The sequence below is a fragment of the Protopterus annectens genome, chromosome 5.part1 (assembly GCF_019279795.1).
Source record: "Protopterus annectens isolate FY-2018-M chromosome 5.part1, PAN1.0, whole genome shotgun sequence".
NCBI classification, from domain to species: Eukaryota; Metazoa; Chordata; order Ceratodontiformes; family Protopteridae; genus Protopterus; species Protopterus annectens.
The window spans coordinates 327554753-327626841 of NC_056736.1; positions in this window are offsets into that span (position 1 = coordinate 327554753).

Genomic DNA, 72089 nt, shown 5'->3' on the forward strand with positions numbered 1-72089 from the left:
TACAGAACCCCCCTTATACTACACTGCGGTGTCAGCATTCCATCTACCTGATGTGGGACTAGAGCTCACAGCCTTCTATACCTGTTGTGCACCAACACTAGTATATTTCCATAAAAAGAAGATATTTAATTATGATAGACAAAAAAATATAAGAAATGGAAATGAGGTTGTACTATTAATTTGAAAACTGAAATAAGCAAGGTGGACAGGCAGATTCAACATAGTTTGAAATCCCCCTGGAATAAACACATTACTTGTATGCATGGCTGAACATGTTCTGACAAAAAATGTATTTTATTTCCAACAAGATTGTTATTGGCAGATACAAGGTACGGCCATGGGAGCCTCTTTTGCACCCATTTATGCAGATTTATATATGGGCTACATTGAAGAGCATATCATCTATGACGAACTGCATAATGTGTATCTACCGGAAATTGACATTTGGAGGAGATACTTGGATGACTGTTGGCTTGTATGGAAAGGAGATCCCGACTATCTTCAAGAATTCATGGAACATCTTAATGGAAATATGTGGGGGACTGAATTTACTGTGGAATATGATCTGAATGATATTCATTTTTTAGATGTTCATTTACAACGACAACCTGATCACACACTTAAAACATCTGTGTATCGCAAATTTCCACAATACAATACCTTACTACATGCCAACAGTCTCCATCCGAAACACATTATTAAGAACATTCCAAAATCTCAGTTTCTGAGAATCAAAAGAATATGTTCCTCGGAACAGGATTTAACCATACATCACGAGGAGTTAACCCGCAGATTTTTGGCTAGAGGATATCATTGGGATACCATCAACTCTGCCGCACAATGGAGTAATACGCAACCCAGGGATTCATTGCTAGTTTACAAGAACAAAGCCAGACCCAATAATTCAAACATATGTAGATTCATCACTACATATGGAAGAAATAGTCACAATCTCATCAACATTATTAATACACATTGGAACATACTCACATCTCACCCTCTTCTGGAGGGCTATTTAGGAGAACGTTGTTATTTTTCTTATAGGAAGGGCAAAACATTAAGTTCCCACTTTTCCTACTACAAAAGAAGTATCTTGGATGATAACTCTTGTACGCAGAGAACACTAACAGGGGATAAATTAGTGGGTACATATCCCTGTGGCCACTGCAGTTTTTGTGGTTATATATTCAAAACTAAAAGCTTCACAAGCAAGAATACTGGTCAGCTACATGATATTAAAATCTTTGGGAACTGCAGTTCTGACTGGATTATTTATCTAGCAACATGCACGTGCCAGGCATTCTATGTAGGTCAAACATCCAGACAATTCCGCATCAGGATATCAGAACATTTGGGAGACATCAGGAATTGTAGACCAACAAACGCATTATACAGACACACCATTAAGCATCCTACAGCCAAATTTTCTTTTTGTATTATTGACAACATTATTGGAAATAGGGCATTCAAAACAGGATGGCATGACATTCTTAATAAAAAAGAGAAAAGATGGATAGTCAAACTGGGTGGGCTCTTCCCACCTGGGCTCAATGACAAAATGTGATTTTTCATAGATGCTTATTCATTATACTTATTATTCTTAGGGATTCCAATTTGACACTGACATATGCTTACAATGTCACCCAACATTTATTATTGACATGATTATTGTAAACTATGTACTATTGTGTTAACCTTTTTTCATTTTTACACAGCACACATCTCCTTCATAATACCAAGGTAATATTTTATCTTATTTTTCTACAAACTGATATCAATGATGGTTTGGTATTTTTTGTATATTTTATTTGTATGCTGCATATACATTTATTCTCATCTGTAACACAATTAATATTTTTTTCTTCCTTGACAGGAAGTGATGTCATTGCTCTCTTATAGTGTATATAAGGAGCAGTTTATTTTTTGTCTTTGCAACTACTGATGAAAGCTGTAATAGCTGAAACCGGTCTAGTTTCTGTGCATTAAATCCATGAATTGGAACCACCCGAGGTGCTGGCTTTATTTTTCAGTATAAGTATCCTAGTTGATGTTGGTATCACTGAGTATATAAGTTTTATTTTTTATATTGGAGGAGAACCAGGATAGGATGCTTTCAAGAGTTTTGATATTATCACCAGGAAGAATATAGAGGGCAGCAATACATATGGATTTGTGGTTGTTTATTTTTAGTAAACCTATTATAATTTCAGCATTGGCAAAGGTTGGTATTTTATTGGAGTAGGGAGTTATGGTATGGGACGTGGGGTAGATTATTGCTACTCTACCTCCTTTTTTGTGGGCTCTGTCATTGTGAATGATTTGGAAACCTTGTGGTAGGATTTCACTGTCTTTTATATAGGTTTTCAGCAAGGTTTTAGAAATGGCAGTAATGTCAGAGTGGTTATGGCAGAGCCTGGCATGGAGGTTTGGGAGTTTGTTTTTTAGGCTTTGTGCATTAAGTGTTGTAAGGCGAATGGACTTTGAGTTTGTGGGTTGAGTGGAGGGTTTGGTGAGATTGATGTTAGGGATGGGTCCGGGGTTGGGGTGGAGGCTAGTGAGAGAGAAATGTGGTGGAGTAGAAGAGTGAGGCATTGTGTTGGGCAAGGGTAGCTTGGGTTGTGTGAGAGTAGTAATTTTCTAGTACCACATTTAAGAGGGGAGTACAGGGGGGGTTGGTTTGAGAGCAGTTTTGGTTTGAAAAAGTAGACTAGGTTAGAGGTAAAGAGTTCATGTGAGATGGATGAGTAGGATGGGAAATTAGGTTGATGGTAAAATGTAGTGGAGTGTGTGTGTGAGAGTTATGACAAGGGTTGGTAAAAAGTGTGAGATAGGTAAGAGAGAAGAGAGAGAGATTAGTAGGGCAAATGAGGTTATAGGGAGAGATGTTATGTAGAGCATTGTAGGAGGGGTGGATGTTTGGGGTGATGTAGATCTACAAGTGGGTAGGGTTTGGCTTAGGTGTATTGTGATTGGAGAGGTGTTGGGTGGGAAGGAGCCAGGGGATGTATAAACATACAGGTAGTTGGCGGTGGGTGAGACTTGGGGTCACGGTAGGGGAGCAGAGTGAGCCCAAAGGGCGATCAGAGCAGGTTACACATTCTGGTAGGACCAGCAGTCACCAAACAGAAAACAATCAGTGAGAAGGTTAGCAACTACAGAAATGGGGTAGCCTATCATTTTGGTTTGAGTGTTACCTTTCTGTTTGTTTTTATTATTTATGCATGAATGTTGAGCTGCAGTTCAAAGAGAAGTAGGAAAATAACGCAGTTATGCCAGAGGTTTTAGAAAGGGACATTCAGTAAGTTATGACTCAGTAGAGTACAAATTAAAAAAGAATGGAATATGGTATAAGCGAGTTCACTACCGGGGATTCCTATGAAGCAAGGGGAGAAAAGTTTAGTAATAAAATGGTGCCTTTTTACATCAGGTTTTTTGATTCAATATGTAAGTACAATCATAAGTACAAATGGTACTTACAGTTGTGCACACTACTGAGGGATGCCCGTGGGACAGACAGAAACAGAGTGTAGTCAGGCAGAGGTTTTTGGTATTTAAAATGGTGCTGCAGCTCAGGGGAGGAATAAGTAAACTCTCAAGAAGAAGAGGGAGGGAATAGACAGGATTGACAGGGCCTGGAAGCTTACAATAAGATTTTGTTAGGAGACTGAAAGAAGGGGAGGGTCTAAGAGCCAGGGCTTGGAGAAAACTGTGAGAAAACAGGAGAAAACAGGTTTGACAGGGGTGGGAAAATTACACTAGAATTATGTTAGGACAACAAGAAAAGGGGGGTGGCTTTGTGCCAAAACTTGGAAAAAGCTGTGAGACGAGAAAAACAATCAACCAGCTAGCCCAGGTCAGTACCTAAAGGTGTCTGTTTATCTGTGTGAATTCAAAAGCAGATTTAGTACAGTGTCAGGAAAGTAGAATGTAAAGCTTTGGGAAACTGTATAAATTTGTTACAATAAACAGGCGAATAAAATATAAAAATATAAAAGAAATGTGATATACAAGATAAATAAAATATAAGAATATAAAATAAATGCAAAGCTTTGGAAAAATGTTTATATTTGTTACAGTAAATGTGAGGAAAAAGGGGTGGGGGTCCTGTAGTGAGCAGAGCAGAAGAATCAGGAGGAGTATCACAGAGAGAAGATTATAATAGACCTACACTGCTCACAGTCTGTTGATAAAAGTAGAACTTGCACTGGCTTTTACTGGTTTGTATGGGATACCACTCTCCGTGTTCTTGTATGCAGGCAGTTGCTTCAGGATTTTGTTGCAGTTGTACCTTTAAATGTGTTTATGGAAACTGCTCACAGTCTGTTGATATAAGTAGAACTTGCAGTGGCCTTTTCTGGTTTGTAAGGGGTTCCACTCTCCGTGTTTTTGTATCCAGGCAGTTGCTTCAGTTTTTTTTTTTGGACCTTTGAATGTGTTTAGTGTCTACTAAAAAAAAAAAAAATTTAGGAATTCAGTCCAGATGATAAAGTATTAGCATCAGTTCCCCTCTGCTGGGAATAAATTAATGGCAAAAATGGAAGGACTTTTGAGATAGTAGAGAAAATAAATGAGGAAATCTACAAAATAATTCAGATTACAAACTAAAACCTGAGCATAAGAGGATTAAAACTTTAAAAGCATGTCAATGTGTCTTTGGTTAGATTGGGAGATGAAATACACAGTAATAGTGTGAATCCTGAGAATTCTATCCCTGCTTTTCAGTTAGGTGAATCACTCTCAAATGCTCACAGAGGTATTTTCTGAGGTGCCTTGAAGGACTAATATAATAGAGCTATGCATGAAAACTGTCAAAGGAAGAAGGCAAGCCTGGAGCTGTACAGGATACCAGAGTTCTAGAGAAAAGAAGCAAGACAAAAAATAATGAAAACAGTTACGCTGTGAGTTATTGAAGAGCCCTTTAAGTGATTGGTACAGTCCGCTTGTACTGGTCTTCAAACAGACGGGTGCATAAAGTTTTGTAATGAATAACAAAAGCTGAATGACATATCTGACTTTCAAGCTTACCCAATGCCATGCTGGATGAATTTATAGATAGATTAGGTAAAGGAAGGTTCCTGTCCACTCTAAATTCCTTTGACCCCTGGAGCTGCAGAAAAGCCATCATTCTTCATCCATGATGATGCATTCCATTAAACTGTCTAAACATCCATGATGATGCATTCCATTAAACTGTTTAACCACTGGGACTTCATGAGGCTCCAGACACTTTTCAAAGGCTTATATACTGAGTTTTTTAAATCACGTGCTGGTACTCAGCAGCAGAACTTGGTGCTGTAGAAATCCCTAAAACTGTTGCATATTCCTGGTAAGATACATACTGAAGGAAGCACTGTACTCTAAAACTGGTCTGATAAGGGCAGAGCACAGTGTGGATAATAATAACCTCTTTAGACCTAGGTATCTTGCCCTTACTTATAAGTAGCACAACATAAAAGGATTTTATCACCACTGTGGCCATGTGGTGGACAAAGGAAAGACCACTATCTATGTGTGTATCCAGATCCCTGACCACTGGGCTGACTCTTAGAGGTATGCTATCAACATGGTAATTGACTGGGATGGTTGACTTCCTGAGGAGTACAATTATGCATTTCTTAGCATTAAGTTTAAGACCATGGCTTTGGCACCATTTGTTAGTCAGAGATAGGCCTTCTTGAAAAATGCTAGCATCTGCAGGGGAGGCGATAACTCCTAGCTTGCAATCATTTGCAAACATAGTCAGCCATAAACCTTCAGTGTTTGCTTCCACTTTAGAGAAATAGATGCCAAAAATGAGTGGGCCCAATACCGAGCCTTGGGGAACTCTGCTAGTGACTGACCACTTGGTGGAGGTGGCCTTACCTATTTTGATATGAGACATGCTTTAGACAATTGAAGGATTTATTATGTCCACAGCCCCTCCTGTTGCCACCTGGTTTCACAAAACCATTTGTAGTAGCTAGGGATACCTCATTAGTAGGTACAGCAACTGATTTTGTCTAAGAATGTGAACAGAAAGGAACACCCTATTTGTTACATCAGTAACAACTTAGGCAATGCAAAATATAGGTACTTAGCCACTGAGCTGGAGTGCTTAGCTGTATACTGCCTTTCAGAATGGGAATTTGTATAACAGATCATAACCCTTACAGTATATATATATATATATATATATATATATATATATATATATATTTGACAAAATTATTGTAATCCTAAACTAACCAGATGGGCCTTAACAATTCCAGTATAGGCCAGGCTGCAGCCACAACAATGTTTATGAATTGCCCACAGCCTATAATTCATTTTGGTGTGCTAGAATGAAGAATTCTGCACTCATTGGAGTTATGTGGAATCATGGCTGTTTAATGTATGAAAATTGCTATGTAATGTGTTACAAACCGCTTCTTAAGTTTCATATGTCATATGTCGTATGATGAACCTGGTAGAGGCACGTATACGACAGTGGATATGGTACCTGTACTTACTCAGGCAATGTGAATTTCAGAGTGAAAAACACCTGAGTGAGAAAACCTCTGAAAGGAAGGAATGAAAGACCTGGAAAATGATGTTTGTCTCTTGTGAAGAGGGACTGATGTCTTGAGTACAGACTCTAGGAAGTTTGCTTTGGTTAGAACAGCTGAAAACCTGCAAACTGATGCCATGGAGAACTACAGAATAGACTGTAACTCAAACTTTTGGATACAGTGAAATAATCACATTTTGGCCTGCACCTGGCCAAAAAAAAAAAAAAAAAACATGCAGGGTGGAGTATTGTACTTAATGCATTGTGAGCTGTTTGTCAAACTGAGCTATGAGTTAGTGATCCAGCAATGCTGTGTGAAAAGTTTATTTTTGAAGACTAAACTTTTTTCATTTTATCGCTGTAAATAATGAACTTGCACATTTGGTCATTGTGCCTAAACTAAAGTAAACTTAAGTCAAGTGCCTCCGGTGTGTAACCATGCTACAGTAAATACAGCAAACACTTTATGCCTGGAGAAAGAACTGGAATATATTGATTTAGATAGCATTTGATGTCATCCACTACAGTAGTTTTGCCATTTTTGTATTTTAGACTTCTTTAAACAAAGGCAGCACTTCTTGCTCCATTCCAGCATGGCATATCTATTAGATAATGTAAACTAGGAAATCATTACTGGGGCTAAAGTCCCGAAATTTTCTGAGTATGCCTGCCACCATCTGGCATAACAGGCTGCTTTCCAAAATGAATTGCAATTTCTCTGCATGTCTCTGCAGGGTGGGAAACTCCTTATACAGTCAATGCATTGTAAGTTACTTCCTTAAAGACATATAGGTTCATAGGTTTTTAAGTAACTACTAGGCATACAATACAACTCTGGAGACTATTGTGGAGCCTAGGCCATATTCTCAACTGTCAGAAAGCATTTTCTGGTTAAATGACTTGCTCACCTTCACACAGTAGATAAATGAAGGCTGTGGGAAGCAATTTGCTTACAGCTCATAGCCGTAACATTTGCAATAACTTCCCTTTTCTGACAAGGATCTATATTCCCTGTCCTGTAACTCCATCAAATTTCCATCTTTTAGTGTTGATAAACTATACCATTCCCATGTTTGTGCAATTGTCTGTACTGCTAACATCATGATACTATGATATTGGCTTACAATTTCTTACGAACTGTAAAAAGCCTACTTTGTTTTACATCACTGCATGGCATTAAAAATAAAAGATATTATCTGAACAGTTATAGTGACAGTTGCAATTGATATCTTAGGCAGATACAGCTTTTGTATACTAAGCAAAGAGTACTATTTCCTACAAATAGACTTAGAACATCCAAGCTGGAATTCTTGTGCAGATTCCTCATTCTCACTTTGGGTCATTAAAAACAAGATGGGAGAAAAATATTAAATAGTATCAACAAAGATAACCTCAACAATAACAAAAGCATAATGTAAATCTGTTCTGACTCTGTTCTCGTGAAGTACATTCTCTTCCTTTTAGATGGCATTGCAAGTAACCATCTCAGGAGCATGTAAATTCCCATGCTTGATGCAATCCTCATACTGACTGCAAATAAGCAACTATATTCAGGGCATACAGAGACTTTCCACCTTCTTGCATATCTTCAAGGCATTTTAAATAAGCCAGCATTTAGGGGGCCATTTCTACTTTAAGTTGTATTTCTTGCTGTATGAATTTATGACTGAAATATAATTATACTTATAATAAATCATAGTTTGCTCATTTCCATATTCTGGATTTACATATTTTCCTCTTTATCATATTTACATATGTAAATAGCATCGAGTTATAACCAAACCTAAGGACAGGGATAACCTTATTTTCTATTAATGCAAGCTTTATTTTCAAATACAGTAAAATAACATTAGTTCTTCATTCTGGCCAGTTAGTCTCTACCATAGCTTTCTGCATGAACAATACACATTCACCAGAGATATGCTAAAATAGTGAAAAATATTCCTTGTATATTTTGGCTACCTGGAGGACCAGTTGCTTGTTTTTTTTTGTTTTTATTACAGAATGAAAATATAAGAAAAAGAAACTTGACAAAAATTGATAGCGTAGTTTAATCAGGAATAATCATAAACTAAAATATATTCAGATAATGGGCTAAGAATGTTAAGTGAACCTCAGTGCATTTTCAATAATCCACAACAGGGATTTAATCTACCAAAGTCCAGACAAATATGAGAGCACCTAATCTGGTAGGAAATCCTCGTCTGTATGTATTCTTCGCAGAGACACACCATTTTCTTCTTCTCACTAACCACAAATCTTGCACACACACACGCACCCGCACACGCATGCGCGCACACACACACACACACACACACACACACACACACACACACACACACACACACACACACACACACACACACACAATGAACTAAACAAATGTAAACAAGTAAATGCTGCAGCAGTTACCAGGATCAGCCTTTTTATTTCCCCTTGGCTATTTGCTCCACCTGCCCAGCCTTCTGTGTTGGCAAAACTGAAGGGGCACTGAGAAAACATATTTAAGAAAACAATTTGGGTATCTTTAAAGGTAATACTCATAATGCTCTATGGGCATTCTGTTAATTGTAATAGTTTTAAATCCTTTAAATTTGCTATTATTGAGTGCGTTGAGGTTAATTTATGGCGAGGTGCTTGGGAAAGCACAATAAACTATAAAGAACTATTATGGCAACTTAAATTGAATGCTACTTTCCTCCCTGGTATTAATGATTCAGTTTCTCTCTTACTAATACAAAGAGAAGGCAATGAAGTTATAGTCCTTTACTCGATTTATTTCCAGATTTGCTACCGGATATTTTATCTTCTGACCCCTACTCATTTTACTATTATGCATTGATGATTCTTTGGATGTTTAGATGTTTTACCTATTTATTTCTAGGTTTTAATAAGAGTAAAGTACAATTTGTAAAGTTTTTTAATATATCATGATTTTATAGGGTTTTGTGCTATTAGGGTCTTAAATAAGTAATTATCTATCAATATATGTATTAAACTATTAATTAAGGTGTATACTCTAATACTGTAGTTAGTTCTAAGGAAGTTCCATAGTATTTCAGGAATGAAAGCATACTTTTACTCAGCTTTCTACTGGATTTGCTGTGCCTTTATTAAAGATTTGATTGCCTGTATTTGGTTATTGTTTCCTGGTGGCTTATTTCCTGGCTCAGTAGCCCTTTTGTCCATGTGCACATTTTTTCTGGTTTACTTGTTGGCCTTATGGACACTTGCAGGCTTCTCTTTTGTCATATTGTGTAGAAAGAAAGGGATGTAGGAAACCAAAAATAAAAGCTAGGACCAGAAAGGAAATAGAGAGGATGCAGTACTCTAAGTTTTCAGTTGTATATGGTTGCCGGTTATAATTCATGTGGCTGGAAAAAATTCAAAGAGGAAGTTGGGAATATGGAGAAAAAAAGGGGACAATATACATAGAGATGAAGGATGGTTTTCCTGAGGAGTATGGAAGGAGGTGTGGAAGGAGAAGATATTTTGTTTATGGCTACATCCTGCATCATATATGGAACAATTCATCCATATTGACAGCTGATCCATATGTCAAATGGATGAAATGGTTAGAAAAAGGGTGCCTGGCTTATCAAAGATCTCCATTTACTGGAAAATATAGAAAAAAGGTGCTGGATAGTCATAGAATTTGATGAGTTTAATAGGTGGTTACAAAAAGTGTGTAATGGAAAGTGTCTGAAGTTAGAACAAGTGAAGTTTGAAATTAGAGGATTAGTGAGACAGGGAATTCAAAATTCTTTAAAAGAACTGTAAGGAAAGACATGGAAGAAGAAGGGCTGAGGAAAGGTGGAACAAGTTTGGGACACCGTATAAAATGCTAAAATTTCAAAGATACAATAACTCAATGTTAAAACTTAGATTGAGATGAGGTGCTGGAGGAAATGGAGTTTACAGAGAGGATCTGGAGAGAAATACTGGAGAAAGTTGCTATATTACAGCATCTACACTTTGGAACTAATGTATGAGGTGGGTACATAAATGGTTCAGCACTCCAGTACAGTTGAAGAGGTTATGGAAGGTAGGAGAAGGAAAGTACTGAAAATGTGCAGCAAAGGAAAATGGAGCTGTTCATATGTTTTGGGAATACACTGTTATATTTGGGATAAATGCATAGCAGAGGGCAGAGGAATTTATGGAAACAGGTCCCACCAAAGTGGAAATTTGCATGGTCAGTGTGATGGACAGACAGAAACACATAGGTTTAAAATTCTCCATTATGGGTTAGGAAAGAAGTTTGATTACAAAGGAATGGAATAGGGATATTAAATGAAAGGATATATAGCTGAATGTAAACAGTCTGAGGTCTTATAGAAAAACTGTTTTAGCTCAACAGGTTGAAGCCAAAACAAGAAACAAATGAGTGGGATAAGACAGGGAAAAGATACTTGCGGGAAGATCAAATACTGGCAATGGCGAAAGATTCTTTTATGGGTGGAAGGGCAGATTAGGAGGCCTGTGACTTTAGCAGCTAATTCCATTTATGTTTCCTTGCATTGTATGGTTTATTGGAAGGAAACATTAAATAGTTTGCATTTTTCAACATGTGCATTTAATTTAAATTATGGTTTGAGAACCCAATTGATAGTTTTCTTTGGTATTTGTGAACTTACTTTATACCTTATTGCAACAATAAAAAGGAAATAAAAAACAGCAAGTAAATAACATATAATAATGGAATGCTGTTCATTAAACAAGTTAAAGTAACTTACTAGTATCTCTTTGCAATAGGTAAAAGTACTAGAGCTTCCCTTAGGAAGTGGAACTTGGTGCCTAGAGAATTCATGATTGACTGAACTCATTAAAATTCTGCTCTTTTCCCACTGGTACAAATAGTAGAAGGTTGCTAGGAAAATAAATTTATTTATTTCACAACAAAAGTGTATGACTTACAATAAGAAACATTAGACTTGCTTTTGAGTGTTTATGGATACTCTAATAGAAGAAACGGAAGTAAGAGAGCAGTGAATAGAAAAAGAAGAAGAAGAAGAAGAAGAAGAAGAAGAAGAAGAAGAAGAAGAAGAAGAATGGTACTGAACTTATGAAGGAAGTGATGTAAGAATTCTAGAGTAAATAATTGTGAGGGAAGCAAAGAATGACGAACGAGGCCAACTGCAGATAGATATCTTTTGAGAAAAGCAGTTAGCCTGTAGGAGGACAACATGTGTGGACTAAACTGTAGCAGCTGCTTGCAATATTGTAGCAAGTATAAAATAAAAACAAAGAAAACATATATTTTCTTAACTAAAACTTGAGTGCTGTAGCATTTCATGCAGGCAGGGTATAAACTGTAGCAACTCTTTTCTACATTTGTGTCAAGCAGTTTTGCCACAGTTTTATGAGCACTAGGTGATGTCACTGTCACTAGTGCTTGGAGAATTGCAAGATGGAGTAAGGAATAAACATTATTTCTGGAGTAGTTATGGCAAGTGAATCCAAGCAGAATGAAATTATAGTTACTGCATTGAAGATCAAAGGGTTGGATACAGAGATAATGGAACATTTAATGACAGAAATAAGGAAAACAGATACAGTACAGGAGATAAGCTGGAGTGCTGTGGTGGATCGAGTGTTAAGGGAGCAGTCAGATTGTGAAGCTGCTAATGTAGTAGAGAAGCGGATTACAAAGACTGAAAGCACAGTGGCATGTTTGGCTGACGGAGTAATCAGTTTTAAGTCTATATCTCTGCAACTGGGTACTGTGGATGCATACCTCTCAACTGCTTAGAGCAAGAAATCTGGACAATGGCATACATAAAAATGGGACAAAGGCCCAAAAAATAGGGACGGTCTTTAAATATTGCTTTTACAAACTTAGAAAGTTGATAGAATAATATGTTTTGCATTAGCATGAATTTACTGAAGGGTTTGAAGTCTGAAAGTGAAACGTCTGGCATTATTTTCTAATTTTAGTCTTTAATGATTCAACACTAATTTGCTAGAAATCTACAATTTTATGAAGAACGGACCAAAAATACTAGGCAAAAATCTGGACAGTCTGTGAAAATCTCTGTAGAGTGGTATGTGTGGATGACAGAAATGAAACAAATTAAAAAAAAAAAAAAAACATATGTAAGTGTTGTATGCCAAGCAACAGAAAAGTGAAGACATTAACTAATTACAGTAAAGAGCATTTTTTTCACTTAAAGAGCCAAGAGGTAGATCACTGGCTTGTTGTACTGGCACATGATGCTGGTTGAGCCAGCTATGCTTTTGCCTTATAGAAGCTGTAAAATTCATTCATTCATACATTCATTCATTTTCTGATACCTAATCATACCTCTCAACTGTACAGATTTTCACAGAATGACCAGATTTTTGCCTCATATTTTTGGTCTGTTTTTCATAAAGTTGTGGTTTTCTGTAAAATTACTGGCAAATTATTAAAGATTGAAGTTAGAAAATAACAACAGCCATTTGATTTTCAGACTTCATACCCTTCAGAAAATGCATGCTAATGCAAAACCTGTTATTCTATCAACCTTCTAAGTTTGTAAGACCAATATTTAAAAATTGTCCCTATTTTTGGGCCTTTGTCCCACTTTTATTCATGGCTTTGTCCAGATTTCTTATATAACTCTTCATATGCATACATTATTAGCTGAAGATTTTAAGTTCTTTACAGGAAAGGAATTTATATTTATTAAAGAGGCAACATTTTGATACATCAAACCTCCTTTGTTCAGCATTCAATGTTATTTTATTCATTTTTAGAAATTGCCAGTGTTTCCACAAATTACACAAGGTATAGGTAGTACCTTATGTCAGTCTTAAATTATTTTGGAATCTGGGGTGTAAATCTCTAAACTTCTTTGAGAATGAGGCTGCAAAGGTTATTTTTTTTCTAATTATTTTTGTAGCTTGTTTCTTCAGTAAAGGATTTATGAGCAGTGATGAGTCAGAAAATCTGTTTATACATTTATACAAAAATACTTCTTTATACACGTTTACTTAATTTCTGTACAAAATGGCAAAGGTTAGTACAGAGAAGTTCAGTTTCCTGCAGTACATATAACAATGAAATAATTTTCACTTGCAATAATACATAATTGCTGTGCTGCAAACATGAGTAATAAAAAGTGTCTCCGTGTAGTTTGTTCTTTTTTAATCCTTAGTATATAGAGGTTTTATTTTACCTTTACAGTAACGTACTGTGTAGGCTGGAAGGAAACTTTTTTGTCCATGCATCTTTTTCAAAATCAAATCTGTGCTTTGTTAAGCCAAGAAATCTTTTGTCTTAGTAATTATTTAGCAATACACAAAATTGTATAGCTTGACAAGTTTTACTTAAATAAATGCTGACTAACTTTGCACAAAAAGAAGCTTTAATTTTTAAAAGTCTTTGGAATGTATTCAGGGAGAGATGTCAGATAGCTTAATGTCCACTGAGCCAGTAGTCATTTTCTAAGAGACTCCAAGGAGAAACAGCCATAGTATAATTACCATTCATGATTCTAAACAGTCAAAAATAATACAGAGATGGGATATCAATCACTCCAATGTTTAAGGACTAGATGAGGAATTCACGTACGAACATGTACACACAGCTGTGGCAAACCTCACTGTGCAGGGAGGAAATGAGCTAAAGTCCAAACAACTGGAACTAGCATCACTGATATCATATCCTCATCTTTCCTGATGAACAGCCCAAAAATTTGCTGATCACCCAGTCCCCAACAAACGCATACTTAGATTATGCATTTTTAACAGAACTATTAGCTCTAGACCACGGTCACTGAGAGCAAAACTTGAACAATTACCATCTAACATGAGATGATATGACATCATGGTTTGTTATAAGAATAGAAGGGGGTGGAAAATGTGATAGCCTGATACTCTGCCCTTCAAAATATATACCTCATAGTCATTACTGCATAGGTAACATCAAATTAGCAATGTATGTTCTTAACAGTTGTTTAATGTGCCAGATTCATCATTATATTCTGTACTTCTCCCTTTACACCTTTTTCCTCTGAAAACTATTTCCTTTGTGGATTGCTGACCCTTTTGTTAACATTTCTGCATTCATCATATGCCCCTGTTTTCTGTATATTTAATGAGTAGGGTTCATGACCATTTATTTAATGGAATTATAAAGTGCAGGTGTATCTACGCAATAGTATTGTGCAAGTGAAACACGAATGGGCGTGTTTAGTTCTGGAAATTCTCATCCTGTAGGTTCTCTAATGGTGTAGTTATATATACTTTGAAGGATTATGATTAGTTATTTGACCGTCACTGACCAAAATATATGTCTTCAAATGTCTTCAAAATAACAAATACCAAAGAATTCACCTCAAGAACACATAACAGCTAAGTTATGACTGGAGAACCTCAATCATAATCCAGTAATGTGCATGGGGATTTGTCAACACCATATATTGATAGTTATAAAAAAAAAGTGCAGGTGAACAGTGTTCTTCTCAGCACCGACACACATTAAATAGGCAGAAGTGAAGTATCTTCTGGGGAATAAATTGCTTTAAAAGCTGTTAGACATTTTGCTTTGCCCCAGTTTTACTTAACATTGTGGAAGAACAAACTATTACAAAGGTTTTAACACTGTTATACATCATGCCTCTGTTCTGTGGTGGTCCTTACTGGCTGCTGATACACTCTAGCTTGGGACTAGATTTTAACATTACTTAAAGTGCTCAACAAATGCTTGTTAAGCACATTTCTGACACCAAAAAATGCTTAGCAGTCCTTGTCTTCTTGAATCAATAACGACTCCCAGTTTGCAATCATCTCCGAACTTGGTCAGCAATAGTCCCTTTGCATTGGCTTGAACTTCAGAGAAGTAGATGCCAAACAGGAGGGGACCTAGGACTGATCCCTGTGGGACACCACTTGTAACTGGTCGGTAGTCAGATTTGGAGTCCCTTACTTTCACATTGCGGGTTCTATCAGTGAGCCAGCTGGCAATCCATCTTATGACATAGGGGTTTATGCCTAGTTTAGTGAGTCTATCTATGATTCCTTGGCAAGATCTAGGTAGGCTGTGTGAACTACCTTGCCCTCATCCACAGCTCTAGTGACAGACTCGAAGAAGTCTATCAGGTTGAGCAGGCATGATCTACCTTTCACAAACCCAAACTGCATGGGGTCCAGAGTTTGGAGATTCCTTATGTCCTTATTTATAAGGTCTATGATGATGCACTCCATAGCCTTACATATCAGACTCGGCAGACTAATGGGGTGGTAGTTCCCAGGGTCTGTATTTGCTCCCCCTTTGTGGAGTGGGATGACCATAGCAATGTGCCATTCAGTAGGAACAGAGCCTGAAATGAGGCTGTGATTGAACAGGCTACTCAGGTGTGGTGCCAGTTCACTTTGTAATTCATGTAGAACACAGCCAGGGATATTATCAGGTCCCATGGAAGCTGTATTCTTGGCTTTGGACAGTGTGCTTTTTACCTGTGTAGCTGTGATAATAGGGACTTAGCATTCCTCAGGTATTGTGATAGGCACTTTAGGGGGTGAAAGGGGGGTAAAGTTCGCACTGAACCTGTCGGCCAATATGTTGACAATATCATTTGGTTCTGTGTATGTATTGCTATTGTGCTGTAACTCAGAGCAGATCTGAGTATTGCCATGTAGATTCTTAACATAGCTATAGAATGGCTTGTGGTTCTCTTTAGAATCTGCGGCAAATTTTGTTTTTGTAGCTAGCTTTAGAGGATTTGATGATGGATCTGAGTTTTTTGCTGAGGCTAACAAGGGAGTTTTTCCAGTCTTGGGAATTCACCCTTTTCTGCAACAGTTTTTTCCATCTGTTGTAGAGTTTGTTTATGGTGAGGGACCACCAGATTGGCTTCCTTTTTGGGAGGAGAGCATCTTGGTTCTGTTTGGTGCGGCCCAATCCATGCACTTGTGTATGTGCTCATACAGTGCATTGGTGTATGATTCAACAGTCATGTACATATTTTCCATTTGCATAGGTGTTGTGAAGTTAGCCACCTCTGTTTTTAGAAGCCCAAAATTGGGTTTGGAGAAATTTTTTTACAGTGGTTTCCTTTAGACGGGGTGAGGGTGGGATGTGGATATCCATGGTGATTAGCTTGTGGTCAGATCTGACCAGGGAGGAGTTGATTACTGGTGTAGAGCAACAGCCGCCCATGTTAGTAATGACCAGGTCAAAGATGTTTCTACCCCTGGTGGGGGTAAGAATGAGTTAGTCCAGGGTGTTGGAATTAATGAATTCCAGAAAACATTGAGCAAGTGTGCTGGTGCATGAGTACTTTTCCCAGTTAATGAAGGGGTAGTTAAAGTCTCCCAGTATAAGGGTATTGGATTGTACCCTAATATTTTCCAATGTGTTTAGGAATGTGGAGTGGGAGTCTTGGGACATGGTGGGGGATCTATATCAGGCTACAACATGGATTGCAGTTTTACCCAGTGTTAGTTGTACCTGATATATCTCTGATGCATTATGTTGGGCTACTAGTCTGGAGGTGTGCATATCCTTTATGAATATGGAGACACCACCGCCTCTAGTACTTTGGTCCAGGTTTAGGGGCCGAAAGGTGTGGTATAAATTATACCCTGGTAGTGCTGGGGTGCTCTCTGGAGCCTTGAACCAGGTCTTGGTCACTACACAGATGTCGATGTTCTCCATTTTAAGGAGTGCTCGAGTGAGTGCACTTTGAGATTTAGACTTCGAGCATTGAGTAGCATAACCCTCAGATTTCGTTTGCTTGTAGCTGTTATGGTGGTAATTTTGTCTTCAGGACATTGCCTAAAAAAGGCACCATAAGGGTGGCAAGAGCCTTGGCCAGGATCCAGAATCCCTGAGGTGACAGGTGCAGGCCATGTCTGGTGAAGCATCGACGTCTGTCGATCATGTCATCCCAGGCATACAGATATTGGATCCCCTTAGAATGACACCAGAAACTTAGCCAATTGTTGAAGTCAATCATTTTCTGCTTCTGCTGCTGTGGTACAGCAGTAGCATTGTTACCTCACAGCAAGAGGTTCTCCCTTTCGATTCTCAGCTTGGCTTGGGAGTGCCATCTGTGTGGAGTCTGCATGTCCTCCCTGTGATTGGGTAGCGCTCGAAAGACATGCATGCGTAAATGGGCGTGCCTTCGTTGAAGGTTGGGCGTTGAGCTGGCACCTCGGCGTTTCGTAAAAATCTACTGCCAATCAATAGCAGACCGGAGTTCCGCTGTGGGGACCCCTTACTGGGAAAAAGCCGAAAGACAAACAACAACTCTGGCATCATTCTGGGTGACAGTAGGATGCTACTCAGAGCTAGGGTCATACCTGCTTTGGCAACAAGATCCAAGAGCTCCTCTATGTCTGTTTTCATGTAGTCCAGGGAGGTACATCTCAGGTCATTCACACCAACATGGACAATGACAGAGTCATATTTGTACCAGTTGTGGAGTGACCTAAGTGCGTGGGTTATGTGGCGGAACCTGGCACCTGACAGGCAGCTGAATGTAACTTTCTTCTTATTCAACCTAGTTAGTGGGACATCAGTGTGCTTTATTATTGAGTTACCTATGACTAGTGTATTGGGTAGGTTGATTTGCCTTTTGGGCTTTGGTTGAGTGGCACACTGTTTATATGAGCTATGTGTCTCATGGTTTGTGCTGGGATGTGGTGGTTGTTTGTGTTTCTGCCTCTGAGGTCTCTATGTTTGGTCAGATTTTTATTGAGAGCCTGGCAAAAGTAGTTGTGTGTTTTGTGTTACTATATAATGGTTGTGGTGGTGTAATTTCTGGAGGGCTATGTGTTGAATGTGGTGTGATGCAGCTGTTAACCCTCTTGACTGGCTAATCCAGTCTTGGCTGGAGAGTGCTTGGCTTACAATTAGGCTATATATGTGCATCTTTCACAAGTCATAATGTTGGGAGGTAAGAGGAGAGGGTTGTCTGTGTACATGAATGTTCAAGTTCACCAGATTGACAGGAGAAAACACAGGAAACTGACCTTTAGATATGCCTGGATATGTGAGCAATATATTAAGTACCAAAGCCTTTTACAGGAAAAATGTCACTCGCAGTGCCTGAGTCTGTACAGAGCACTGCCAAACACTTGAGGGGAAACTAATACGTAGACCCTGAAAATTTATGGATGAAGTATTTAGGCAGATATTCTAAAGTTATGAAGAAATCAAGCAGTACTTACTGAAAACAAAGAATTAGCTTGTCAAGAATGATGAAAAAAATGGAGTTACGTGGATGGCTACTGCCTGGCTACTACTAATGCTGGTTTCAGCACAGCTTCACTCTGTTGGGATACAATACTGCTTTACTTCTTCAGTGACCAGAAGTGGAATGCTAGCACCAATCCCAAGAAGAGAAGCAGGCCATGGCCTCTTTGGTGATCCACAGTCTTGTTCCAGATGTTGCAATGGGTCTGCAGGCTTGTAGCCTTTTTCTGGTAGCTGCCTTGAATAGCAACCAGACCAATCAGGTATGTTAAAAACAGACACTCACTCTCCAACCAGAAAAAGTCAGGAATCAATGCACTCTGCTCTTACTCTCACCAGGATCAGAATATAAGCACAGATTCCAATCTGTCACCTATAAAGCAGTTATTAAGCTTTCTGGTGATAAGCAGTCTCCAGGAAATAATGTACCTGCACTCCTTCTCTCACCAGGAGAAAACAGAAGCACTATTCCCAAGATGACTACTGAGAAGCAGAATGTGGGCTCTCCAATAACTGGTGGTCTTGCAATAGATGCTTAAAGGTAAAAATGGTTTATCCTAAACACTGCAGTGTGCACTAGAGGAGTTAGATGTGAAAGTAGGTAACTTAAGTTTTACCTGTCTAAAAAGTTAAGTTTTAGAGGAGAGTTACTATTTTTAAAACAGCAAGATTTTATTGAAAGGTGTGTTCACTTTTTTTATTCTGGTACTATGGAATACAGTAAGATGGCCAATAAATTTAAGTAGCTGAAGTGGAGTGATTTCACAAAATGGTAATTTTGTGCTTACTCACACCAACCAGTAAAAGCAGAGAGGAAATGAGATATATGGTCAAATTAACATGGCAGGCAACTAGAGAGACAGTGGTGTTCAAGAACACAACAGTAACTGGGTAGGAGGGTGGGAATAATTTCTGTCTGACTCACAAGAGTCAGAGCTGTGGTATATTTTCAAGTTTTAATATACAGTTAAAAGCAGCATACAAGTAAAACACAGTGTGAAGAAAACAAATCACAGTATACAATATAGAAAAAGGCAATAAAGCAATACAGAATACAACAAATAAAAAGCAAACCAACCTTTCCCTCTCAGCAAACTGCAGCAGAGTCTGTGTGAGCCTTTCCAGTAAATCCAAATAAACAGCCCTTGCAGGTCTTGAATCCAGGACCCTGCACACCATAGTCAAAGCAATTTAGCAGTAAGCCACCTCAGCTGTTGTCATTATTTGTATGTTGCTTGCTTAGTTGTAGTTAGCATTGTAAAGTTACAGATGGATGCCTGGTTATGCTTAAGGAAAGTCTGTTTTAAGAAAGATGCCTGGTGCTGTTGTGGTAGACAAATTCCATACAAAGGCTTTCCTTTTTTGTTCAGATTCCAAGCATGTCATTGAGAATTCTAGAGTTTCCTAATGTTTACTCCAAATATACATGCAAAACTGCTTGGACTGGAAGAGACTTGAGAGACTTAGATTCATACTGCCATCACATCTTCCAAGTCATCCCTAATCCTAGAAAGCAAACTAAGGAAAACCAAGTCAGAAACATAGATGATTTGAAAGGTAAAGAAAGTGAGAAACTTGGATGCAGGGAAACCAGCTTGAAGATGTGGGTGCTTTCATTTATCTGAGGCATTTGGCAAAGCTTCTTTAGAGGCTACATATCTGTTGATCTAGGAATGTCCCACCAAGCCATAAGCTTTCACATAGACATCAGATTGTTTCAGAAGGATAAGGCATTTAGGTAGGAAAAATGCCCTTGGCCTTGGAGTGGAAGTCAAGTAATCCAGTCCCCAGTTTGTAACTTCCAAGGTGGTAGCCCCAATCAAGAGGATACATTAACTTAAGTACAGAATGCCCATCATCAACTCCTGGCAGTTGCCTGGGCATCAGACAATTAGTGAATTACCTTTCCACCCCGTCTTTTTGCAAGGAATGTACCTCATTGGCTAAATGATTCATGTATATCCACAAGCCTGCAGCCAAGTGTATTTCAGCTTTCAGTATTTGTAGTCCTCCTATCAAGAAAAAGAGGGAACCTTCCCTAGAAAGGGATAGAGACACTGAGACAGTGAGGAGGAAAAGTGGGACCATACCTCACAAATATCTTCTTTCCTTGGCTATCAGAGATATGCACTGATGACACCAAGTGACCTGCTTCATCTACAAAGGAAGTTTCATTTAGAGATACTTTCTGCAGAATGAAAGGCCACTTCAACCAATTAGCTACAGAGGGATCAGATGCCTACAAAAGCAATTCCATCAGTTCTGGTAGTTCTGCTGTATGCCTTCTTGGATGTCTCTGAAGAAACCTGACTTCTATTCCCATGCTCTTAAAATAAGCCAGTTTTACAGGGTCCAAGAGTCTGAAAGATTCCTTTAAAATACTGTGGTTGATACAGCATCGGTGTTTGTGGACCCTGGGAAGGTTAATTCTGGTGTCTGCTCACAGTCCCCTTCTAGTGATAGGAAAAGCAGTGGGCTGGACCAGCCTCACTACAGCCTTTAGAGACATTAGCTATGTAACACAAATAACCATGTTTCACATTAATATGTTAGACAAGATGAAAGAGTAAATTGGAAAGGTGTCTGATGTGGATCTGAGGGTGAAATCATTGGATATCACTCAGACAATCGTTCTGATGGTTAAGGACTCCATGAGGTGTGGCTATCATGCTGTCAGTACAGTAGCCGGGAAAACAGCTATGTGGTCTGGGATTAGGAAGCATGCCTGCTTGAGTCTGCATCCATTAAGAGGATGTCAAAGCTCAATGCCTTAGTGTGCCCCTGGATAAAGATCTGCTATTTCTGAATCCCACTAGTTAAGTATTCAAAAAAAAAAAACAAAGTAAAAAGGGAAGACTACGTCGCCAGTGAAAATTTCTGTCCTCCATACCTAGTTATGACAGGAATTACAGATCAAAAACTGTGCCTTATTACAAGAGGCTAGAAGAAGACAAATATCTGAAGGGTAAAAAGGCAGCAAAACCAGAAGGGTAAGCATGGAGGCCACCAGACCCCAACATTTCTCACAGGAGCAGCTATGACTACATACATGTCCTCCCTCCCCCACAAATTCCTAACCCCCCCCAGTGTTGTCCCCATCCATCCCAACCACCTCAAACATAGCAGTAAGTCATAACCACCATAAAAGGCAAATGAATGATGCAAATTATCTCTCATGGTTACAAACTACGGTTCCTGAGCAATGCAATGATATCGCACATTCAATGTCTATCCAAGACTAGATGCTTCTTCTTTCCATGATTGTACATGTGCTACTACAGCAAGTCATAGTAGAAGCAGTACTAAAACAGGACAAGAGCAAGGGGGATTCTACTGAAGCCTGTTTCTTTTGTCCAAAAGGAGTGTTTTTGGAGGCCTTTCCTGGAACTGTCAAGGTTAAAAAATTGTCTCAAGGTTCTGATATTCAAACTGATGACAAAAAGGCCCCTCTTATCCCTCCAACTCATTATACACTGTATCTCAAAGATGCCTCCTTCTTGCTTCCATTCACAAGAACTATGGATACTTTCTCAGATTTCAGGCAGGAGACTGTCATTATCAGCTTATCTCCTTGCCCTTTGGATTGAGTACAGCATTAGGGATTTTACAAAGTGTGTGGCTCCAATAATTTCTTCTTACAGAAAAATGGGAGTTCACATTTGCCTCTTCCTGAATAACTACCTCATTCAAGTACTATTCAAAGAAGAGGTGGAGAGGTTCTGTAAGTCACAATGGACATTTCTCAAAATCTGAAATTTTCCTTAATTTTCTTCAAGCCATATCTCACCCCTTCTAACCTTGTGGCATTCCTAGGGTTCTTACTTGATTCTATCAACCAGATGTCCTACCTCTCTGGCATAATACTTCAGCAGGTGACACAGAAGACAAAGGTTTCTGACAGGCAATTTTGAAACACAATGAGTTTCAGGGCCTCAATATTTCTAGTGGTCCTACTTAGCAATAAACCACAAGAAAAATCCAGTATTACCCAAGAAGCACATAAAGCCACAATTCATAGTGTCTGGTGGAGTTATTCCCATGCTAGCCTGAATTTCCAAGGAGCTACAAAGGTGGTCTAACCAGGTCAGACACAGCCACGTGTGCCCTTTAAACAGGAATCCCACAATTGGACCCTTACTACTGATGCTTCAGATCAAGCTTGTGGGGCACATTATAGACACTGCAAAGTACAAGGTATTTGGGATGCAACTCAAAGAAAGAATATGAATGTAAAAAATATTTGACTGTACTGGTTTACCCACTCTGAGCTTTCAAGCCCATTGGGAAAAGAGGGATTTTGAAGGTCACAGTAGATAATGCTACTTTAATCTAGTACAACAACAACCAAAGAGGAAGTTGATCTTATTCCTTATGCAGGCCTAACATGACTGCCAATGACTCAATGGGATATCTACATGTCATCCTAGTTGAAGTAAATGGTAAGCAAACTAAACACTTTAGCTGCAGATACCAGAAATGAATGTTACAGTGTAATGTTTTTGTTTCAGATTATTCACAGGTGGTGTGTGCCAGAGAAAAATGCATATGCCTGCTCAACAATAAACAGTTCAAGAAGTTCTGCTCCATACAGAAAAGTTTGGCTCTAAATGCCTTTTCCTTCAAATAGACAGCTCTCTTTCTAGATGCTCCCCAATCCCCCTTCTTCCCACGGTGGTCCCCAAAGTAAATGCTGAAAGACCAAGGATGCTTTTACTGACACCCTTATAACCCAAACATAATTCATTCTTCCTTCTCATTCAGAAGTCTAGGATAGAAGCTCATATACTATCTTTGCAAGCATACCACCTAACTCAGGAGAAGAGGGCACTGATACACCCCAACCTTAAAGCCCTGCAGTTCACTAATTGAATTATTCACTTTCTTGGCTCCATTTCATTGAAAATGTAATGGCTATAATGAAGGAGGCTAAAAAGTGTTTCACAAGGAAATCTTATGTATCCAAATGGAAGAGCTTATCCCTTTGGTGCCACAGAAGGGATCGGGACCATAGTTTGGTACCAGTTCCTTGATTCTACAATACTTAAGTGAGCTGCTCAGTTCAGGTCTAGTATCATCTATGCTTACAAGTCAAACCTGACTCCTATATTGTCCCTGTGAGCAACTGCCACCATCCCTGGAGTTTACTAGGCAAGTATGAATGGAATTAGATTGCCAGGCCTTTCTTCTGTACCAGACATGCACGTGCAGACACACACACACACACACACACACACACACACACACACACACACACACACACGCACACACGCACACACACACACACACACACACACACACACACACACACACACACACACACACACACACACACACACTCCATGCACCCCTAGGGACAATCTAGACTTGTCAATCTGCTTCCTATATGTCTTTAGGAGATGAGAGGAAACTGGAGTACCTGAAAAAATAAACAAACATGGGGAGGACATGTAGAGTCCTTTTGCTGTAAGGCTACAATGCTATTAACTACTTATGCAATTATAAAAGTATATCTGTCAGCTTCTTCAGCCTGCACACACATATAAACCCTCCTACTATCCCTGTAGCCTGCTAGACACTTACTCAAAGTAGTCTTTCATTTGAGGCCATACAGAAAGGCTATTATTCCTGCATAGAACTTGAATTATGTCCTAGAAAAGTTGACACAACCCTCTTTTGAGCCTGCTGCCTCAGCCTCTCTCCAATATTTACCCTGGAATATGGACTTGTTATTGGCCATCACCCCATCTAGGAGAATTAACGAACTTCATATCCTCATGTGCAGTAGACCCATTTTAGTCTTCTATAAAAACAGAAACAATTTTAAAACTCACCCAACATTTATGCCAAAAGCAGTTCTCTGTCAACCAAACTATTCAATTGCTTCCTTTCTTTCGTAATCCTTTCTTAATCCCCATGATAACAGAGAATGAGTTCTTCATTTCTTGGATACATACAGACAAATGTGATACTTCCTAAATAAATCCAAGAGTACCTGATCCCGACATCAGCTGTTTATGTACTTTGCATCCAGGAAATATTAAAAACCAACTTCTGACCAGACTATTTCTAAATGGCTGGCCAATTACATGTGTTCTGTTACTCCTCATGGAAGGCTGGCCCATTGCATATGTTCTATTACTCATCATGGGAAAAAGTGGAATGAACCATAAAACCATACAATAGTAGTACTGCAGACACTGTGGCATAGGCGTCGGAAGCTGTTGAAGACTGGGGGGTGGCGGAGGGTGAGAGGGGCACTTAATGATCTAAAAAGGGCAATTTTTATAACTATTTACTACCACAACATAGGTTAATTTGGAGGACATTTTTAAGCTTAGCCATTTTGCTTTTGGTGCTTGAATTAACATTTTCTGATTGGTCTTACCTATCCCATGGCTGATAATTGTATATTAGCCCTAGTGAGAATAACTGTGATCATACCATAGATAATTTGAGGGGACCCATGTAAGGGATGCAGCATTTAGGAACTGCCTCTATCCATTAGTGGCATGAGGGGCAATGCTGGAGTACATTTTCTATTGCCCATCCTTAGATCCAAGTTGCATTTGAATATGGATGGATGAGCTTTGTTTTATTGTTATGGATAGTCTGTTCTGGAACAGCGGTACTGTGAGCCTGGAATTTCTTCTCTAATAGGGATCTGCTGTCTGCTTCTGAGTCATTTGGAAGTCAAGTGGGGATCCTCCTCCTCCTTATCATCATCTGTATTATTTTGGACATGCAAACTTCAAACATGATACCGGCTTCATAAAGGGTTGCTTCTCAACAGGATTTGGTCATTCCGCTGATTCTGAAACCTTTCCAGTACATCAAAGTCTGACTGGGAAGTCATGATATTAGGCCTAGGCCTCTTAAACATTTTCTTTTGAATGGGCCGAATTTTAGGGCTAAATGGTCCTTAATCTTTACTTGGTGACGTGCTTAAGGTGCTGAGTTTTCAAGTAGAAGTGGAGAGATGAAAGTCATGATCTTATGTTCTTTGAAACAAAGGACTGACAGATTGTACAATTTGTATAGTCTTGCTGTGAACCATAAGCAGTAAAGGCACTGGGAGCAGAGATCCTTGTAGGGAATTTGCCTAACACCATCACACTTTCCCCTATTAGCTAACATCTGACAGATCAGCAAACAGCAATGCAAATGAAAAAAACAAGAACGGTTCTCCAACATGGCACTTATCTGAACCAGTGATGTCCACACAATAAAGTAGATCCGGTGCAAGACTTGTGTTCAGACTGATGATGAGATAGTCTGATGATTTTTGTTCATACATCTGCTTATGTATCCTTATGCTTACTGGCTTAGACTATACTTTGCATGTATGGTCTTATGGAAGGTTTTAGCTTTGGTACCATGGCTAGATGTCCAGGTGTATTGGCAAGATAACCCAACAGTTTGGTCAGTGATCTAAGGAAGAACATATTACTTTCAAGAACCTGAAGAGGATCTGTGGGAAAAAGATTTGAAAGTTTTATAGAAAATGCCTTGGATACCTATTTCCACAGAAAATTTATATGAAGTAGAGAATTGTACAAGAAAAGACAGAGAAATGCATTTTTAAGAGATATTGTTATAAATGGCTAACTGAAACAGATGAATCAGTACATCTAGATATTCATATCTATTTACCTTGTCAGAATAAGGTTTGGTGTTCAGAGGAGGCAAAGTCATAATTCCAGGACATCTGTAAGACTCCTTTCTTATAAAATTCATAAAATATTAAATGTAAAGAATACATGTGGCTATCCCATTTTGTATGATAATGTAAGAAAAAAAAGTGAGGCACTGATCCAGAAATGTGACGTCTGCAGTACTTTTTGAAATCAAAATACTCATAAAGAGTTAATGTTGGAATAAGTATCTTCCTTGGATGAAAGTTAAAGTTGATTTATTGCAGTATAAAAAGAATCGGTCTGACATGGTCTGGTTCATCCTTCTTGACCACTTGGATTGAAACACGTTGTTTTCGTCTACTTGTTAACAGTAAAACTTTTTTCAGGCGTCATCTGATCCCCTTTACTCGTAAGGTGTAGCTTGTTGCCTTTTTTCTCCACATCTTATTTACCGCTCATTACCTTTTTTCAGGCATATGTTGTCAGTATGTATTTCTTCTGTTCCTTCTCTCTGATCTTTATTAATCCCATTTAAGAAACGTTTTTCAAACTTGCCCTAACCTTTTGTGATGATAATATCCTGTACTGTCCAGTCCAGATGGAATACCCTCTGTCGCTATTTTCATTACTTGATTAAACTTTTACAACATTTGTCTGTTACCTTCCTTTACACTGATTTATGTCAGTGTGTCAAAGGAAATCTCAGCAAGTTATAGTACAACTGAAAGCTGCTGTCAACGAACCTCTGAACACACACACATACACACACACACACACACACACACACACACACGCACACACGCACACACGCACACACGCACACGCATGCACACGCATACATACGCACATGCACGCACACACACACACACACACACACACACACACACACACACGCAGACACATGCACACACACACACACACACAGGCACATGCACGCACACACACACACACACACGCACACACACACACACACACACGCACACACACACGCAGACACACGCACACACGCACACACACACACACACACACAGGCACATGCACACACACACACACACACACACACACGCACACACGCACACACACACACACGCACACGCACGCACACACACGCATACACACACACAGACACACAGCATAATATAAACAATGGAGCCCAAAGCAGCATAATATAAATGGAGCCCAAAGCAGCATAATGTAAACAGAGCCCAAAGCAACATAATGTAAATGGAGCCCAAAGAAGCATAATATAAACAGAGCATACAGCCCAAAGCAGCATAATATAAATGGAGCACTTCTTACTGTGGGTGACTCTGTCTGGCAGCAGGCTTACAGCAATAAGATCAAGATAATTTTCCATGCACTTTTGTGTTTTAAAATCACATTAGTGTGCGATGCACACATGAGTCTTCCATTGGGTCCTCCTTAAAGAAAAACAGGTCTTGCAGCTGTAAAAATGGAGGAGAGGTGCCCCCTCCCTCTCTTTCTATAGTTCTGGTGCCTATGCACTGTGACTTTTTCTGAGGGGGTCAGTTCACAGACTATTAGTGAGGTAGTTGCATGGGCTTCAATCCACACATTCTCCAAATATTTCAGACTAGACATTGCTTCCAGAGAATGGACAGAGTTTGCTACAGCCTTTCAGCAATCCACCCAAGCTGTCTACTTCATTTGCCTTGAAATCTCTTGGAAATGCCCAGTACTAAGATCTGCTTCAACACAGTTCTATACACAGAGCACATTACAACTGTTTAAGAACTTCATGTAGTAGAAGATGCTCAAGCAGATCAGTATTGCAATGCTGGCTCCCTTCCTTCATAGTCTCATATACGTCTTGGGCATCCAGAGCTGCAAGGGGTACCCTGGTACCCTATCCCTTTTCAGCTGTCCTCCTTTCTTTTCTCCCTTTATTGCCTCATGCCTACTAAGGTATTGGTAGATTGAAGAAAGAACCTTTTTCCCTCTAAGCTCATGGTATACAGAATATGCTTGTGGTTCCTGCTTGGCTAGGATCTTTTGGGGAATTCATTTTGGTCAAGTAGGGTGCAAGAAATCTCTTAGCAGATATCAACTTTATACAGGGAGCATCCTGTCATGCCTAAGGGATGCATTTCCACTAGCATGAAGAACAGAGGGCGCTGAACTTTGGAATTCAGTTTAGATATTGAGCCGTCATGCAGCTGAATACTCAGTAGTATAGAATACTGCAGTAGTGATCAACACTAACATCTACTGTTATAGCTAGTTCTTACACATATGTACTTTGCTGTGATTTGTTGTTGTGACTGTGCAAAGAGTGCTAGTGAATGTTTGTTAAAGAACATAGGATGTTCATTAATAAAAATGTCTCCAGTCTGTAGCTGATAAATATATTTGTCCTACTCCTTTAACACTCAGGAGTGTTGTTGGAAGATTAAGCAATAACTGCACACATATGCAGTTGTGGTAATATGCAAATAGTCCCTTGCATACAATATGGACAACTGAAATCCATTTTTTTAATTAAAATTGCTACCTAGACAGACATTTAAATAGATATGTACACATATAGTGATAGACAGATATATAGAAGTATTTATATGGTACTACAACTAAATACTTGTATTATCATAGTTTTAAAGCTGCAGGCAAAGCAAAGATTTGCCAGTCACAAATGCTGTGTTATAGTTGACATGCATGTGGTACTGTGGGGTCAGGCACAGTGGGAGGTCATCAGAGACTACACATTGGGATTGGCTGCCTCTAGGTTATGCCAGGTATTAGTATTAAAATTCACAAACATTATATAAATAAATCCCATTACCTGTCCTTGGAGTAGCATTCATAGAAAAGAATGGCTACCTGGCATAGAATCCTGATTTACACAGAATTAATCTACCTCCAGATATTGCATGATACTGGGGGACATACCTCTCAACTGACCAAATTTTCTAAAAATGTCCAGATTTTTCCCTCATATTTTTTGCCTATTTCTCATTAAATTTGTGGTTTTCTGGCAGATCACTGAGGATTGAAATAACTAAATGATGTCATAAATTTGAGTTTCGGACTTCATTCCCTTAACTAAATACATGCTAAGACAAATCCTGTTATTCTAGCAACTTTCTAAGTCTATAAGAGCAATATTTAAAAGCTGTCCTATGTCTGTTGTTCTAGTTATTTTCTTCTATCTGAGGACAAATTTGTATAGGAAGGATTGATTTAGTGGGAAGATGTTTGGAGAGATAGCATTTATCTTTAGCAAAAACACAAATTAAAAAAAAAAACATCCATCCACAACCCCTTTTTCCCATTTGTGCACATGCGATCGGGTGTTACTTCAATTATGACAATCATCTAGAGCCATGGTTCACACTGCCAGGTGGCTAGCCCTGCCATGGTTATATTTAAAAAATAATAAATAAATAAATAAATAAATAAGAAACTCTGCCTTTCCTTTCTATGATATACACTTTGATAAAGATAAGACTAAATTGCACACAAATGGCAGACACAGTCCCACAACAAACAATGTGCTTCCTAGGCACTGCATTCACTATGCTACAATATAGAAGCGTGTGTGTGTGTGTGTGTGTGTGTGTGTGTGTGTGTGTGTGTGTGTGTGTGTGTGTATATATATATATATATATATATATATATATATATATATATATATATATATATATATATATATATATATATATATATATATATATATATATATGTATATATATATATATATATATATATATATATATATATATATATATATATATAAATATATGCCCAATAGTCACAAGTACATTTTCTCATTCTAAGCCAAGAGCACTGTCTGGCTAATTTATTTATTTATACCTTGCTTTGCTCTATTTTGTTCTAGAAGAATGGTAAAACAGTTACAATTTCTCCAATTAAGAAAACAAATATCTTTATTAACGTTTTAGATTCTGACAAGTGTGAATAAAATTATAATTTTATGCCATAGTATACATTCTACTTTTGATCTGTCCTCCTTCACTGCTGTTTTCTGTGGCATGAACACTAAAGCCAAATTTATTTAAATGAGAATTTATTGATTTAAATCAGCTACCTTTTATGATTATGTATGGCAAATTATTCCTCAATTTATTTATACAGGAAAGAGAGGGGAGAATGTCATACCAAAATCATGTTTTGTTTTGTTTTTTTTTTCCTAGCTTCCAGTCTTTACAGATAGAGTGTCCTGGAGAGGTAAGGCAGAGTTTATTTATTTTTTAATTTGTGCTTTACTAAAAATAAACATACTGTGATATCACTCTCCCGAGATAGTTACAGTTTATTATAGCAGGTCTAAGTAGCATTTTCTGTTGTCAGTACAATTAAGGAAATAAGGCATTTTAATCCCCAAAGTCCTTGTGCTTATATTAAGACATGTATACAATCACAGAATATTCATGCATGTGCTTATATTAAGACATATATACAATCACAGAATAGTCATGCATGTGCTTATATTAAGACATATATACAATCACAGAATATTCATGCATGTGCTTATATTAAGACATGTATACAATCACAGAATATTCATGCATGTGCTTATATTAAGACATGTATACAATCACAGAATATTCATGCATGTGCTTATATTAAGACATGTATACAATCACAGAATATTCATGCATGTGCTTATATTAAGACATGTATACAATCACAGAATATTCATGCATGTGCTTATATTAAGACATGTATACAATCATAGAATAGTCATGCATGTGCTTATATTAAGACATATATACAATCACAGAATATTTGTGCATGTGCTTATATTAAGACATATATGCAATCACAGAATATTCATGCATGTGCTTATATTAAGACATGTATACAATCACAGAATATTCATGCATGTGCTTATATTAAGACATGTATACAATCATAGAATAGTCATGCATGTGCTTATATTAAGACATGTATACAATCACAGAATATTTGTGCATGTGCTTATATTAAGACGTATACAATCACAGAATATTCATGCATGTGCTTATATTAAGACATATATGCAATCACAGAATATTCATGCATGTGCTTATATTAAGACGTATACAATCACAGAATATTCATGCATGTGCTTATATTAAGACATGTATACAATCATAGAATATTTGTGCATGTGCTTATATTAAGACATGTATACAACCACAGAATATTCCTGCATGTGCTTATTTTAAGACATATACAATCACAGAATACAACCGACCTGGATTCAAGCGCAAATGGAAAATGTAACTCAATGACCAGCGAGTAAAAACCAAATCAAAGTTTATTATTGTAAGCGCTTTCGAAGGGGTCTCTGTCCCAACTTCTTCAGACAAATAACTTTTAAAAGCCTTGCTTTTTATACAAAGCCAATTAAATAATAATTCAATTGTCCCAACCAATTAACATTCCTTAAAAAATATTATTATCTAAATAAAGACAATAAAATGTCTCCCTACTAAGTAAATATGCACATCCAAATATAGGAAAGCCATACATTACTCGAAGAGGATCAATCCTTTAAAATACTAAAACCTTGTTGTTGAATACTGCATGCTGAACAACAGTCAAACAAACATTAAATTAGCTAACAGCTTATGTACATTTAAAGAAGGCACACTTCCAAAAACCTAACAATATAACCTTAAAAACTAATTATATTACATTCGCCTGTCCCTTCGAAAGCGCTTACAATAATAAACTTTGATTTGGTTTTTACTCGCTGGTCATTGAGTTACATTTTCCATTTGCGCTTGAATCCAGGTCATTTGTGTTTGAAGTGTTTGAATGTTTATACAATCACAGAATATCCGTGCATGTGGTTATAGTAAGACATGTATACAATCACAGAATATTCATGCATGTGCTTATATTAAGACATATATACAATCACAGAATATTCATGCATGTGCTTATATTAAGACGTATACAATCACAGAATATTCATGCATGTGCTTATATTAAGACATGTATACAATCACAGAATATTCATGCATGTGCTTATATTAAGACATGTATATAATCACAGAATATGCGTGCATGTGCTTATATTAAGACATATATACAATCACAGAATATTCATGCATGTGCTTATATTAAGACATGTATATAATCACAGAATATTCGTGCATGTGCTTATATTAAGATATGTATACAATTACAGAATATTCGTGCATGTGCTTATATTAAGATATGTATACAATTACAGAATATCCATGCATGTGCTTATATTAAGACGTATACAATCACAGAATATTCGTGCATGTGCTTATATTAAGACATGTATACAATTACAGAATATCCGTGCATGTGCTTATATTAAGACGTATACAATCACAGAATATTCATGCACGTGCTTATATTAACACATGTATATAATCATAGAATATTCATGCATGTGCTTATATTAAGACATGTATGCAATCACAGAGTATTCTTGCATAGCTCTTTGCACAAAAACATTTCTGTTGCACTCCAAGAGAAGGGTTTCCATTCGGAATTAGCATTGATTTTCATTTGTAGATGTCTAAAATGCCTTGGTAGCTTTGGCCATATACTGTTAAGAGATGTGCTGAGATCTTATTTCAATATAATCCTGATCAGCATGAGAGAAAAGGAGAAAAAATGCAAGACCAGACATGAGGTTTATGTATTTGACTGAGTAACCATTGGTGAAAGGCAAAAATCTATGGCATTATGACTTAATATCTCGATTAGACTCTTACCTACATATAATAATATTGCATTGTCATAGATCTCCAGATGGCTAAGGACAGGCAGCTACAAGGTCTTGGAGAAGGGATGCTCATGACAGGATTGGGTTGAAAATGGAATGAGGCACTGCTGTTGAACTGCAGTGTTGAACAGCAATGTGTGCTTTTTAACAATGTAGTTTATGTTTGTGAAGAACCAGGTGCTAAATCGTTCCAGTAGATGAACTGATTCTAGGTCAACATTTCCTATTTATCAGAACATTGTTAAGTTCCAATCTAGTGAAAGTCATCCCTTATGCCAAGCTTTGTTCACTGCTGATCTGTCTATTTCTTTTATGGGCACTGTTCTCAGATGACCTGTTTATTTCTCTTATGGGCACTGTCATCAGATACTCTCAGTTTGGTAATGGAAACACATCACACAATATGAATGCTGAGACCTTCATTCTGTCATGTGCATAAGCTATTTTCTGTGACAAGGGTATAGGGATTGAATCTTTTCACCTTCATTTGCCTACAGTGTGACTGTGAGCTGGTCATTTAACCAAGTAGTGCTTTGGGGTAATTGGAATTAGGTCTAAGCACCTTTATGGTCTCTTGAACTGCATGAATAATAACTACCTATCTGTGTTTTGAGTCCATCAGATTGCCAAATGCAGTCTTTGTGACTCCCAGCATGTCACTTAGTTAAAACAAAGTTCATGATTTATCACTAAAAAACATTTAATAAAGTTTACTGAAAAAGTCAAAATAAGTAAGGCAGTTTAGATATCCTCAAATGAAATAGAAAATCTCTGTCTTAGGCTTAAATATATCTGCATTGCTATGATTAACAGAATAGTATTCAAAAGTCTAAAGCTTTTCTGTGTTTGAGAAATAGTATTCAGATGGTATATACTGACTTAATTGCTTCATTTAACCTATTTTCTAGCATACAAAGACCTGGCAGCTACAATATGGTCTCTCTAGTCAGGAAACATTATATTAGCTTTGTAGTTCAGTTAGTGTGATATAAATACTCAGAACAATATAAACATTAATAGTTTAGAGTCAAATCAAACCTTTTTAAACATTTACATAGTGTGATCAACCATTTGTGGTCTAAGATGTTACTCAAGGGACTATCCTTAAATTAATATGTATCTGATCAATACAGCTTATTTGTTTGTTTATTTATTCATTCATTCATCTGTAAACCAAGTAAGTGGGCTGGTCTTAATGGATTTTATCAATCATGACTTGGCCAAGACACAATACTATAAAGTAAAGACGTCAAGTGTACAACACATGCATAATTAATATGCATCGCAAAGATATATGTCAATGAGATGAAAACAGGAAGCATAAAAACAACTTACTCATACAGAATGGAGTAATCATTTTATGTATGTTAAAGTATAATGCATTCGTGATTCTTCCATGTTTTTTTTTTTATTTTGCTATAGCCCATGTTAATTTTAAAAATATTTCATTATGTGTGGTTGCTACCTGGAAAGCTTGCTTACTGCTGTTGCATTATTCCATAAATAGTTAATTGCAAATGTAATGACTAAAATGACTTTCTCATAAACTTTTGTCTCTGCTAGAATTAATCAATCATCCCAATTAATTTGCTCATAGTTATTGTCTAAACTGCATAATACTACATGTAGTGCAAGAAGCTGTTCTGCACTGAAATGCTGCAGGCATCTTGTGACAGTCACAGTGTGGATTGTTTAGTACTTCATTCACCTTTCTAGAGTCTTTAGTTGTCTTCTCTGGCTTTTGTTATACCCTATATTCTTCATCCACTCATCCAAAATGAAACGAAAAGGAGTATCCCTCATTCCTTTGCATTTGTTATTTTGTCCTGATGGAGGCAGGAAAAGCTGTGCTGTTCTATACAAGTGTTACTAGCAGACTATAAGCACTTGTAAAAATACCTGTCCCATTCTGCTGTCTCCAGTCTTGCTATCTTGAATGCTCTGACATATCGCCTTCTGCTACATTTACTGACGCTCACTAATTTTATGTTCTCCAACCATGATATATCATTACATCTCTTTCACCTTGACAACTGATTCTTTTTTGATCCCAGAGACTGCAGTGTGGAAACTGCTTTCCAGTATGCCCCTTAACAGAGGGCTTATAGTGAAGGCCACCACCTCCCTCAGTTATCACAATTCCAAAATGCTTGTCAGTGTGACTTACGTTTCTTGTAATTATTTTAATCATACTAGTCCTTCTCATGTCCATTTCATTATTTCCTTTCTGAGTTTTTTTCCAATACAAAGATCTCCTTGTAACAGGAAGTGTTAATCTATTTTTTTCTCCCCATTACATCTCAAACAAGTACAAACTCATTTATGTCTTTTATTTTTATTTGTTAAGCAAAGCAGAGCAATAATCCCACTGCACCATTTTCAGACGCTGTCTAGGAACATAAATTCAAAGACAGACATTATAATTTTAACCATTATATGTTATATTAGAGCAGATAAAAAAATTACATACAAAAGTGAATTTAACAATAGTTGTGCACAACAATATGAATCCAGGAATATGTATCATACACGTTTGCATAATATTATTGTTAGAAAGCAGTGTGCCAAGAAGTAACAGTGTAAGAAACAGAATGAAAGGCATATTGCACTCAACAGGATACAACAGGAATTATATAAATAATGATTTGCATGAAATAACTGTGTGTAACATAAGCTGTGCACTACATAGTACAATTAGGATAACATAATTAGTTGCTATATATGCAGCAACCCATAAAGAATAGTGCATATGAAGAACATTGTTTATAGTGTTCTTGTTGCTAAACTAGGAGGGAGAAACTCAAGTAAAGAAGGACTTCTAATGAGGACCATATTGATAGTTGTAAGCACAAACCAATACTCTCGAGCCAAGGAACACCAATGATGATTTTAATGCTCTTTATTTAAGACCAAACGTTTTCGCCTCCGCTATGCAAAAGCTTCATCAGAAACAACAAAGTAAAAAAAGTCAGCACACTTTTAAACAGTAAAACCATGATGTCATTTCCTTAGAAACAGTGTAACCAAGTTGAATCATACAAGGAAAAATGTTCACTCAAAAATTACCATTTAAAATAGGAATTCTTAACTTTAAAAATGTATAAAATCCAAAAAAAACATAACTTTGCAAACACCATTATATATGTAATAGTATTGATGTTGGCATTAAAAATTAAAATGCATTCCAAGTAGCAAAAAGTTTTTTAAAATGAACCATGTCATCTCATGTAACTTTTATATCTAAGTATCGAAGAGATGTTACAAGACTCATTTAAACCAGGGTATGAGTAGGCATCCACACCAATTTGCCACTCTAGTTCCCTAGTCTCCAAAAATAGAGACTGAGGTCCACCTCTAGGGCCCATAATCACATGTTCAATCCCCATAAATTCAAAACTATGTCCTATATTATTAAGGATATGTTTAGATAAAGCGTTGTCAGTTTTTTTGTTTTTTATTGCATAACAGTGTTGATAAATGCGGTCACTGAACTTGCGGTCAGTTTTCCCTATGTAAAAACAAGGGCAACAGACACAAAAGGCAGCGTAAACAATTGATTTCGTGTTACAATTAATTTTTGAGTGGATGGTATATTTCCTGTTCCTGATTGTGAATGAACTGCCTGATCTCAGATATTTACATCTTTTGCAAAAACCACAGGGACCATTACCAACCTGCCTAGTGAATAACGTAGAAGGAACAGTCCGTTGGAGTAATTCCTTCAAATTTTTCCCCTCCTGTAAACTACAGAGGGGGATGGACCCAATTTTTGGAGAAGTATAGGATTATTGTGGATAAAGTACCAGTTCTTTTTAATAATGGCCCATATAGTACTAACTTCTTTACAAAAAGTTAACACAAAGCTGGTATGAAAATCAGTTGGAAATTGGGTAGAAGCAGCATTTACATTGTCCACTACTGAACCATCCGGTGTATCCACACCTATTTGATACCTTAACGTAATTAACTCATGGGCGTTATTAAGTAAAGGTTTGTAAAACCCAATTTCTCTTTTCGTGGAGACCTCCTCTATGAGTTCATCAATCAACAGGGGTGGGTAGCCCCTATTAGAAAATAAGTCTTTCAAAAAAGTACACTCAGTTTCAAATGCATCTAATGTGCTACACATACGCACAGCTCTTACCAATTGTCCTTTGACAATTGATCTTTTTTTGTTTGGGCGGGTGGCTGCTGGAGTAATGTAGGAAAGCATTACAGTAAGTAGGTTTCCTATGGATACAAGATGAAAAGCAGTTATTAGCGGAATCCTTCACCAGCTTGACGTCTAAATAATCAATTTCAGTTATAGAAAATTGATAAGTAAATTTTAGGAATGTGGAAGAACCATTCATAAGGTGTAACAAATCAATTGCGTCACTTTCATTACCATCAAGCAGAATGAACACTTCATCCAAAAAATGCGTGTAGTATTTTACCATGTCTTTAAATTTAGGATTGACCCTAAAGAATTCTTTCTCCCAGTAAGCGACAACCAGGTTGGCCACACTACCGCCACAGGGAGACCCCATGGCAATGCCCTGTTTTTGTAAATAATACTGGTTGTCGAAAAGGAAGAAGTTAGAAGATAGAATTATCTCCAATAACTGGGTAACAATGGATATTTCTTCCTTAGTTGCCCCAAGACTCACTAACATAAGTTCGACCCATTCCACTGCTTCCAAATGCGGTATAGACATGTATAAATCAACTACGTCGATTGTTAAAAAGTTAAAGGATGGGTCAAAACCAATATTATCGATGGTTTCTAGGAAGGACCAAGAGTCCTTACATATTTCATTTTTCACCAGTATATTGATAGTTGTGCTCATCTGTATTGGTTCAGAAAAATAAAAAAGAGATGTAAAATTGGGAAGTTGGAGTGAAATAAATGAATATCTTTTTTTCAACATATCGTATGTGTTCTGCTGTGGGTGAGTAATCAGAATAGAAAAGTATGTACTTTAAGGTATTTGTGGGGAGAAGGCAGAGTCTGTAAGATGGCTATGGAGAATAGGCATTGTCTCTAAGATGGATGTAGATAGGTAGGCAGTGCCTCTAACATGCATATGACGAGTAGGCAGAGCTTCTAAGAAAGATAAGGAGAATGGGCATTGTCTCTAAGATGTATTTGGATAGTAGGCAGTGTCCCAAGATGGATATGGAGAGTAGGTGGCAGTTATAAGGTAGATATGGAGAGCAGACAGTGCTTCTAAGGTGGGTATGGAGAGTAGGTGGCAGTTATAAGGTGGATATGAAGAGCAGACAGTGCTTCTAAGGTGGGTATGGAGAGTAGGTGGCAGTTATAAGATGGATATGGAGAGCAGGTGGTGCTTCTAAGATGGATGTGGATAGTATGCAGTGTCTCTAAAATGTATATGGAGAGAAGGTTGTGTTTCTAAGGTGGACATGGAGAGTAAACTCTGTTTCTAAGGTGGACATGGAGAGTAGGTGGCAGTTATAAGGTGCATACGGAGAGGAGGTGGCAGTTATAAGGTGGATATGGAGAACAGACAGTGCTTCTAATAAAGATATGGAGAGAAGGCCGTGCTTCTAAGATAGATAGATATGGAGAGTAGGAAAAAAATCTACGATGGATATGGATGGCAGGCGGAATTTCTAAGATGGATATGGAGAGTAGACTGTGTTTCTAAGATTGATATGGAGAGTAGGCAATGTTTCTAAGATTGATATGGAGAGTAGGTGTCAGTTTTAAGGTGGATATGGAGAGCAGACAGTGTTTCTAAGGTAGATATGGAGAGCAGACAGTGCTTCTAGGGTGGATATGGAGAGTAGGTGGCATTTATAAGATGGATATGGAGACCAGACAGTGCTTCTAAGATGGATATGGAGAGTAGGTGGCAGATATGACATCAATATGGAGAGTAGGTGGCAGTTATAACATGTATATGTAGAGCAGACAGTGCTTCTCAAGTGGATATGGAGAGTAGGTGTCAGTTATAAGGTGGATATGTAGAGTAGGTGGCAGTTATAAGGTGGATATAGAGAGCAGACAGTGCTTCTAAGGTGGATATGGAGAGTAGGTGGCAGTTATAAGGTGGATATGTAGAGTAGGTGACAGTTATAAGGTGGATATAGAGAGCAGACAGTGCTTCTAAGGTGGATGGGGAGAGTAGCTCGAGCTTGTATGATGGATGTGATGTGTAGAAGGGTTAGGATGCATTGTTGTTACAAACACATTTCCTTGTTGCAGTTGGTTGTTGTTGTAGTTGTGTCTTTCGGCTTTTCTCAGTTAGGTGTTGCCGCAGCAGAACTCCGGTCCACTAATAATTGGCAGTTGATTTTTACATGCTGAGTTGCCGTCCCTAACGCACAACCTTCAACGAAGGTACGCCCGTTCACGCATGTCTCCACAGAAGACAATCTGGCTGAGAATCGAACGGGACAACATCTTGCTGTGAGGCGACAACGCTACCGCAGCACCACCACTGCGGAGGTTCTTTTTAAAACTCTTGTTGAAAGATTTGTAAGAATTAACATTTTAAGGGCTATGCAGAAGGATTCTCTGAGTCTGGACTAGGATAGAAAAACTTTGGTCTCTAATGAAATGTTTGGTTTGTGGCAGGTGCAAGGTGTGGATACTGGGGCTTTGGAAACAGACTTTGTAGTTGGATTGGCAAACTGTTAGTCTGCTAGCTAAGCACGTAAATGTTTTTATCTTTGACGTGTACAGGGGGGCTCCTAGGAGAAGGTCTGCTTGTTGTTTTATTGGGAGTCAGTCAGCTGTAGGTAAAAGGTGGCAGTAGTACTTTTGCCACTGGAAGAGGATTGTGAATCTGCTGATTTTGTTGGGGGGACTTGCAGGTTTTATGGTTCTATTGTGATTCTTTCTCAATGTATGTAAGTTAGGCTGTGATGATGCCTTCCACAATAACCTGCTTTCTGGGGTTAGGAACTGTGATATTCTCTAGGCTTAGAATATTATTATTATATTTACTTTTGTTTTGCCCTAGTCTTCTCTATATGGTGCTGGAAGTCCAACTTTTGATTTAGCTAGATACTGAGGAAGTAAAAGTTATTAATTTGAACTTTCCAGTCTAGGATACCCTTTCTTGCAAGATTCAAGATGTTCCAAGTTGCATGGCTTTAATTTTTGTAAGGTTTTACATGACCTTCTTTAATTATGCTTGTCATCTTTCTTTCCTCCTGCTGATCTGTTTCTCTTTTTTCTCTACTTTTCCTGCTTTGAGCTCAACATCCATGGCGCAATCTGCCTTCATTCCCAAGTACTATGATATTAACCCTAGTGATTGACTTGCCTTTCTTCTGAAATTGACTCCAGCTTTTCAACTCACAGTAACCATGCTTATTTGCTTAGGACAATAAACACTAATTGCTTAGGTCTTGTTGTCTTTATTCTTCCGCTCTATTATTTATCATCAGACTCAGTCTTATTTCATTCATTAAAATCTAAACACTGCTCAACAAAATGTTTGCAGATTCCATAAAATGATCTCTCATGTTGCTGCATAGGTTATAGTGCACAGTTTCTTCCATTCATATCCCCAACCCTAATCACATCTTTTTAAATGACAACAGTCCTTCAGCTTCATTCTGTAAGAACAGCAGAGCTGGTCTGCATTGCAAATACCATCTCTCTATAGGCGCATTGTCTGTTCCTGCTTTCTTAATTAATTCTTTCTCATTTCCCAGATTGATATCTACATATCATTTACACATTACATCCCATGTATTGCTTGGGGAACTCTCTTTTTAATTTCTTGCCAGCATGTCCAAAGTCTCCAGAAATTTAGAAATGCTGGCTTTGTAGAAACAATTAACTAAAAGGGAGTGACATCTTAAAGCTCCTTATTTGATCATATGGAAAATCTGTAGATCCAGCAGAAGATCATATCAGAACCAATCTGTTACATCACTGAGAATATCTCCACCAATATAGACTCTTACTGCCTAACTTTTCTCATATTTTCTTCTTTCTATATGTGTACTGACCATTTATTTGTCCACTCTCCAGTATTCTGATTCTATTCTATTATTTTCATAGCTGACCTCAACACACTGCTTCTTCTAAGAACAATACCTCTTTGTTTATTTGCTTATTTGTACCATGTTTATTGGCAAGCTGATCATTGTGTCTCTTCTTCTAATTTAGACAACACATTTAACTTTCTTAAAACTGTATTTTTTGTCATTCAAGGAAACCAGGTGTCCATCCAACAAAGGTTATTGCAAGGTAAAACAAAATGTGGTGTCTCTCGCAAGTCATCCTTTATGAATTGAAAGAGTGGGATTATTTGTAGTATCTCTGTTTTAAATGCAATCTTACTGCTGAAGTCCATGCTTTGTAAACCAAAATCACAATGGTAAGTAGTTCTTAGTGCCAGGATGGTTACTTGTAGCATGAAACAAATAGACTTTTGGGTCCAAATGACATATCATTTTACATCCTTCCATCTTTACAATACCATTGTAAATGTGGTTTGCTACAAAACAAAAATAATATTGCAAAGCATTTCATTTATGATGTCATATATCTATTATTCCTCTGTATGGCTTTAATATTAAGATCCTTAAAAGTTCCTGTCTTGCTACCATTTATGTAACCCTCCTTTTTGAATCTGTTTAATTCAAGTTCCCTTCAATTTCACATTTCTCATGCTGTTCACGGATGTTCATCGTGCATACAGCTGCAGTAATCACATATGGGTTCTCTGCCGTCAGGCGGGTCCTCGGTCGGCCGAATTCCAAAGTCTTGGTCCGGCGTCGGTTGTTGTCGCCTTCTTCCCTGACGTCAGTGCGACAGGGGTATATAAGTAACAGCCGACGCCATGTTCTCCAGTCTTTTTTGCCGCGTGGTGCCCGAAGCAGAAGCAGTTCGCAAGTGCCGGTTGGCCAGCTCCTGAATTTACGAAAAATTGGAAACCAAAGTCTTCTTTAAAGCTAAGTACCCCGTTGGGGAAACTTTTCTTGCCTCAGACCGATGTCAGACAAAGTTAACAATTGTATTTCTTGTGGGAAGCAAATACCGCATAAGGATTTCCATTCCCTCTGCATACCTTGTTTAGGCCCAGACCACGACGTCTCGGGCTGTCACTTTTGCGCTACTTTCAATAAACGCACTATTAAGCGTCGGGCAGAGTTCGCCCAACATTATTTTGGTAAAGCCTTTGATTATAAAATGTCATCGGATACTCCGGCTACCGTTTTGTCCAAAAAACGAAAGGACAAGGACCGACATGCGAGGTCCGCGGTCTCCACCGACACCATGCCAAAACCGGCTGCACGTGGTCCGGTTCTCAGTGAGATGCCTATGCAGTCCCTGACTACCGATGACACTTCATTGGCAGTGTCTTCTGTACCCGAGACCGCTGGTACCTCGGCCCTAACTCAGACTACAACCACCGAAACCACTGTGAGTGTTGAGCTTCCTAATGTGGACAGGTCCACTTCCACCCAAGGTGTATTTAGACCCTCTTCTTCCTTTTCCATTAAGGCCTTCACTAAGTCCAAATCAGCCATGCATCCCAAGATGCCTGTTGCACAGGGCCCATCCCCAGGCCCCATGCCTAAAAAGCAGATGCTTAAAATGGCTGAGGATTTAATTTCCTATATCAGGGGTTCCCAACCCCCTCCAGACAAGAGACCCAGAGTGGAGGAAGACTCTCCCTCTTCTGAACAGGGCTCCATTTTCTCAGAACATTCTGATGTGGAAGAACACTCGTACTCCCCTTATGAAGATTCTGATGCAGAACAGTCCATTCCTTCTGTATCTCCCCCAGAGGATTTTTCTTTTGGGGAAACCTTGCACACCTTGAGGGAGCACTTCGATTGGGAAGGCCAAGACTTTTCTGATTCCAAGAAAAGGCTTAGGGAATTTCTTTTGTTACCTCAACACAGACCTCTGGCTATTCCTTCTGTCCTGGACATACTGGATGATGTTTACTCGGAGGCTTGTCTCAATCCAGATTCCCTGCCTCCTGCACCAGTCAAACCTGATAGGTATTACAGAGTCCCTAACTCTCACCAATTTCTTTTCAAAAGCCATAATGCTGACCCTGAGACCATTTATCAAGGCCACAAGGGAATGAAGGCCTCTACTGCCAAGAATCCACTACCTTCTGAAAGGGAATCTAGGTCCTTAGAAAGGTGGGGGAAAAAGGTATACACCTCGACCACCCTAGCCATGAGGGCCTTACATTGTCAGTTCCATATGCTTAAATATCAGCAGTTTCTGTTATCTCAATTAAGAAACAAAATATCTCAACCTGAACAACCAGATTTGAAGGATTTGCAGGATATGATACATAGTGCAGAACAAGTGGGTAAACACACCTTACAATGTGGTTATGATGCCTTAGAGGCCTCAAGTAGAGCCGCTGCTACAGGAGCAGTCATTTGTAGACATGCCTGGCTTAGAGAACAAAGCTTGCCTGATCATGTTAAAGCTAAACTACCAGATGCTCCTTTACAAAAGGATGTGCTATTTGGTACTAATGCTGAGGAGATACTACGCAAAATGGAAGAAAAAGCTAAATCTATGCAAACTGTCAAGGCGTTTCTACAGGTACAGCCACCTCATTTTATTAGAAATTGGCCTACAAAAAACTGGTCCTTTCCAGCCACAGACAAACCCCAAAGAGGTAGATACAGGCGCTCAAGGGGCAGAGGACAATCTCAAGGATCATATAGAGGCAGGCAATGGCCAACTCAAGCACCAAGAGGTGGCGAAGACAGTGCACAACAATACAGAAAGCAAACCCAATGACTTCCCCCTTTTCATGCCAAGCAAATCTCAGCTGGCAGCTCCCTTGGGAGGAAAGCTGGCACTATTTTCAGGAAATTGGCATATTATCACAACAGACAAATGGATCCTGGACATAATAAACAGAGGCTACAGATTTCATTTTCACACTCTTCCAAAAATGAGAGGCATGCCAAACCTGCCACACAATCAAAGGGCAGAGGCACAAATACAAATTACAAAACTCATGGACATGAAAGCCATTCAAGAAGTTCTGACTCACGAACAAGGCCAAGGTTTTTATTCCAGACTTTTCCTGATACCAAGAAAAGGAACCGACTGGAGACCCATTTTGGACTTATCCATCCTAAATACATTTCTACTCGTACCAAAATTCAAGATGCTCACATTACAGCAGCTTCTTCCCATGCTGGGCAAGGAGTTTTGGCTGGTAACATTGGACCTCAAGGAGGCATACCTGCATGTCTCAATCAGACAAAGCTGCAGAAGATACCTCAGATTTCTTGCAGGTTCAATCCACTATCAATTCTCTGCATTGCCCTTTGGCTTATCTACTGCGTCCAGAGTATTCACGAAATGCCTGGCATCAGTAATTGCCTACTGCAGACTTCAAGGGATACAAATTTACCCTTATTTGGATGACTGCCTGATCCAAGCGGACAGCAAGCACACTCTTCTGGAACATCTGGCTTATGCAACATGGTTACTGAATTCTCTGGGATACACAATCAACAAAGAGAAATCCAGGCTAATACCATCTCAGAAAATAACTTTCCTGGGTGACAACTTGGACACAAACACCCAGATGGCCTATCTTACGCCAGAAAAACAAGGGAAACTAACTCAGTACTTCAAAACACTAGCAAATTGTACCAGGCTTACTGCAAGGAAAATCCTGCAGGCTCTGGGCTTCATGGCATCTTGCATTCTTTTAATCCCATGTGCAAAGTTGCATATGAGAAAACTTCAATGGTACCTAAAAAGCCTATGGTCTCAACACAGCCACAATTTGGAAACAATAATACCAATAATTCCATGTTTGCTAAAGGAATTTCTATGGTGGGCCCAAGCATGTCAAACAAACACAGGTCTCCCATTCTGCAAGCCTCAAGCAAATCAAGTCATCACAACAGACGCCTCAGATTACGCCTGGGGGGCGCACATGACAGGCAGGTGCATTCAGGGCAAATGGTCCCAAAAGGAAAAGCACCTTCACATCAATCAAAAAGAAATGCCAGCAGTAATAAATGCAATTACAGCATTCAAGGACCTCCTGCATCCAGGGCAATTATTGATAAAAAACAGACAACACCACAGTGATGTGGTACATAAACAAACAAGGAGAAACACATTCATATCCCCTGTGCAGACTAGCCATGACACTTTGGAACTTGGCTCTGGAATGGCAAATCGAACTTCAAGCACAGTACTTGCCAGGTTTGGAAAACACGCTGGCAGACAATCTAAGCAGAAATATGACAGATCCACACAAATGGAAGCTGCATCTACAGGTGTTTACAAAGATAATCCAAGCATGGGGAAGGCCAGACATAGATCTCTTCGCCTCCCACAGGAACCATCAACTGGAAAAGTTTTGTTCAAGGACTTTTCATCCAAAGGCCTGGAGGGTGGACGCCCTTTCATTCAGTTGGACAGCATGGCCAGTGTACGCTTTCCCACCTCTGCCTCTTCTACCCAAGGTGCTCTTGAAAGCAAGAGCAGACAGACCGAAGATGATACTGATTGCTCCAGACTGGCCATGACAGCACTGGTACCCACTCCTAAGGAGCCTAACACATACTCCTCCCTGGCCTCTACCTCTAATGCCTCTTCTGCTAACTCAGCACAGCTACAAAACTCTTCACAGTCAGCTGAAAACACTCAATCTTGCTGCATGGAAAATTCCTTAACACCACAGCAGACCCTACTCTCCAAAGAGGTTCAGGATGTCATTCTGGAGGCCAGAAGGCCATCTACTAGGAAGACTAACTCCACAAAATGGAAACGGTTTTGCTCTTTAAATGAGAAAAAAGGCCAGGACCCTAGAAAACTGAATTTGCCTCAGGTATTACAGTATCTAGCTGAGCTGCTGAACAGTGGACTTTCATTTTCCTCCATAAAAATCCATGCCTCAGCCATTTCTGCAGAATTCAACACGGATCCACCGTTATTCTCTCACCTACTTTTAAGACAATTCCTCAGAGGGGCTAAGAATATAAGACCACCAAGGAAACAACCAGTGCCAGCCTGGGATCTTAATTACATTCTAGAAAAATTAACATTGCCTCCCTTTGAACCAGCTGCCTCAACAGATTTGCAATATTTGTCCTGGAAAACAGCTTTCTTTCTGGCCATTACCTCAGCTTGTAGGGTTTCGGAACTACAAGCCCTCATAGCTGTGCAGCCCTTTGTTATCTTCCATCAGGACAGGGTTTCCCTTCAAACCAACCCGTCATTTATGCCTAAAGTGGTATCCAGGGTAGCTTTAAATCAAGCCATACACTTACCTACCTTTTACCCTAATCCTCAAAACAAAGGAGAAAGGCTGCTACATTCCTTAGACATCCATAGACAGCTATGTTACTATTTGGACAGAACAAAGCCTTTCAGGAAATCACAACAACTTTTTGTGTCTTATGCTGTAGGAGCTCAAGGGAAGCCTGTTACCAAACAGACAATCTCTAAATGGATAGGCCACTGCATACGATTTTGTTACTCCTATCATGGGAAATCTGTCCCTGTAGGCATCAGACCACACTCCACCAGGGCCACAGCTACCTCTACAGCCTTCCTCAGAGGAGTTCCTACCAAAGATATCTTGGAGGCAGCCACTTGGAGTTCTGTACATACCTTCACAAGACACTACCACCTGCCTTTATATTCCAAAACTAGAGCAGGCTTTGCTACTGCTGTGTTGCAGGGCATTCTGGCTCACCCCAGTTCTACCTAATGCCTACCACCCTGTGCGTAGCTTTGGGATTCTACCCATATGTGATTACTGCAGCTGTATGCACGATGAACATAGTACAGTTTTGTACCTACCATAAATGTAAATGTTTGAGTGCTAATACAGCTGCAGTACAGGTTTCCCTCCCTCCTTCCCCTCTAGGTATAGGACTAGTGGCTAACACCTCCTCATACAACCTATTTTGGGTTATCCTCATATGGTGTATTTGCTTGCAACTACTCTTTTTTTGATAACATTGCATTGCTTGTATATATCATATATATATATATATATATATATATATATATATATATATATATATATATATATATATATAATTTATCTATTGCCTTCCTTTTGGGGCCACCTGACATCTGGGGCAAGAAAGGCTGGAGAACATGGCGTCGGCTGTTACTTATATACCCCTGTCACACTGACGTCAGGGAAGAAGGCGACAACAACCGACGCCGGACCAGGACTTTGGAATTCGGCCGACTGAGGACCCGCCTGATGGCAGAGAACCCATATGTGATTACTGCAGCTGTATTAGCACTCGAACATTAGGTACAAAACTCTACTTTCTTCATTATCTCATTAACAGCTGGGACAATAAATCATGGCTTTCTAAACTGACAAATAAACTTTTATAGAAATCTTCACAGATTACTGTTGTCCTCCAAAAAGACAGCCCTTCCCTTCCAGGTAAGTTGCACTAATAATCCTTTAGTGCTGTCAAAAATTTTTAAAAGATAACCTTTGATCAGCTGGCATTGTTATAAAAATCATCTCTCGTCTCTCATCTCTCAATTTGTCTGTCTCTCTCTTTTTCATTGCAGTATTCATGCCTAATTTAGCTCTCATACAGCCCTCTTAAAACGTCAGAAGTGAATCATGGCATGAATAGCAGGCTGTTGTGGAGTGGGGGTGCTGCATTTTGTCGATAACTTGAGTTCCTGTCGTAGTTCATATCACTCTGTCTTCCATGAAATACTAAATGCATTACATGCTTAACTCAGCTATTTCTTTGGTTTTGGTGCTGTTTTCTTGTTGTTGCTACACCTGTCGCTTTCTCTTCCCTTTCTTTCACTTGGTTGACGTTCATAATGACCATAGACTTGGTATAGTTTTGCTTATTTTTGTTGCTCATTCTGTCAAGGTCAGTCAGTGACCACATTATATCTTTTTACCACTTCTCTGCTTCATGCATCTTCATTAATTGTAGCTATCTATCCTACCTCCAGTGTTGACCTACATCATACCTCTCAACTTCTTAGCACAAGAAATCTGGACAAAACCAAAATTAATAGGACAAAGACCAAAAAACAGGGACATATTTTAAATGTTGCTCTTGCAAACTTAGAAAATTGTTAGAATAATAGGATTTGCACTAACATGCATTTTCTGAAGGACATGAGATCTGAAACTCAAATATCAACCTTTTTTAATGACTTCAGTTTTCTGTGATTTGCCACAAATCCATAAATTTTATGAGGAAAAGACCAATAATATGAAGCAAAAATCTGGACTTCCCTTGGAAATCTAAACAGTTGAGAGCTGTGCCTAGAGTACCCCATTCATGCACACATAAATAATCTATCACTCAGACACACGGCCACCAAATAGAGGCTTAGGCATCTGACATATCTAGATGGACACTTTCAACCCATCCACATCTCTGAAGCTTATATTCTAAATGTGCTGCTGAATCCAGCAGTCAAAAAATTGGAACTTGCTGCCAAACCTCTTAATCCTCAAAACATGTTGCCCACCCAACCATTGCAATGTGTGCTACATTTTTTTCTCTAAACAATGACAATGTTGTCCTTTGTTATGCAATCACATCGGCCTTTATTGCATGTGAAACCATAGATAAAATGTCAGTTTGTTCATGTTAGTCCCAGAACTGATTCATGCATCCCCATGGATTGACAGCATTCTACACCTCACCATTTATTTGTATTTATTTATTTTCAGGGCAGACCAGTGGTGGTATTTGTACTGACTAGAGGAAAAGTGGCCAGGGTACCAAGGAACTTTGCCAACATATTCCAGCAAGTGCCTTTGGAATCTTCTACATACACTTGTGCTGTCACCAACTCAGGTAGATGGAGCCTCAGATTAAGACTCTTCTGAAGGATGATACACTCTGGAGTGCAGCACCCTTATGCTGCATTGCTGTGTTAGTACTAGAAAATTAGTGCAACTACTTGGTGTGGGAATAGAACCAAAATCTCCTGATCTTCCAGCACCAAAAATGAGTATGCTGCTTGATGAGCTACTGAGATTGCAACACTTGAAATAGTTACTTGTAATGATGACACTCAGCAGGCCATTAATGTATTTCCTTGCTTCCATTCTGGAATTCACCCTGATAAAGCAATCATGTAGTATACAGTCCTGCGGCAGGACATGTGTTAATTTGTTTCTAGCTGTGACAAATGATGTGGCACTATATTGTTTTCCTGTACGATCAAGAAGTAATTTTTTCTCTCTACTTCATTAACAGAAGCATCCTCACCACAGCCTGTCTTTAAATGTGAACCAAAACCCACTTCATCTCCCTTATCTTATATAACTGCAACTTAATTGTATAATAATGAACAATACATCCAAAGATGTTACCAAGATAATCCAGCATAGTTTACCCCCTCTTGGTTCAGTAGGCCTCAACTTTATGCTGTATTCTAGTTTATATTAACTTGGGTAAATGTATTTTTCATGTCTTGACTAGGTGAGGTGAAGCAGGCACAAGTTTATGTTTGCGGTGGTGACCTAGTAGTACTAGTGGTACTAGTCTAGTAAAATGGCTTGCTTACAACCACATACCACACAGTCAGAAACTGAGGAAATAAAATGGAACTGCCTTCATTATTGTCTCTGTATTTCCTGTTTACTTTTCAGCTCTTATCTCCTAGCCCTGTACTTACTTCTTGTGTCAGTTTCCTCTTTTATCTTCTTACCTGAAGTTGCATATTATTATTTTTGCCTGTAATTTTTATTATATTAGTATGTTTGCATATTTGTATTTTTGTTATAAGTCAAGATGACCAAATCAGCTAGTGAAACAAGTATAACTAGGTTTGAGCTCATGGAGAGTTTTTTAGAGGGAGATGGCATGCATCAGGATTCAGCTGTGGGACCACTTCTGTCTATGCTGGTGATGAGCTACATTAACAGGTTGAAGGGGCATATCAACAAAGCTCCTCTATATAGATGATGTAGTACTATAAGCAGTCTCCAAACAGGAGTTTTAACAAATGATAGGAAACACTAATGCAAAACTGAAGGCACATGGGATGATGCAGAGTATAGACAGTGGTCATGGCAGCAAATGGGGTAAAGAAATAGAAGCTGAAAACAGAGATAGGGGGAAATTGTGGAATAGGTTAACAGCTTCAGGTAACTTGGAGGTATGGTTCAAGTAAAGCGAAGCCTAAATGAGGAGTTTAAAACTAGAATCAGAGATGCTGCAGCCAAGTGGCGAAAAGAGTCAAGGTTGATGTATGGCAAACGCATGCCAAAGAAGCTGAAAGGTATAATGTTGAAAAGAGAAGTGCAGCAGTTGCTTGTATATGTCATAGAAACCTGAACAGTGAAGGCAGAGCAGCTGAGGAAGCTTCAACTGATGTAGCTGAAGTGCCTGAGACTCATAGAAGGGTATACATTGTTCGGCATATGATGAAATTAAGGCATCAGAGTGAAAGCCCAAGTAGCCCTAGTTATAGAGAAGGCCATTGAAAACAGATTATGGTAGTTCTGTCACCAGTGCAAGAAAGCAGACAGTGATTTTGTAAAGAGGATTTTAGAAAGACAAGAAGAAAACAAAAGAAGACAAGTATTCCTAGCCAAGAGTTGCTTGGATTGCCTAAGGGAGAACCTTTGACAAATGGGTACGGCTGTTGAAAAATGTAGGAGGGTAACTCTGAATTGAGAGAGGTCACAACAGTTGACTCAACACAACAAGCCCATTTAATAAAATGATAAAGCAGGAGTGGATAAGAATGATAATTTCATTTATTATTATTATTGTTATGCACTCTATACATTTTTTCTAGTTATATTGCTTTTGTAGTTAGGTTCACTTTGGCTAACACAACCATGTGTCCTTAGTGTTGGTAGTCAAATTTGCAGTCTTCATGATTTAATCAAAAAAGTGACATTTTGTATACCTTTCTTGGGTTTCAAGCACATAATACACATTCTTGAAATTCAGACAAGGCTCACTTGTTCACTTTCTATGAATGTCTTAAACCAATGTAAATATATTTTTATCATGATACCTGTATGTTTTGGGATATAATAGGCTAAATTACAACTGCTGTTTTCTTTGGTATTCTTTTGGACACCATTTCAAAACTACTTTGTTGAGAATGTTGTTGCAATGTTGATTGCTGATGCTGTTCTCATAATATTGACAGTTTGGTTGCTTAGCACTCTAGGTTCTGCATTTTACGGTCTCAAAGCATTAAATGACATTTATATGAAAAATAAAATTATAGAAAACAAAACCACATATTCTAAGAGTAATAACATGATTATTTGTATCTCAGTACAACTGCATCTTTCAACAGTATTTATAAAAGAAAAATCCAGTTAAAGACTGTCCAAGTCAGATTGATTTGAACAGTGCTGTCTTATGACACAAATACACAATAGCTGCATTAGACTGTTCTGGGATTAAATTCAGTATTTAGCAGTTTTATTTCATAGCTTGAAAATAGACTTTCATACAAATTATTTTTTGGGGTAAGTGGACCTGTTGATAATTAGAAAGATTTTACCAGCACCACCAAAATACTACTCTCCTAATCAGCTTCATGAACTGGTTTCAAATGCATTAACTTCAAGCAAAAGCCATCAGTAAATTATCTCCTGTAACCCTTAATCTTTTTTCTGCATAATGAAGACATGTAAAGTAACCTCTTTCCAAAAATAAACCATTTCAATGGTCTAGTATTGAGTCCAGAATAACACAGATGTAATAATGTATGTATTTTTATGTAAAATGGTTTTAGCAATAACATTGCACATATTACTACTATGAAAAACAAGGAAGGAGTTACTACTTGAAGAAAGAAGGAAAATGTACTTTTTCTGAAATTAATACAAAATGATGTTTCACAAATAAAGCCTCATAGATTCATAGGTGTTTACTACTCTAACGACCATGAGGGACTTTTTAAGTCTAGCCATGTATCCCAAATCTCTGACAAGTTCTGATACCCTTGATAAGTGTAAGCATGGGCCTGGGAGATGAACCATTTACAGGTTACCTGTTTGCATTAGAGACATAGGTGCCAAACCAGGGATGAATTTCTGGTTTCCCATCCAATTGTCCAAGTTGCACTTGAATTGGGTTAGGGAGGAACTCTGCTTCACATGGATAGGGAGCCTGTTCCATAGATGGGGTAGTCTCTGGGATACATAGCTATCTCTCCAGCGGGCCTTATTTATATCAAAGGCAAGATTTAAGTCTTTAGAACAGGTAATTCTGCTACTGTTTGTTTGTGGATATGCAGGAGATCCATCAAAGTGGGGTCTGACAATGCCCTGTATGCCAGGCATAGATGTCCCCTCAAAAGCTTGTAACAGTAGAATACAGGGATAGGACCGTGAGGCGGTCTGCATACGACATATTACTTACGCCCTGTATTCTTTAAGTGAGGAACCTCCGTAGACATTCCAGTTGTTGGATATGCCTAGTTAGGTACATACAAAGGGTGCATTGTACTCAGTGGTAGGTCTGATGAATGTGGAATACAGTGTAACAATGACTCAGCAATGATTCAACAGATATGCTATAAACTAATCATCTGACTACATATGCTGCCTGTTCTTGATAATACTTATCTTAAGAGTGCAGTGCGTCTTAAAATAAGATGACTGACTGCCTGTTATATCTGGAGGAATAATACATGAATGAGGAACCAAGATTCAGAATAAGAAAAAAAACTGATTGTTCTGGAATCAGTGGTGTTGATGCTGTAAAGCACAGGTTAATTATAAAAATCTGATAATTTACAGATTATCATTTCAAAATGTATCTTTTAGCACATCTCTTCTCTTGTTTGTGAACATTGTTAATTACTTATAAAAATAGAGTTTATTTTAGACGTAGCCATGAAGTGAAATATTTCATTGTAAAAATGGCCTTTAAGTAGTTAATATATTTCTATGACAATGAGAGCATGAAACATACCTCTCAACCTCTTAGATCAAGAAATCTGGATAAAGCCATAAATAATAGAGGTACAAAGGGCAAAAACAGAGACAATTTTTAAATATCACTCTTACAAACTTAGAAAGTTGATAGAATAACAAGTCTGCATCAGCATGAATTTCCTGAAGGGTATGAAGTCTGAAACTCAAATATCTGTCATTTTTTCTGACTTCAACAACCCTCAGTGATTTGTCAATGATTTGCCAGAAAATCACAATTTTATATGGAAAAAGAACAGACATCTGGACATTCTGCAAAAATCTGTACAGTTGAGAGGTATGGTAGATAATAGCTACTGTTAACCAGATAGAACCCAAAGGACACACATTCTTTTTTCAGTGGTGACCCTGGATCAATATTTGGTTGTGATTTACTCAAGGTCACACAGAGGACAATGACGTTTGAGGGAATCAAACCCTGCACTATAGTTACTAAAGATTTCCTCCATAATAATATCATAAAAGAAAAGCATACCTCAGCATTTTAAATCCTTTTTATGTCATTAAGGGAACATAAGAACATAGCAGAATTGATGTGAATTCAACCAAAATGCAGTATTCTTCATCAGTGCACTCTGTGTACTTGCAGCTTAGTATGACAGTCTTTAAATGTAGTACTGTGGCTAAGTTCAGAATTTCTTTCTTTCTTTCTCTGATATTGGTTATTATTTTTTGAAGGGACAAAACATGAGGGCAACTACAAAAAGTGGTGGTAAGTTGTCAAGAAGAAACTAGAACTGAAGTTGTAAGCTAGGATGTTGGCGATGTCTTCATGATCAGAGTGAGTGGTATAATTAGAGATCAGCTTGCAGCAGTACATAATGGCACATCTTGAGTTTCCTAATACATCTAAAGAAGGTCTTGTGATTCCTTTTGGTGAAAATGTTAAAATTCAGTTTGAAATTAGCCTTGTAATTTATAATGGAATGTTTAAGATTTGGGTTAAAGTCTAGGTCTTTTTTATGCCGTGGTGTAGAGATTTATTATATTTACCAAATATTTTGTCTCTTGTTATACAGTTTATTTATGTGGGTATTTCAGCTTAAGGATTTATTTTTCAATATTTCAGCATAAGGGTTTATTTTTCAATTTGCCATTGTACTTATGACAGATAGAACAGATGTTTCAGAGGCACTATTTTAGCAGGGAGTAGAACTTGTATGCATGTGCCATTGTCATGACCTTGTCTTGGAGGCCACTGGAGGAAAAGTCGCATTTGAACCTCCTTATGTTGTCAGTAAATGATATGTGGTTGGCCTTAGAATAGTTCCTAAATATAGTAAAGCTCATGGGGGTCTTTGATATGAGTCTTAATGGGGATAAAAGCTAGTTGACTGGCTTTTAACATTAATAAAAGTGCATGCAGAACAGGTTAGGAAAACATTTGTATGCACATGGTCAAGCAGATCTTCACTGTTGATGGAGAAGGACACAACTTGGTCTAAGAGTTAGAATTAATACAATGTAGTCATCTCTGTATATATTTGTTATCGATTGTGTACGTTTTCTAGTTCATAAAAAGATAGCTAAACCACCTCTGAATCACATCAGACATAAAGTGTTATGTTTTGCATCTAGTTTAAGTATAAGTCATGCTCAGTAAAGGGCACGGAAGGTGACCTGCAGCTAATAGTAACATGAAGCTTTGTTGAGTGCCTCAAGGACCAGAAGTAGCTGCAGACTTATATAATGTGAGGGCTCATGTGAAATGATGTGGCAGTTTATTCATAAAGATTTTCTGCCATGTATCATGGAGGACCCAGATGCATGATAGACACAGAATCCAAGTATGCTATCAATAACTTTGTGGAGTTGCATCAGGTAAGGAGATTCTAATCAAAAGTTCATTTCACTGTTAAAATGTTGCAATGTACCCACAGAATACCAACAGACCTAATAAGGAAATTCACTTCTCTTCGAATAATGGCACAAGGACTGCTCTAGTTAAAAACAATCTCATTTTAGAATTGCAAGACGACACTTCATTGTTAAATAAGTCAGAGTATTCATCAAGTATAGTCCTGCAGTCACCAGGAAGAGTTATGCATTCACCAATGCTCATCAAAATAAATTACTGGTAATAATTAACCCTAAAGCTCACTTACTGTCAAATACTACAAGGTAACTAGACTAAGCTCTAAGTTCACTTGCCTGCCGAATACAGCAAGGTAATTGACACACCAGCATCAGTACACTTCACCCATTTGGGTACTGTATGGTAATTTTCCATAAATAACAATATAGAAACAGGTTTTAAATCAAAGGGTCGGGTTGATGTTAATTGTCTCACAGTAATTTCCACTAATAGAAAGCACTAGCCAACTTAAATCAAAAGACTGTTTCATTGTTAAATTTCACCAATAATTTTCCACCAAAACAAAATGCTAATGGATATAAGAACAATTACAAAACAAACATCAAAGCAGCACAGCAGATTTGGTATAGTGGTATGTTGCTTATTTTGTTGGGTGAGAGGTTAGTAAAATGGTTAAGGTACTTACCTTATAGACACAAGATGCAGGGTTTGATTCTTACATGGGGTAATTGGCTAGGCTTAAAATACCCCAAAAAGGGCAGTTAGCCTAGTATTAATCTATAAGCCTATAACAAATTAGCTAGGTGAAAGAAACATGCAGAACAGATGTATTTGAGTGCTTTTGTTTTTTAATTGTAAGACCTTCCTCAGAAATGAGAGAACTGAATTGTACACATCAATATATACAGTAAAAACTGCTAATCACCCTTAAAACATGAAATCAAATGTCCAGCAAGGAATGCAACCCAAAAGGAAAACCTTATTTGTTTTCAAAAAACTAATAAACATTTACAAGTCCTATCTGGGCAGGATGGAGTGGTGCTCAGGGGAGAGAAAGAGCTTAATAGCCAAGTGGAGGGGGAAGGACTGGTTCACCTAGGCCACCTTAAAGATCAGACAATGTTAAGGCTATCATTAAAGCCAGGTGAAAACTCTACATCTGGAAATAAGTACACTCCAGTAAAAACAGTAAAAAATAAATAAAACACATTCTAAAAAAGAAAATCTCACTTTAAGAAATAAAATCAAATACCTGGCAAGGAATGTAACCATATCTTATTCCAGATGGACTGTACAGAGCAGTGCTGGTTACAAGAAAATGGGGGGTAGATTAACAATTTTCTCTTGGTGCAGATGATGAGGGCGTGATATGCTGGTTATATTGGAGGAATAATGCAAGGGATGTCATAAATGAGAACTGTCCGTGATCCACCTATTGGTGTTTAACTGGTTTCTTATGCAGACCTCACAGCTGTTATGTACAACACATCTTAGCACAGCAGAATGCTGAATTACACAGTGGCCCATCATTTAAACTGAAGATGCCCTAACCAAAATACCAACCAGAACAATGAGAGTCACACATCAAAGTCTGCTAGGAATCAGGGTCATTCTGCTCCTACTTTTATCAAAGCGAAGCTTTATCAATAATCCCAACATGGTAACTGAGACATCGGCTGTTGATCTGCAATGATCAGAAGTCTTCTACATGATGCTGTAGGGATCCTTTGGGGTGTTGTAGCTCCCTGTGATGGTTGCACTGATAGGGCATTCAACAGCAGTAGCTTAGCAAAACAGAGTGCCAAAAAGTGCAATGATCCATAGTTTAAACTGATGATATTTCATTGAAATGACAACCAGAACAACTGGGGAAGTCAGACATGCCTTCCAGTCAGGGAGGACTAGAAATCAATAACCCTCTTTCCCTTCTTTCACCAGAAGAAAACAGTGCTACTTATCCTAAGCTGCTAGAAGAAAAGTGGGCTGCAATGTTTCTGGCAATCACTGGTCTCCTCCCAGATGTTGAAATGGAAGACAGTCCTCTCCACATAGTGTGTGTTCAAAACTAACTCTGCATTTCTCCACAATGATCTAAAACTTAAAATTGTAGATGTTCCCACAGAAAAGACAGACAGAAAATTCTGAGAAGTGAAATACATACCACAGAGACAGGAAGTTTTGTTTTGCTGCTATATCCTCTCACCAGGAGCAAAACAGTAGCATTAATGACAAGCGGGTGACCGAACAGTGTGTCACAGGTGCTTTAACAATAGGTAGTCTTAATGTGGATGCTGCATGTTTCTTCATTCTTTTTGTTGTCTTCTCCTGGTAGTTGTGCTAGGTAGAACAATGATACATAATTTAAACAGAAATTGTTCCTGTTAAAATGATAATAATACCAGTCAGACAAATGGGTCTGTATTAATTCATCAAAATACATACTTGTTGAATACATATTCAGCAAGGGCTAAACAGCAAAATTCATTACAGTGAAGCACGGACTTTTTCCCAGTGGTAAGAAGTAAGAACCACTCACCTTCTAGCACTCCAGACAATCAAACTCACCCACACTCCCCAGCTATATATATATATATATATATATATATATATATATATATATATATATATATATACCCACTCCGAGATCACATTATGGTGGGGAGAAGGGCAAAGTCTTGCTGATGGTCCTAACCTACGGAAAAATTCTGTGCTTTGCTGTAATGAATTTCGCTGTTTAGCTGACGATAAATATGTATTCAACAAATACGTGTTTTGATGAACTAATGTAGACCACAGACAAACACTGCATAATCAGTGACAGCTAGGAAACCGTGTTCTTCTACTCCTTCTCTTACAACAACAAGCCACTAACACTAATCTCAAAATGGTAACTAAAAAGCAGGTCACAAAGTCACCAGAAATTAGTATTTTAATCTAGGATGTTGCTGAGATCCATAGACTTGCTGTAGTCCTCTTCTGACACTTGTGCTGATAGCACATTCACAGCTAGCTCTGAAGATGAATGTTCCATGATGGGTGGGACATGGAGATGGATCATGTGGAAGCTTTATATCCCACATGGAAAACTGCAATGGTATACTGTATGTGTACTGCTGTGTTTCATGTATTTTTGTATAGTTTCTGCTTAAAAGTTTTTGTACTATTTGGACACAGCAACATTACCTTTGATTACTTTGTTTTTTCAACTAAGTTTTTAGGCCTGTAATGAATCTATGACTTTTCTTTATGTTTACTGGGATGATATGTCAGATCTATGTCTATTATAACTGACTTTTCTTCATGTGGGTATAGTATTTTTGGTTCCATTCTATCTGTAGTCCAAGTATGCTATTATATGCTTTCTCTCATATAGAAATGTTCAAATGTACCATTCAAAAGTAATGAGATATGTATTAGCTTAGAACAATCACGACATATAAGTTGAAAGTGTTCATTTGGATTTTCATATGAGAGATATTCAAGATAATCTGTTCAGTTATTTTAAATAGCAATTTTGATGCAATAGTAAAATAAACGAATCTTAAGTAACAATAGCTATAGAAAAAGATTTTTGAAAAGTCCACTATTTCCTTCAGTTCCAGTAAGATGGGTATTCTTATAGGAAAGGTTGTCTCACTTGTTGATGAAATCTAATTGTGCATGTAATAGCATTTGTAACACAATCCTATTTAAATGAGACATTATTTTGGGGCTTTTAGTAAACTAATTATATTTTAAAATTCAGAACTGTTATCATCTTTAACTTTTTTCCAACTTTTAATTAGCCGTTTAATCATTGTTACTTATTCTCTAGCTTAATAATTAAATTTAAATTAGCCTTATAATCATAGTTGGTTGTTCTGTTGTTCATACAGAATTTTAAAAAAGTTTGATACATGTTAATGACACTTCTTTTAAAAACATTAATTAATTATCCTATAGTAAACTTGTATCTGATAATTATGCATTACTCAGGGCTAAGTTAATGACTAATTGGTTAAAGGTTCTTCAGATTGTTTTTGCATAGAAGTATGAATGTCAATGCTTGCCCTTTGCAAACTGTTATAAAAGGATGTTGCAAATTTGCTGTTTTTATGATCACTGTAAATAATCACATATTATTTAATCAACATCTGATTATTCAATTTAAAAACATCTAAAACCTTAGGAGGTCATTGCTCAAAACAACAACATTCAGAGGTCATAGAATGCAAACACTTTTTTTTGTTAGAAAGACGTTCTCCCCATTTCCCTAATATGAAGTCAAAACCTTACACTCCCTGTAGAATTATGTCAGTACATCAAAAAAATTACCTTGACCTCCAAATGATTGATCTAGAAAAGATCAAAACCAAGAACGTCATATATATATATATATATATATATATATATATATATATATATATATATATATTTTTTTTTTTTTTTTGCAGAGGACAAGCCCCTTTGTACCCCCTCACACACCCTACAAATTATATATACCAACTCACAGATCACACTACAGTGGGGAAAGGGCAAATCATGGCCTCACACAAAAAAAAACATAATGTGCAACCAGCCAATTTCTCTTTCTTTTCAGTAGTCTAAATTCAAAGATACAGATCCTACCTATCATTTCTCTCTCTCTCTCTCTCTCTATATATATATATATATAGATATGTATATATGTGGGTCTATGTTTAAAGCTCAAAGTTTCAAAACTTCGAATTTCTTATGGTCAAGACTGTAAGCTTAAAGTTTTGAAACTTTGAACTGCTTAAATGGAGATTGCCGTAAAGCTCAGAATGGGAAACGCACCGTTTTCCTCACTGTAGTGCGATTCAGAGGCTCGTATATTTAATTAACAGGGGGTGGGGGGTGCAGGGGGGCCTTGTCCCCCTGCAGGAATGTAAAAAAATGTTTTTATTTTTTTTAAAGTTTTGAAGTTTCAAAACCTTGATCTTATGGTCTCGACCATAAGAAATGTGAAGCTTTGAAAGCTTCAGACATAGTCTGATATATATGTATATGTATGCATTTCTATACATGTATAGACATATAAACACATGACGCATGCATACACACACACACACACACACACACACACACACACACACACACACACACATGAAAAGCTGTGGTAATTTAAAGATAAATTTAACTGGTCTGTTTAACAAGCATATGGCATGCTAATGTTCAAGAATATATTAAGTTATTAGCAAAATGGGTTTGGAGTGTAACAGTTTTAATATTCATATTCTTCGTTATAGTTTTATTAATTTCTCCACTAAAGTTTATAATTAATGTATTTGATATGAGTTTAAATGAATTGCTGCTATTTTTTAAGAGTTACAGCTGTAACCTGTATATTCAGATAATACTCCTGAATAGCATAACTTTTAAACAATACAACGCCCTGTTTATTTCTATACAAGTGTAAAGTACTGTTGTAATAGAAAAGATTTTCTTTATTTTATTTATTATATGGTTAAAAGTAAATTGCTATCAAAACCTGTTAGTAAGTGTAGACAGTAGCATTTTAATATTATACAGTGTACAGTTTTATGTTATTTTTATTTTATTATTTATTTTGACATTTGTTAACTGGGAAAGTCTGACTTGGAACAAAGCCAATTTTCAGAGGAGGCCCAGGGAGAAACTGTCTAGGCACATGTCTTTGTAACATGGGAGAAAACTGGAGCACCCGGAGTAAACCCACATGAATGCAGGGAGAACATGCATACTCCACACAGAAGGCACCGCAGCCGAGAATTAAACCAGAGAACATCTTGCTGTGAGGTGACAACACTACCGCTGTACCACTGCACCATCCTCTTATGTTCAAAAGCCATAGTTTGGGAGTAAAGTTAAATTAAATAGGAATGGAAAGGGGAACATGATGTTTGACACATTCATAATAATAAACATAAGAGTAAATAATGGTGTCAACTTTTGTAGCTATTATAGGTTTGGCATGAAGTAAACCAGTAATTAAATGTTGTAAGTAATTTCTAAACTCTTGAATGGAAAGACTACAGTGTATTTTTGTTGTGTTAAAGATTTTCTACATATGTTAGGCAATGAGGCTGTGTGAGAATTACTGTTTCTTTTTACTGATATAAAATATTTTTATATTGTTTTGTGTTATCTGTTTTCATTTCCATTTCAAAAGCCTGTCAAGGAAATTTGTAAGATGTTACATTGTCAGGTCTAGATGACAAAGTATTCCAAATGTCATTAGCAGAGGTTGATTAAAAGTGAACATAATTTGCACTTTCTGGATCTTGATATGCAAAGAGTCATGCAACTTTCTTCAAAGCAAAGTGTATTTTAATATCTCTGTCTTATTTGTATTGTATGTAAATGGGGAAATTGAATGAATTAATAGTAGAAATATAAAAAGAGATTTTCAGTTCTTTGAGATCTGTTGCATTTTATTTCTTTTTTTTAATGTATTAATTTTGTTTTTAAAATGTATTTCTTTAAACTATAAAGGTTATTATTTTTTTGCAGTCAAAATCTGCATAATATTTAATTTTGAAGCTCATGGTTAGATGCATGAAGTTCTTAACATCAGACATGTTAATGATAATAAGTAGAAGATTTAAAATTGGGGGTTTATTATCACTAATACCGATAATTTTCATGAATTTGTTCATTACTTTGCCTAAGTTTTAAAATCATGATTTTGCTGCATCGAGGCTTAAAGCTGCATGACACTGATTATGTTTGATAGTTTAAAATTCCATTTGTTATGCAGTGTAAGATTTTTGGGGTTAAAAACAGTATTCTCCTCAAGTCTGGGGACACACACATGTACATAGAAGCACAAAGATACACAGACAGTAAACACACACACACACACACACACACACACACACACACACACACACACACACACACACACACACACTGTACCTACCTATAAGCAATTTTGAGTGTCACAAATTCAATTTATGTATTTACTTTGGAATATGGGAAGATAGGATCTCTGACAAAAGCCAATACAGAAACAAGGAAGACATGTAGAGTCACACCATTAATGAAGTAATCCAGACAGGAAATACATCAGGAATTTAAGATCTAAAATGCTAACCACTATACCACTATGATAACCTAATGAGTATTTTTTTTATCTTGCTTTAACAAAGGAATGCATCTACTTCAGAGTAATTGCATCTGCTTGATTCTGGTCTGCTGAATCTAGATTGTGTGGTTTCGTACCCTTGGGCTCTGTAGAAGCCATCTTACATTGGAGCAGTAGCCATGAGATGCACACTTCTGCACTTCTGTCTAGACACAGACACACACACACACACACACACACACACACACACACACACACACACACACACACACACACACACACACACACACACACACACACACACACACACACACACACACACACACACACACACACACACACACACACACACACACACACACTTGACTTCAGACCAGGACCCTTACCTATTTAAGTGCACAGACTACAGAACACAGTGCTTTACCCAAGAACCACAGCACAAGTCTCACTTTTACAAGAATGCAGGTCAACTTATACTAGATGACATCAGCAAGCCATGTGGGGGACACGATGTTGGGAGGCCTGCATAGGTTCATAGCTACATAGGTTTATAGGAGGATACTAGCCTAATGGCCATAGGATGTTTAGAAGCCTAGTTGTGCAAAAACAAAAATACCCTTATTTAGCATAGTTAGATGGATGTTGTTAGCAGAGCAATTTTCTGAGCAGCACCAACTGGCCCTGTCCATGAGGGACATAGATACCAACCCAGAGGTGACTTTACAATCACCAGACCAGTAGTCAAGGTTTCACTTGAATAAGGTCATTGAGGAGCACTGTTTCACATGCAGTAGGAGCCTATTACAGAGGAGTGTAAATTGCTGGGCAATATATCTGTCTCCCCAACATGGTCTGTTTATGTCATAGGCTAGGCTGAGAAACCTAGGCCAAGTTATTATTGTCCCATTTGATTTGCAGATGTCTAGCATTCCCATTAGGGCATGGTCTGAGACTGCTCTGTAGGTCAGGCATAGGCCATCTATCAGCAGTCTGCATGATACTGAGTACAGTGACAGGTCTTTCAGTCTTTCCATGTATGTCATGTTTGGAGGCCCTGGGTTGTCCCAGTCAAAAACCTGTGTTGTCTCCAATTGCTGCAGGTATCTGGTGAGGTACAGTCAGAAGGGAGCATTGTACTCAGTTAGTGATCTGATAAGGGAATAGTATAGCAGACGTATGACCACCTTGGCCTTTGTGATGTCCATATGTATGAGGTGTACAATGCAGAATGTGTGTGTCACTACCATGGACACACTGATGAAAGTGTAGATTGCTATCAACATGTGTTCCCAATTCTTGCAACACTGTGTTTGAGATTAGAAGGGTGCTATGTGTATCATAATTAGAAGGGGTACTTCATTGTCAAAGGGGACAATGAGGCACTGTATGCTTTAAGTTTCAGTCCATGAGTTTGGCACCAATCATTTGTGTGTGTCAGCCCCTTCTGTCATATGTTACCATTACTGGGGGACTCTATATGAGTGCATCCAGTTAACAGTCATCTGCAATCTTGGTAAACCACAGGCCATCTACTATTGCCTGTGCTTCAGTGAAGTAGTTTGCAAACAGTTGAGAGTCCACCAGAGATTTCTGTGTTATTCTAATGGTAATTGGCTAGTGATGGAGGTGCAGTCTCCAACTTTGAGAGTGTGTGTTCTGTCTTTGAGGCAGTTGGCTATCCATCTACTACTGTATGGCTTAATTTCCACATGGGAAATCTTCACTATGAGGTATGAATTGGGATAGTGTCAAAGGCCTTTGATATTGCCATATAGACAGTATGTCATGTTATCCCTCACCCACGTCTTTGGAGTCAGTATCAAAGAAGTCCACAAGTTTCAATAAGCAAGAACCTTGACAAAAAAAAATGGGTCAGGCAAACTGTGTTGAAGGTCAGCTATGTCCCTGCAGATAAGGGCCATGCTGCCTGCGTCTATAGCTTTGCAGCATCCCTCTCAACCTCTTAGTGCAAGAAATCCAGACAAAGACTGACAAAATGGGGGGACAAAAGCCCAAAAATAAGTACATGTTTTAAATATTACTCTCATAAGCTTAGCAAGTTGCTAGAGTAACAGGATTTCTTTTAACATACATTTTCTGAAGAATTTGAAGTCTGAAACTCAAATGTAGGTCATTATTTAGTGACTTCGGTCCTCAGATCATCCCAGCAATTTGTCAGAAAAACACAGATTTTATGAAGACTCAAAATAAAAGGCAACCAAATATGTTGCCTCAAAATGGTGGTCTGGATTCTTTTTATATTTCTACAGATTTTATGAAGAACAGACTAAAACATGAGACAAAAATTTGGACCTTCTGCAAAAATATGTACAGTTGACAGGTATGCCTTGCAGATAAGGGTTTTAGGTGCATGGGTCAATAGCTGTAGGTGTGCATGTTACCAGATTGATGTGCATTGCATATCACACATTTGATATTACATTTTGTAGTGTAGGTGATATACAGTATGTGTGGAAAAAGTACTGAGACGCCAGGGTTGCAGTGCTTAGGGGATGGCAACACATGGATATATTGTAAATATTTTACATATTATTAGATAGAGCCCTCAGTTTCTAATGTTTTCACATGTAATTTCATGTTATAGATAGGAACTTGACAGTAACCAACAGTAATACACAGAATAATTAGTACATTTCCATAGAATGGTGAGCAGCGGGTTCTTGCGATGTATGGCAAAGTGTATACACACTTGAGATACACAAGTTCGCACATAGCTAAGCAGTGCTCAAACATGAGTCCCATTGCTAAAGTCTTACAGCTAGAATCAAATTCAACCTGCTGCTTAATTGACCCTGTGGCATCATGTGTTAATGGATCAGCGCATTCCTTTTTGGGGCCAGATAGTAGTGGGTTTGAATCCAGGTGTGTATAATACTTTTACATACTTCACATTACAGAGTGGTAATGCAATGACATGAATTCTTTATAGTACATGTGTTGCTGTGTGTTGGCATAGCCAGAGCAGTGTTAAGTGGCATTGCACAGAGGTAACCGCAGCAATTTGCTGCTATTCACCATTGCTGTGCATTGGTGTGCGATGCGCACCTCCGCACAAAGATGGAGCCCAAAAAGTGAAGGGATCCGTTGCTTTTCCAGCAACATATCTGTGTTGTATGTGATTCTGTTTTTGGTCATATAAAAGGGGTGAAATGGGGTGGATAGGAAAGTGTTAAAGTGGAGAATAAGCAGGGGGAAGAACAAAGGGAAAGCAGGGCAGGCATGTGCAGGAGGGAGGTAGTAAACAACCACAGCTATCCATTTCTTTACCAGTGTAAACTGAACATATGGGCAAAATATTAACTGAACCTAGACTGTCACCTCCATACAGAGGGGCGGCCACAACGCAATCATGTCATATAGTCAATTAGACTGAATAAAGTGTGTCAAGAAGACACGTGTGAAATGGAGAGCTATGTATGGAACAATTTTTTTCTTGTGGGATAAGTGCCCATTTAATTTTTTATTTCAGAGAGAGAGAAGAATGTTGAGGAAGGGACGTATGTATGTCTGAGTAATGTAAGTTGGGTAACTGAGGACGCATTTGCAGGCAGACAAGACAAACAAGACAAGAGACAGGAATGGTGATGGACACAAAAGGTTGGGGAACACCATGATTGGGGTGATGGTGAGGACATCCTGAGCCCATGGTCATAAAGCTGGGAGATAGTGAAAATCAAGTCCTCACTGTCACTTCACTCTACTGGTGACTGGATGCCTGACATCTCTTCCTCCTCCTCCAAGAACAACACAAAATGCTGGAGAGCAGCCTCTCCAGCTAGCAAAGACATGCATCAACAGTACAGAGCACCACCCTATTCACCATAACTGGCAACTCACTGCAGGTGATGAAATTACCATCTCTGCCACTCTTCCCAGAGGGTACCCCTGGACCAGCCTCCAGGGATGGGCTACTTGATGGTGGAGGTAGTGCAAGGGCAGCAGAGGCAGTACTGTCAGGTTGGCTCTCAGACATGCTGAGAATTGGTGCTGCAGCTGGTGGAGTGGGGGCAGGCTGATCCACTGGGGCTGCCCTACCACACTGTGCTATGGAGCATCTAGTGATGTGGTACACATAGATGACATGGAGACATTTTGATGACACATAATAAACATAAAAGAAGAAAAGAAAAATAAATTAAATAAAATAAAAATATAAAAATATTTATAAAATAAAGTAAAATAAAAAGAAAATAAAAAAAATAGAAAATATTTTAAAAATAAAACAAAATACAACATGAATAAAGAAAATAAAAAAAGACAGATAAGGGTTGGGGTGAGAAAAAAAGAGGTAAGATTAGTACCTTCATAGGTGACATACAATGCATTAATACACTTATACAACTGTATTATCTTAACTTCTACATTTCAGTCTAACACATCCTAACAGATGCACAGTATACTACAGACTGCATCAAGTAATCCTTGAAAAGTGCATATATTGCACAAATGCATGTTCCAGTTATGCAGATAACAGTTTACAGCAGGGCATTTGTGCCACTGGTGTAGAGGTTTTAAATGTATGTAAATATTATTGAAGAAATTACAATATTACATAGTTGTGAAGTGTGGTATTTGAACCCACAACTTCTGACTAAACTCTAATATTGGACTTTTACAATTGGTTTGTGCTACAGACTAATGCATGCATACTTCCTTTTACAGTTGGGATATGCATTCTCAATTTGATACAGTTCTATAAAATACCAAAAAAAGCTATTTTTAACTTTTAATCCTACAATAACACTACTCTTCTGCTACATACATACCACTTGCTTATCTTAGTCTCAACAATCTAGCCTTGCGGGTTCATACATTGCAGTCCCAATCACTGGCAGATGGGGAAAAAACAGAACAAAACAGAAGACCATTATGAATACCAGTCTTGCCTATATTCAGCTTTCTAAGTCTTACAAGTAGTCTCTTGAGTTGATACTTACACAGATTTGGGATGTCATCTGTCCTAAATTCTTCAATCCATCATTTGAGAGTATCCCTCTTCCTCCTCTGCAGGTCATTAAAATGATGCCTACATTGCTCTCCAGTGTGCAGGATACCAGTGACACTGGATACAGACTGGGCTAAACAATCTCATGCCTCATACTTGCACTGGGAGGTAGAATATTCTCCCTGCAAAAGCCTTTGATTATGCTGCTTTACTAGGACTCCAGTGAATGTCCTGGACTTGTGGATATCCAACCTCTGTTCCCTAAACCTGGCACCTTACCCACTAACACCTACCATGTCTATCAACAAGTGGATCTAGAGCAATGGAGACTGATGCTTTCCCACCAATTCAAGTTATCACTTTTACTGTAGTGTTCACAACCATGCTAAGCATTTGCACAATGGTACGTGGAAAGCAACAATGCCAAGAAATGAGGAATGAAAAAATTGATTTTTACACTGTGGGATTCAAACCTAGGCATAAAGGACAAAACATTTACTTCTTGAGCATTGATATTTCATCTTTGCCACAAAAAAGTGCTGTTTAGATGTAGTCAAGCATCATACATAAATGCAGGTGACAGTATGAGCTGTTACACATGTATGTGTGTGACCTGACAAGGTTACTGGTTATGGATCCAGTTTCAAATGTGTTTTATGTAATTATGAAGGCCATGCAATTCCAGATTGCAGAATTATACTTGGAGAAATATAGTACGCAGTATACCCTTAATCATACATCTGATAATAAATCTGATAATACATAAGTAAATGAATAAATAAAAAACACAATAATTAATATCAGCTCTACTATCTAAAGTGTTATAACTGGCAGTGAATATAATGGGAAGTGTAATAACAGTAAAAGTGTATGGAATATCATATATTAGAATCCAGGACCATGTTTATGGCAGTTCTACACTTACACCTGTTGCCAGAAGACAGTTAAAATAACACATTTTCATGTTTCAGTTTATTGTTATAAACTCAATGTCACAACAGTAAAAAAAAAGGTTGCACACCCTGTACAAGAAGCCAGGAATATATGTACTCCAGCCCTCACTTACATCTGCTGCCACAGGACTAGATACATGACGTTCCCTGATTTACTAATAAATTTTAAGGTCTCCATAATAACCACCATGCAACACCACTTAACGGGTTTGCGTAGTGCATAACAGAATAAAGTGAATGTATCTGGTTTTGATTTTTTGGCTGTCTGGGTCCTGTCTGCTTTCTGGGAGGTGCAGTTGTCCAGTGTGCGCACTGCCATGCTTCATACAAATTAGATAAGCACAGCCATACCTGCCATTCATTTCCTCCATTCCCATAATTGCACTAAGCGCTGCATTGCACAAACACTGTCCCCCAAAAAAATTTAAAACACCAAGACAGAAAATTTAATAAAAGAGACAAGTAGTTGAAATGAGGGAAACACAATCTATGACATACACACTAAGAAAATAATGGTTTACATGAGATATGTCTATGTAGATCTGGATTTGAACTTTCTCTCCAATGAACCTTCAGAACACAGAATGGGTACTTTATCCCTCTTTGCCACACAAACAGCTTTGCAGCAGAGAACTGAAATCATTCTGCATACAACCAATTGCAACATCATCTACAGTAATATGAAACCATACAAATGTTATCAGCACATTTATTATGTTTGGCTGTAGTGCACTTAGTGATCACACAACCTGTTATGATTATTGCTTGCAAATATACAGCTCTGTCTTACCTCTCTGTGTTTGCTGGTCATTCTTCAGTTATCTGACCAGTAAAGTGAGACATGCAGTCTGTAAGCCACTCTATATCAATAACTGTAAAATGTGTGAGGATATTAATTGGATATAATAACATATACAGTTGCTAACAAATGAAGGGCAGGTTGGATGTTAAGGTACACAGTCTATGAATTGTGTGCTCTTTACTTACATTTCCATCCTTACATATAACACTTTTTAGATCTTACCTAACACATCCATTGGATGTAAGGCAGCCAGTGTTGCTGTTGTGTTTTCCTTCTCCCAACCAGTAATAATTCCCAGTTATAATCCATTAAAACAGACACTAAGGGGATGCCTGCACTATGTTTACATCTCCTAAATGGATCCAAGTATTTGAGATTTCAGCAGTTCTAATCAGTTCACACCTCATTTGCATTTCATTGTGGTAACAATCCTGACTCTACACCATATAAAATGGCAAACATGTAGCTAGGCAAAATGATGGTGAGGAGACATGCGTATGTGGAGAGGACTGAATATATGCTATTTCTTTAAGATATTTCTGCACAGAGGATTACTGAACTTGAGAAGGTATGCTTGCATTTTTCAGCTACATACTGCATATACTGGAATGTATTTAATAAAAATCTAAGCAAAAGGTTTTACCCATTTATCTGTATGCATTAGTTAGAAGTGCACTGATACCATGGGCATGTTTGTCAAGCCATTTCACAGGTGCATATGATTGTCAATTCTTGAAAATGGAATGCTCTGTGATAAATCTGTACAAATGTTTCAGGGACTCTTCTTTTGATAGCACTTTTAGCATTTCAAAATGGGTTGTTAGCAAAATGTGTAAATTATCTGTTCTTTTTTTGGAGGGGGTAAGGCTGCATTACTTTTTTGGCACAGACAAGGATATTTTGCTGTTATTATTCTCCTTTTCTTGCATCTTGCCTGTTGTAAACTGGGAACAGTTGATTTGTAGTTATGTGATACTTCTGTGTATTATCCTTCTGTTGTCTTTTAGTACACTTGGGAGTATGCCACCCAGGCATGTCAATCTTTGGAGACCTCTCCCCTTTACTGATGCTGAGAATGACTCTTTAGGCAACACAGTGCTTTCCTGCCTGAAAGGGGATGGGGAGATATGGCAAGCAGAATGCAAATTTTGTGCCAGATGTTGGATGATGTGAATGCCGTGGGTGGCCATGGCAGGATATATGAGCAGGTGTACCACAGGGTCACTAACATGATCACATCTGGATGGAAGAGAGCAGCTGCAGTGGGCTGTGACAAGATGGTTACCAGTGGTGGATCTGCTATGGAGCCACGAGAAACACTGAATGAAGAGTTCCTTGCCAATATCAGGTATCCAGACATCTCCCAGGTAAATGCAGTACAGCATATCCTGGATGTCAGTGCAACAGCTTCAGAGACATCCAGAACATCCCAGATGGAGCTTCCAGGTAGGCTTTGGTGTCTCAGCAGTTGAATATTGTTGAATATTAAAACAACTGAAATCAATACATTACTTCTGTGTCACATTCACACAAATTATTTTTCTGGGGGGAATTGAAAATTGCTACAGTTATTAGCTTAGGTTGGAGTTTCAGCCATGTTCTTGTTGAAAGTATAGTTAATGGACATATAAAACTGCAAAGGTAGTACCCCCTGTGCTACTGTTAATTCTGACAATGTTGCCCTTACCTTTTGCTTAAATTCTTTGAGGGCCATCTGGATTGCAGAAAGGAATCTTGCCTGCAGATGGTAAGCCAAAAATGTTTGTCAGTATTGCTGAGCAATTTAAATAAATATTTTAGTGTGTGCTGTTGATGTCAGGCCTGTTTGTGTTGCTGTACTGTCTTTAATAGTGACACCACTGTTAGTTTGTTAGCATATATTGGACTAGAATAGTGTGGGTATTAATTTTTTCCTGTGTTTGTTGCTTTTTATCACAGGTGATCCTGACAGTGGAAATGTTGGCCCTCTGCCACCTAATGTCAGTATATCAGCAGACTCTGATGATGATGATGATGGTGGTGGCCAAACTGAAGCACAGTCAGGGGATGCAGTGGGTGAATCTGATAATGCGGTTGGCATACAGCCATCCCCTGCAGTTCCATTAAACACAGCCAGTAGGGCTATGTCTACCCATTCCAACAACCTCACAGATATTGGACAGGTGAAGGGTGAGGCCATTGATCAGGGAAGTGTGGTTACTGTGGCTTCAATGCCTGTTGAGTCTAGCCATAGACAAACTGTATGGGAGGTGCCGTGTAGGAGGGTTGATGGGATGCTCAGAGCAGGCCTGCTCCCCCCCCCCCCTCCACCTGGTCTAGATGTCTCTTCCAATGCCGTTCAACATATGTTTAGGGCCATCATGGATGCACAGGCACATTCCCATAGGTGATCTAGGCAAATGACCAGGGTTGTAGATGTAGCACAGACTGCCATGCATATCTACCTACATCGTGTTGCTGATTAAATGGATCAGATGAATGACATGGAACTAGGGGTGTCTGTGATGGAATGAGGGGTGCCTGTCATGCAACGAGTGTTGTCTGTCAGGGAATGTCTGCTGGGAGAGGAACTGCATTCTTGGCATAAGTCAGCCACATCATCTGCTATTAACCAACTTGGCCTTGCCTTGCCTGATCACGCTCCAATCATAGCAATACTTTCACAACTTCATCAGTGAGTGTGCTGTCCACACCCAGACATGGCAGACCATGGAGGTCATGATCCTGGTTATCCCCATGAAGGGAGCTCATCCAGCAGGCATCAGTCACATTCAGGTAGCATCAGTGTATCTAATCATGAGCGTGGACTTGCCAGAGCAACTCCTGGTAGAGCCATTTCTCTACAATGCATCTCTATAAAGGCTCACACCTGTCCAACATACCAAGATGTAGAGCCAGCACACAACTTGGCTGTCTTCATACAGACACTCAAACACTAATTTCACCTGGGGACCCCTACAGACTGACACACAACAGTTACATGGTTCAGCCATGCAGCTTAAAATTCATTTTGTCTCACTGGTCATTTGTTGGTTTATCCACATGTCTGTCTGCTTCTCTTTCTTACTCATACAAGCTCACAGCTTTTTGTGTCAGCCAAGGCTTCTTACCCACCCACACAACACTCTGTGCAAGTGATGATAACTGTACCATATCCCTGTTTTCTATCTTTTGGATTCAGGGATACATAAGCATTAGCATGCAATTCAGCAACTTATGCTGTAGTTAGTATGCCACAGTGTTTACCTTGTATGTGTGGTCATGCGCCCCTCTACACGGCGCTTACTGAATCTAAAACCCATTGTTACCATATGCATGTTGCAGCACGACATTCACATGGTAGAAAATGACCATATAGTGTTTACTGAATCCCCCCGTAGGAGTTTCTGTGATCATATGCCATTACAGCCCTCTAAATATTATACATACATGTTGATTCTTTTAGCCTTGGTGGGTGAGAAAACTCAAATTAATAATCCACTTTTGCTTCTTAATGTCAAGA